The sequence below is a fragment of the Amblyomma mixtum genome, chromosome 8 (genome assembly GCF_055824585.1).
Source record: "Amblyomma mixtum isolate Tamu chromosome 8, ASM5582458v1, whole genome shotgun sequence".
NCBI lineage: Eukaryota > Metazoa > Arthropoda > Arachnida > Ixodida > Ixodidae > Amblyomma > Amblyomma mixtum.
The window spans coordinates 131013714-131081977 of NC_143019.1; the positions used below are offsets into that span (position 1 = coordinate 131013714).

Sequence of the window (68264 nt, forward strand, 5' to 3'; positions counted from 1 at the left end):
CACCTGGCGGTGTTGCCCGAACCAACTCAGCATCTTTCGGACAGTGATAACGGCAGGGTTGCAGCAAAGAGGGGGGCTCGGCGGCAGGCACTCTCGCTGCGCGCGGATATCCAGAGGTGTCTTTGTTGTGCTGACAGGTGGCGCTTATATGCAGCTTCTGCTAGCTTGGCCGCCTTTCGCGTGCTCCGTATTATTCTGGCCGCACCTGTACGTTTTGCGTGCGCGCCTTTCGTGTTCTTTTAAGCATGAAATGCTTTTAGCTCCCGTTGTCGGCAGTGTAGTGACGTCACGCCGAGATCGAGAGCCAACATCCGGGCACTGAATCCCACTCATCCGGGCACTGACATCCACTCATCCGGGCACTGAATTCTACTCATCCGGGCTTTAAGAGAAGTTTATTGAACCCAGGACCATAAAGGGACATCGGTACCTCTACAAAAACAAACAAACATTGCGGCGACTGATGTCGCCCGGTGCACACACACACACGCAGGGAACTTAAAGAGTCCAAAACCACGAGATGTCCAAGAACGTTCAGGGGTCCATACGCGCGGGGGAAGCACGCCGGATGGAAATACCGCGCACAAATACCCGCGCACAAATATAACGCGCGAACAACCCACACACACCTCGCGCACAAACTCCGGGCGCGAACGTAGCGCGCACAAACATAACGCGCGAACAACGCACAGAAACCGCGCACAAACTTCGGGCACGAACATAACAAGCGAACATCGTGTACAAAACACGCGTACCACACAGGCGCGCCACACTTAATATGGTAGGAGCCGCACCGACACACGGCCCCTGCCCGCGACGATGAAGCGGGTGGACCAGCGCCGAAGGAACTGGTGCTCCTCCAGCGACACGAGGTCCACGCACGCCTGGGCAAACATGCGCGCAGGTACCCGCTGTAACATAGGGTACATGGCTCTTCGTGGTCGTCCCTGCAGAGCCGCCACACCTCTCTGGCGCCACAGCACGAATGCCCCGACGCAAAGAAGCATGCGTACGAAAGGGTGGCGAAACCTGGAGTTGGGGCCGAGGGTCGCTCCAAACATTCTAGGCATGAGAACCCAAAATGTGCTGGCGACAGAACACTCAAAGAGTGCGTGCGGCAAGGTTTCAACAAGGCCACACTGCGGACATCGGTCCGAGGGGGCCAGGCCCCAAGCCGCCAGGCGATCTGCCGTAAGCAGGGCCCGCCAGCCCCGCAGCCAGCCAAAGTCTCGCACGTCTGCGGGAAGGGATGACGACGTCAGGTCCCGCCATCGCACCTCTCTGCTTAGCGCCAATTTCTCCTGTGGGGCTTCTTTTACGGCCAGGAGCTCGCATACCCGAGAGGCGGGAGTGGAAAAAAGCTCCACCTGTGGCAGCGCTGCGGTGAGGGACCTGAGCGTCTGGCAGACTCGCTGGAAAAACCGAGGCTGCTGGAAGGCTGTCGGACCGACACTCTGCTCGGGAAAGAAAAGGGAGCGCGACGTACCGAGTAGGTATGACAGGAGCGCCCTGCCCGGGTAGCCGACCTGGTTAGCCAGGTCGCTGGTCGCCCGCAAAGCGAGCACGTTGCAGAATGTGGGCAGGTGGGGAATGCTGAATCCCCCCATGTTAGTAGGAAGCCGGAGGAGCGCGCGCGCTACAGACTCCGTCTTGCCTGCCCAAGAGAACGAGCCACATAAAGTTTCCAGACGGCGCGTGAAGGTGCGGGGTGGGTGGGCAACACGAGCGACATAGTACAGTGGGGCGCACACCGACGCGCGGATGATAAATGCGCGCTCCGCGAGGGAGAGACGGAATCGCGCCGCCACTGACAACCGTTTCTCGGCGGTCTCTCCAAGCCGGGTCCGCGTCTCGCGAGCTCGCTCACCGGTCGCGAGGAAATAAACCCCTAAAACCTTCACGTCCGAAACCCACTGCACGTCGCGCAACAGGTCTGAAGAAAACGCGCCAAAGCGCATCGCTCTACTCTTGCCCCTGTTCAGCAGGGCGCCGGACAGCTCGCTGTACACTTCAAACAGCCGCAAAAACACTACTTAGCTGTTCTCGTCCCGCAAGAACAGGGACACATCGTCGGCGTATGCCGAGACCTTCACCTGGCCGTGGACCGGCAGCGCGAAACCGCGCAAGGACGGGCTCGCGGCGATGCGGCGCAGCAATGGGTCAAGACAAAGAACAAAAAACGTGGGCGACAAGGGGCAGCCCTGCCTGATCCCTCTGGAAACACAAAAGGGAGCGCTGATCGCTCCGTTGACGGTTAGGCGGGCCGTAAGCCCCGAGTAGAGGAGCCCGACTCTGGCTACGAAGGCTGATGGAAAGCCGAAAGACTCGAGCACACCCAGCAGGTACCGGTGCTCGATACGGTCAAAAGCTTCGGACTGGTCAAGCGAGACAAAGCAGCCCGGGATCCCCGCTCTCGAGGTGAATGTGAACAAGTCACGAGTAAGTGCGAGAGTGGAAAACACCGAACGGCCGGGCACGCTACACGTTGTCGCTGGGCTGACCACCGAGGGCAGAACCGCGCTCAACCTGTTCGCCAGCAGTGACGCCACGATCTTGTAGTCTGCGTTGAGCAGTGATCGGACGCCCCGCCTGTGGGTCAGATGGGCACCCGCCCGGCTTCAGAATGAGCGTGACTCGACTCTCTCTGAAAGACTCTGGTCGAGCTCCGTCCGTCAGAAAGCTGTCGACCATATCGAGCAGAGGACCCTCTAAAACGTCGTACAACTTCGCGTAGAAACTGACGGGGATACCGTCAGGTCCGGGGGCCGAGGCAGCATTCATGCTAGCTACTGTGGCGCGGAGCTCGTCTGGCGTCGCCGGCGCGCAGAGCTGCTGCGAGAGCTCGTCCTCGACTGCGGGGAGACCCTGGCAAAAATCGCGGAGTGCGTCGCGAAACGCGGGGTAGCCTGCCCGCTCAACACTGGATGCGAAAAGCTGGGACACGTGACGTGCGAGGACTTCGCGTATCTCCGTGGCCCTGCTGCTCGTGGCCCCGTTAGGCAGCGCGATCTCTGCAATGAATGCGGGCGCATCCTCATCGAGGGCGCCTGCGCGAACCTGCCGCAAAACCGATGGATCGCCTACGGGCCTACCCTGAACGAGGGCTCGGCTGGCAGCGCACGACAATTGCCGCAGCAGCGTCTCGTAGCGAGCCTTCAATAAATTATAATAGTCTCGCATAGAGAATGTAAGCGGCGCGCCTCTCTTGACTATGCGGATGCGAGCCAGCGTCTCGTTAAGTTCGCGGGTGATGCGTGCTCTTCGCTGGCGGCCTTCCGCGATAAGGAGCGCGCGCCACTCGCTCTTTCTCTCGTCCCACGGCACTGATGAGTTAGCGCGCGCGCCCGGAGCACCCAGCGCACGCTGCAACGATGTGAGACTCGACCAATCTGTCAGTAGGCTGGCGTCCATTCGCCACAAGTCTACTCGTGGGGCGCACCCGCCCAATTCCAGCACTACTGACAGCGGTCGATGGTCGGTGATGCGCGGAGTGCCCGCGGGAAACGCGAGCACCTGACCCTGACCTGGGCCGCGCACATCACGTGAGGGGTCAAGCACACAATTAAAGTCGCCCACTATGAAAGTGTCGTAGGAGTCTAGCATAAAGCAATCGAGCGACTCGAAAAACGACGAAGAATCGCCTTGTTGCGCCGGCGCGTACACAACCAATGCCCTCACCCGTCTGCCGTTAAGGGAAAAATCGACGGCCAAAGTGCGACCGTCGACGCCGGACATGCAATGTGCTCCTCAGCGGAGAGAACTATTGATAAATACGACACCGACACCGCATGACATTGCGTCGGTAAGCGAAAAGAATGCTGGCACGAGGAAGTGATTCTTAAAGCTGGTAACATCAAGCGCAGTGCGGAAGTTGCACTCCTGAAGGAAGAGTATGTCGACGCCCTGCGCGCGAGCGAAGTGCATCACCTCCCTCTGCTTATCCAGCGACCGCAATCCCTGAACGAAATCCCTGAGATGCACCGTCGCCATGATGAAAAAGCAGGGCGCCGACATTTCGCCGACAAGTTTAGGGGGCCCCGCCGTTGGCGGAGTCGCTCGCGCGCGCCAGCTTTTTGGGCACGGACGGATCGGCTGAGGCGTCCGAGTCCGCGGACTGCGACAATGCGTGCTTCCCCGAGACCCTACTCAAGTCCATGGGTTCTGCGGAGGGTAGAGAGTCGGTGGCATCTCTCACCGCACCCTGCGAGGCATGGTCAAAAGGTATCGTGCACGGGTTGCGGTCGGTGGAGTCCTGGGTCTTCCCCTCCGCGGCCTCTGGGGGTGGTCGGCGCCGTGGACCTCGAGGTGGGCCGGTGGCGCTCGGCAGGTCGGTCGCTCCGGGCTGTTCGCAGGGGACGTCGCCGGTGAGGCGGAGCATCACGCCACGTGAGGGCGCTCCGTTGCTCTCGTCTCCTGCGGTGGAGAAGTCGTCCTCAGCAGAGGAGGACGAGTCTGACAGGCTCGGCAGGGAGATCGGCGGGAGGTCGCCGAGGTACGGGAACGTGAGCGAGTCCGTTGACGTCGCGTCCGCGGTGTTCTCCGCCTGCTCCTGCGATGAGGCTGCAGGCTCCGGACCGGCCGGGGTTTCCGACACGTGGGCTGCGGGCGTGTCTTCGTCCTGGCGAGGCGCGGTCTCCGCAGGGGGTGCAGTCGCGGGGGCAGGAACCGAGTCCCGCGGCGGTTGCGCTGCTGACGATGCCGGCTTTTTCTGACGGCCTCCTGAAGCGGCCGCCGCTGCGTAAGAGCGCGGCCGCAGGCAGTCGGCCGTGGCGTGGGCTCCGGAGCAGCGTCGACACGCCGCCTCGCATCCGACCGTTTCGTGCCCGAACTCGTCGCAGCGGGCGCACCGCGGCGTGCGGTAGGCCGCGCCAACATGTCCGTCCTGGCCACAGCGTGAGCATACCTTTCGGACGCCCCTGTAGTCGAACATGACGCGGTGACCCTGCACGGACATAAAATTAGGTACCGCCTGCTTCATCTCTATCCTGATGAGTCGCTGGCCGTTGCTCACGTGGCGTCGCCCCTTCAGCGTCGGATGAAAGATCTCGAGCACCTTGCCGTAGGGGCTCAGTGCCGAGGCCAGCGCCGCGTCCCCGACGAACAGCGGCACCCGGAATGCAGTTACGTGGACCACGGAGGGGCCTACGCAAGGGACTGGGACAGAGGTCCCGTTCACTGGGAACGATCCCTCCGTGAGGAGCTTTTGTGCCGCCGCAGCCGAGGTTACGGCGATACAAAACTTGAACCCTCCTTGATGTTGGAGGCTTTCGAGCCCTTTCGGGCCGACGATGCTTTCAATGCCGTCGACAATGTCGTCGGCCGTGGCGTCCGCGTTCATCGTGAACGTGAAGCAGTGCGCCTTGGGTGGAGGCGCCCGGAACTCCGGACCAGCAGGACCGGAAGCTGGCATGGTGGCAGCAGGGGGGTCTGGAACAGCAGGACCAGTCCAGGAAGGGGCTCCCGGGCAGCCGGCGAGCAGCGCGGCGCCGGGACGGCGATCCTCCAGGGGGCGGCGCCTGCTGCTGGGGGCGGGGTCCATGGGTCCGCTCCGCTTCGGGTAGGACCTCGCTCCTCGCAAGACCGGCAGACACTACGCAACGATTCCAAACGAGAACATCCGGGCACCGTACGAGATTGAACGAGTTTAGACGAGACTCTCTAAGCCCTCCTACGGGACCGGCAGACAAGCGCCGGTTGCTCTCCAAACGAGTCATAAAAAATAACTGCTACAAGTGTCTTCTCAATGTTCATCAAGTTATCACTCGAGCTGTGCATTTGATTGCACGGAATTATAATTTCCGATTTTTAATAACGTGTGCGAAGAGCACATAAATGCCACGATACACTTCGTTGTCATACGTGATCTCTTAGGGGCTTCGCGCATCGAAGCAAAGCCGCGCAGGCGCACAGGGGCCCGGGGGAGGAGCTTCGTGTCGTCTGCTACCGCGCTGGCGCGCACCTCGCTTGCACATCGCTTGAGGTGCGCGCAGGCGCAGCGCTGTAGCAGACGACACGAAGCTCCTGCCCCGGGCCCCTGTGCGCCTGCGCGGCTTTGCTTCGATGCGCGAACGCGCCGGATCCGCTGGCGCTCCGCGGAGCGCGGCCACGCGGAGCTGTGTTCGCACTTAGAGTGGACCACCCTGTACATTCTTGTCAGGCCTGCGTCTCGTCGTGCCCGTGTACGCTTCTGCATCGTCCTGGATTTCAATGCAGCCACCGTCACAGCTTCTTAAGCCGAGCAATGGAGCCTGTGTTAGGCCCGTAAACATTTCATGCTTACTCTACTCTCGGTTACGGGAGAGGCGCAATTTTGTTATTTCACACGCACCTCAGCGCGTCCGCTGTCATACTCCGTTTCTATTCCACTTTTGCCTGTGCTTGACTTCATCTTCTTTGTGCGCACTTGGATACCCTGCTCGCTCCTGTTTTTGGCAGCACAGAACATGCACACTTTGTGCATGTTATGCACCGTCAAAGCTGTACGCGATCGAACTGTTCACGTTGATTGGCGGTCCGGAACAGAGCGCGCAAGATATGTTTGCGTAAGATGACGAAATGACAATAACACGGCGCATCGTTGCCATTCGAGCCCCCCATTACTTGTCTCGTTCTACTGGCAGCAAAATTATGGTGGAAGTCGCGATGAGGCGCACTTTTGTTTGGACTAGCGGTAAAGGGTTACTGTTGTTTCGCAGTAAAGAGCTCCCACCTGTCGCACACGCGAGCATTTAGACGGCTGCTAGTATTACTAATAGCAGGGGTGTAGTCGCTGTAGCGTCACAGGTTTATTCAGGATTTCACATCATGGTCTTCCACGTTCATCAATGCCTGTCGTTTGTAGTCGTGCCACTATTCTTCTGTATTTCTGTGGATTGTGCAATACATTTTGTGTGATTATGCTACGTGAGTGGTTTCATGTGGGAGAAAATGTTTTGTGGTACTGCACCTATTGATGTTGCAAAATGAACACATGCCACAAGTACAGGTGCGGCCAGAATAATACGGAGCACGCGGAAGGTGGCCAAGCTGGCAGAAACTGCATCTAAGCGCCACCTATCAGCACAACAAAGACACCCCTGGCTATCCGCGCGCAGCGAGAATGCCTGCCGCCGAGGAGCCCCCCCTCTTTGCTGCAACCCTGCCGTTATCACTGTTCGAAAGATGCTGAGCTGGTTCGGGCAACACCGCCAGGTGCTGCCTTCATCCAGGCGTTCTCACTTCAACCTCGGTGGCCGCGCGGACTGAATGGCCGAGATAACACGTAATGCCAAAACGGCCGTCTTGCGCCCGTTTACAGCGCGCGCCGCTCCTCGATGCGAGAAACGGGGCAACGAAGCGCATGGCGCTGTCAGCACAGTATCAGTCGATCATAGAGCAAGGGACTGCATGCTATATGCTGTGATGTTGATAGGCCTGCGGAAACAGTGGGTCCGTGCTACCGGCGCCATCTCGCCGCGTCCAAATTAAGATACTTCCTGTCACCGCTGCTAGGCAGCGCGCACAAGCACGTTTCCGCTGCTCCGCGACCGTTCCTGTGCTCCGTATTATTGTGGCCGCACCTGTACCTGCCTTCGCTTCTATAACATTACGTTAGAAAAATAGCGGGCAGTCTTGCATTTCAGCTTTAAATGCCTTTTTCATAAAAGCAATTACGAGTGGCTTCGTGAGAAACGTCTCTAATACATTGCCCAGAGAAAGCGTTTATTGTAAGCAAGCAATAGTCGATATTTTCTGTTTTTCAAGTAGCAGGATCAGCATGTCTCAATTGTCTTGACGGAGTGAAGGTGCTTCCAAGGCATTGCCTCTTTTTCTTGTTGCTTACCCAGCGTGCAATATAGTGTCTATAGATCACACTTTAGCATGTTTTTTGCGTTCTCTCATGCAAATTTCAAGTGACCAAGTTCAGGCGGATCTTGTATTGACCTTATGTGCTTGCTCTTAATGCCGAAGCATTCATATTCCGAGCTCGATATCAAATCTGCATCCTTCAGAGTGAGTCTAGCACCTTGTCTGCAGAGACTCTTGCCTTCAAGGAGTTCTTGGAGGTTTCACGTACCTACTTGGTGTTGAAATGACTGTCTTGACTGATAATGATATGCATTGCAGACACTTTCTGCGCTTACTGTCAGGCCGAAATGAAATGCCAACATACATATGGCATTTGTCTACTTTGCTGCGAGACAGTAATTAGAAAGGGTTTCTAAATGTGTGCATAGGTACATCCCTTGCCCTGAAATAGGAATCAGGCTAGTTACATAGTCAAGCTGAAAGCACACAAATGAAATAATTTGTTTTGTTCATAGTTGCTGTTTGCATTTTATTCCGGCCTGACTCTACATACTGCCATAGTAGGTACTACAACTAAAGAAGACACTTTCTTGCGGCAAATCATGCACATATGTTTCAGTAGGTACGTGAAAAAATGTGCAGCTACACTCTTTCACTGGATTGTTATTTCTAATACTATTTTTCTGCTTCAGATGCGTGAAACATTGTGCAGCTAATGACGTGTAATGCTTTATTGTTACGACTTCTATCTCCTACTAATACTGAACTTCTAGTCTCCGACACCTGATGCTCAACTGAATGAACCTTCTGTCTCCCATTAGAAAGGCAAAAGCGTCAAGCTTAGGTTTACTTCACCGCCATTCATACGTGTATTGGTTTCTATTCATCGCTGTCTTACTTTCATTCTGTCAGTTATGCTGTTGATAGTGGCCACTTTATAGCACGGTGTATATGAGAACACATTTTGGGCTGATGTGTTCTCATATACACCGTGCTATAAACTGGTAATTATTAACAGCATAACTGACAGAATGAAACTAAGACAGCGATGAATGGAAACTGATACACGGAGAATGGCGGTGAAGTAGCCCTAAGCTTGACTCTTTTGCCTTTCTAATGGAAGACAGAAGGTTCATTCAGAACACATTTTGGGCTGAGTAGCCGCGGTGGCTCAGTGGTTATGGTGCTCGGCTGCTGACCTGAAAGTCGCGGGTTCGATCCCGGCCGCGGCGGTTGAATTTCTTTGGAGGAGAAATTCTAGAAGCCCGTGTGCTGTGCGATCTGAGTGCACGTTAAAGAACCCCAGGTGGTCGACATTTCCGGAGCCCTCCGCTACGGCGTCTCTCTTAGTCGCTTTGGGACGTTAAACTCCATAAATCAACCAACCAACATTTTGGGCTGAATGAGGTTAATAAGAGTTTTCTACTCTCCACATTGATGCATATAGATGGCGTTGTACATCTTTAATTTTTTGTTAGTTTTTCTTTCGGGCTTACTGTCTAAATAACCTTACCTGCTGATTGTACCCTATGTCCTTTTCTGTCATCTTCCTTCCTTCTGGCTCTCTCGCTCTTCAGTCATTCTTCCTGTTTCTTACACTAACTATTGATCATGTGCCTGCTGTGCGAACGACAGCCAGCACTATTACCCTTACTTTTTTTTCATAGAATCTGCACTCCTACAACTAATACTAATTGACCTGCCTCAGTATTTTTGTGGTAATGAATTTTTTGTTGCGTTTAAAGTAGTAAGCTAAGCCACCGATAGCAGTGTTGAATATCAAAATATATCATGCATATATCTTGCATGCAATATATCAGTATTATCACTATCACACTATCCTGTACTGCTTTCAATTCAGTCATTCCGGAATAGATATTTTGTGCTTCTTTCCTTGTTCAGTCCACTCAAACTAAAACTTTCCGTTCAGTGTCGCAGGTGGAAATTTTCTTAAAAATAACAGGCCTTTGCTGTATTATGCGCTGAGCCCTGAGTGTGAAGAGGAAAATTTTATGGCTTCAATTTCTGCACAGGTGAGACATCGCGGGTGAAAATACCAGCTCGAAAGACAGGGATGTGAAGGGAGGCAAAACAAGCGCTGACGTGCACCTAAAATGTATTGAAGTGAGCAAGAAATATATAGAAAAGCCAAGCAGCACCACAAATCACAGAATTACAGACACGCAGACATCACAACGTGAGTTGAAAATTGCCCCGAGCATTCCCTGACGGAGATAGTCGAACTTGGTGCGTGATGTTCACGCCATGGACGGTACACTCACACATGCGTTACCGAGTCGTTAGATGTGTCTAGCCTTGTTGAAGAAGATCGCGGTTGATTTAGTAGTTGAATGATCTAGAAAGGTGCCATCAATATTCGCTCACCAGGGGGAATCTAAAGGGTAGCCCCACGTTGTGCGAGCGTCACTGAAGTCTCCGCCAACTAAAATAGGTGTGTCGGAGAAGTTATTGCGTAGGAAAAGAATCCAATCTGGGTTAGGAGATGCTGTTCCCGGACGACCATAGAAAGGTACAAGTATCAGCGGTGTATGTGCATGTTTAACGAGAAGGATAACGGCCTCTTCGCGAGTGTTTCACCAACGTGAAAGATCGATCGCTGTATGGGGAACAGAACGATGAACATAAACTGCCATAAATTGGCCTTGAAGGCCCATGCCTGCCCTGCCCTGCCCTGCCCTGCCATTCGTACCCACTTTCGATAATGTTCACAGTTACACTGAATCCCTTGCCGACCATAAGCAGCTTAAGGCTGTCCGGGGCACATTAAAAATTACACAATCCATTCACCAACCTTGCACGAAATACCTTTTTCCTGTCCGTATATAGTCGATTCGCGGCAATGCTCAAGATCTGCATAGTATTCATGTTTATACAATGACACCTCATGACACATCAGACATGCCGCCGCCATCCACTCTTCCACAGATAATTTCCTGTCCCATGTTTCCGAGAAACAGGCTTCGCGCCAGCGAACATGTGCTCTAATTCCTCCATGTTCTTAACCTCTCCCCTATACTCTCCCTCGGGTGGAGGAGGTATCTGTGCGCCGGATGCGAGCAGGAGCGGCTCTGACTTCCAGTGTGCGTCATCGGTGGCGTGACAAACGTTTAGAAGTGATTGACAAGTGCCCCTATAGTGGTTCAGCGCCACACCTTTGTGACGAAGTACACTTGCTATGGACTTCCCCGGCTACAGCCGCAATGAGACGATGCTTTCTAAGGAAGGTAGGCCTGCGATGGGACGTTGCAAGCGTGGTGTAATCTAATCGTGGTGTCGTGGTGTCGTTTGGTTGGGGCGGGAAACAGGGGCGACCGGCGAGGCCGGCAATAGTCAGGCGGGCTGAGGCAAGACCCAGCGGTGGGGACCAGAACACATGACCTACGGCCAGGGCAGATGCAGGTGTCAAAAGTCGTGCCTGCCTTGTACGTATTTTACTTTTGCAGCAGAGGTAGGCAAGGCGCCTCAGTTTTTCACAAAAGGGTCACAGTGCGGCGCGGACAAATTTGCACCTTTCGCGGGGGCAGTTGACCGCTCGCTACGCTGGAGGGTCAAGGCTTCTCTGCCCCATTCCCAGGTTTATCGCCGGCAAGCGAGCGCTTTCACGATGTAGGGACGGGAAGCGACCGGTTGAATGCCCCTGCACCATTTTCGACCTTCGCAAGTTAGCCTCGCTTCTCGTCGTAGCCTTGCCTCGCGTCCGCTTCAGTTTCTTCGTGTTTCTTCCCCCCATCCTTTTGTTAACATCTGCGAATCGTTGGCGCACTGGGCCTTGAGGATTTGTTTGTTTGTGTTTGTTTGTTTGCCAGGAGAACGCGGTGGCGGGAAAACCGCGAGCCGAACAGTTGGCTTGGGTATCTCGGTGCGTGCGGAAGTGTGTGAGGTCAGCCAGGGAAGTGGTCGGCAAGCGAGCCTAGGCGAGTGTCTGACGCGTAGAGCGTGAAAACGGCGGCCTCGAAGACACGTGGAAGACGCGTGGAAGACGCGTGGCCCAAGTTCGCCCGCATCCGCAACCACCCATCAGCTACGCGCGCCTTCGCAGCCCGACGTTCCATGTGACCGCACCTTGCCACCCCGCAGCTAAGCCACCGTTTCTCCCAACTCGCGTGAACCCTTTTCCTTGGTCCTGTCACCCTTTCTTGTCCAAACCTTTTGTATAATCCTGCTTTGTGCTTGTAACGTTGTGGTATTGATCTCGCCCTTGTATTTTCCTCTTCCTGTTAATAGTTGATTGTGTTTTCATTGTTTTTGTTATTTGGGCTTTGACACTATTGCAAGGGCTTGTTTTGTGACCCTTTGTCGTCGTTCTTTGCGCAAGTAAAATGATGGGTTAAGAAGCTTGGCTACGCCTCATGTCTCCGGTTAAGGGCTAATCAGGCTAGGCCCCTATCACCGGTCAGCAGTCGAACCTCACCTTTTGAACGCGGGGTGGAGAACTTTGTCACTCCTCCCCTCCAAACTTGCGGAGAGTGCAGTGGTGGGCAGGTTGGCCCGATTAATTATAATTTCGGCGCCAGCCAAACTTCAAGAGCCCACGATATCGTGACAGCAGGACGCCGAAGCTAAAAGACCGGGAGGGTGATGATTGCCCCGCACCTCACAACAAATGTTACGTGGCGGCTAGCTGAAGAATGACACGTTATGATTGCGTATAATGAAGCGATTTTAATGGCCGCCGGCCTAGCACGAGCGCTCCGTCGCGCAACACTACCAGCTTCGTCTTCTTGACAATATCCCCGTATAGGCGGTGTATGGCTTCGGAATTTTACGGATGTTTAATTCTTCCAACAGCTCTTCACATGAAATTATTGCCACTGATTTGCTAGAGTGCCGAACCGTTCCCTTTCTACGAGAAGCACCGCTAACTGGTAAATTCCAGAAGAATTCCAAGCAATTATTATAACTTGCAAAAATATGCTCTCCCTTCACTTTTAATTGGTACAAAGCTTAAACTAATCCAGTGCTTAACGAGTTGAATTTTACGAATTTCTTAAGAAATTGGTATAAACACTTCTGCACCCTACAAATGTTATTTTGTTAAAGCACCTGTGTAGATCTTCTTATAGTTTGTTCATGATTATAATTTTTAAGTTCCATGATTTATTTTTTCTAGCTCGGCCTTCCCCTTTTTTCCTTGACTTTTTATGCAATATTTTTACCAATCGACGACAAAGTGGCTATCGGGTGCTCTTGAAGACAACTGAGAGAGGGTGTGCATAAGTGTTCTTCAAGCCTCAGGACCATGAGTTACATGCGGCGCTAGCATTTCTTGGTAGAGCCCCCTCTGTAAAGTTTTGTGTGATGTGTTGGATATCCTCATCACTCGGCCTGCAACCACAAGCTGAATCTGCGCCGAGACCGTTACCTTGGTACCGTACGGATTACTCTCGAAGTAGCTGCTTATGCGTCAACAATGCCTACTGTCCTGGTAGCCCACCTCCGAGAACCTGACACCGTTTGCGTCACGGAGGACATGGTATTGACGACTGACTATAGCTTTGTGAGTGTGTCAGCAAGCAAACAAGGTGGGCTCTACGTTTATGCTTGCCAACACCTTAGTCTACGTTGCGAAAGTGCGCATATAATTCAGAACGAACCAAGATCTTACAATTTAAAGCGCACGCAAAATGAATCTCAGAGAATAGTTCCAGAAGCCTGCTGGGCCACCGCTCGCAGCTAAGAAGGAGCTTGCAGCTCATGCCCAACCGTCTTCAGAATTCAATATTTCGCACACGGACAGTTTGGCCTTGAGCAGGAAAGCCAGGAAGACTTCAAGGCAGCAAGGTGGGGCACCTAATTAAAAAGTTATTGCCTTCGACGCGTTAAACTTCCTCTTCCTCTTGCTGCTTCGTTCTACTGCTGTGCCGACACTTCGAAAAGGCCAAGTGAGAATCGGACGCCGTTGTCACCGTCTATCTTACACATCTGCCAACTCATCGTGCAAGAATTTGCCCACCTTGCAGCAGCCCTCGAACCCTGAAAAATTTACTAATTTCGTGCGCCGTGAACTAGAGGCACTGAATCCCATTGCATACAAACCGCCGTTGTCGGACAATACGATGACGACATTCTCCCGCAAGCAGGTGTTCGCAAAGAGCTCGTAAACATGGGCATGGACTCTAGCCGCACACTAGAAAACCTGTGTTCGGAACCTGTCCTTCCTTTGGTAGATACTACTATGCACACCGACCCCTTCACGTCACGTAACTAGTGCCAACATCATGAGGAGTGGCGTATCCCTAAATATTTGTTTCACGCGCCTGCGCAACGGTCACATCTCTCGCCACCGCCGCAACCGTTTGTCCAGGGGAAAGGCAGCCCGCTGCCTTTCCCCGTTGATCATCGTCGCGTCTTCGTGCCGTGCAATTTTCTGGCGCCGCTATGCTCCACAGCGCCTAAAGGAGGCTTCGCCTGCTCCTGGGTGCAGCCGCTCACCTTCCTTGCACGTCCATCGTACTCGTTCCTCTCTTCCTCGCCACACTTTGTCCCCGTTGTCCGCCTAACTCTTCTAATGAAACTTGACGATGCAGCTCCCGGATGACAAGCTCCAATTAGGTTTTCATGCTTTCAAACGCTATATGCTATCTTGCGGAAGTGCGCGTATGATTCAAAACCCACAGAGGAGTGCCGTTGTTTCTGCTGCATTTCTCCCCTATATAACCTCCTTGAGTGCTGGTAGATGATGTTTCTATCGCTGCGATCATTGACAGTGGCGTTGAAGTATCTCTCCTCGGCGCATCTTTTTGCCGTCGTAATAAGGAAATGATGACCCCTGCCGCTTAGCCCACAGTTCATGTTGTCGATGACAGCACAGGTGCGTAACTGGAATGCGCACTGATCGTATAAGCACCACTCGTCATCACGTGTTGGCTCTGTTCACCGACAATAATTTATTTATTTGTTCACACTATCGGTCCTAGTTCCGACCCAGACAGGGGTGGGCACTGAAACACACAACTACAAAGAAAAGTTCACAAAGCCGTAAGTCATAACAACACGTGTGCTGTTATAAGCCACTCAGTGCCCTCATGATGTGCTCCAAACCACGACCACATTGTGTATATCCGTGAAGATCACATCGCAATCCGTGGCTTTTTACAAGCTCACTTTTCCCTCAACCTCAACCTGCCTCTATGCTCTGATGGCTCCTCCAGTTCTAGTCGGCATCTCACCACGGAGTTCCTCCCTATGTCGTCTTTTCTTCCTGTTCTTTACAGCGACTGGGCCGCTTGCTCGATTACCGATGTTGTTCTCCGCCACACCGACGTGCGCGTCACCCACAATGGCTTCTACCTTGCCTTACTTAACCTCCGCCAGTCGAACCAACTTGACCGCAAAGGTATTTTCTTTGCAGATTATCCAACTCTGGCTGTCTGCAGAATTTCTGCCTTCATACTTTCCTCGCCTTCTAATGTCCCTCGAGCCCCTCAGTTACCGAATTCCGGTCTGAGTCAGATGACTGGGGAAGACCTGAGCTCTTATTGCGCCGAGGATCTGCACCCCCTTTTGGTGCCCTGCACTAATATTTTGGAACTTGGTAGCTATCCTCTTAGCCAAACGTCCGCTCAGTTGCATGCGAATGAGCTATTACTTCCATGACATTAAATACGCCTATAGGTTTTAGATAGCCTTATTTTCGTCATCACTTAATTTCAACGGATGGTAAGAAAAATAATTACTCCATAAAAAAATTTTCCGGTAAGTATTTTAGGCTAAATATTGCAGCTATTGAACCAAAAATTACGTAAACACAATACATGCGAGGACGCGAAGGCATGACGAAGAGGATCGGAAAAGGTCCAACACGCTACAATGCTCAAGAAGAACTGCTTTAATACTCCAGTGCAAAAAAAGGAAAGAATTGTGCTGTTTTATAGAAAGGCATCCGCTAGTGAAGTATCGCGTTTCTAAATCGTCCAAGATCGCCTGGCATCACTGGAACACACAATGAAGGCTCATGGAAGGTCCAAATCCTTCCATAGGTTCATAAAATTTGTGCCGGCTGTCGCCTGGGCTATTCGCTCCTTCATTCTTTCAACTTGTTCGAGCAAAAAGTGGTTTCTCCAGTCACCTACTTGAGCCTTGCGCACGAAGTCGCCACTCATAGGCAAACTTACGAAATCGATGAAAGCTCGAAGACCTTTCTGTAGCTCCGGCCTAACATTGTCCAAAAGTGATGGTTCCGTTAGAGTCAGCTGCTGCGAATTATAGTTTAACACCTTCCTCATGTTTTCAATATTGGTCTTCTCAAGAATGCGTTCGACGAGTTCGGGATTTTCCTTCAGCTTCTCTTCTCTGCTGGGGTCGATGAAGGCGGCGATTTTAAAATATGTTCACGTGTGTTCTTTCTCAGTTCCTCGTAAGTTAAAGAAAGAACGTTGGCGTCGTTGCGGTGTCTGAACCAGGAAAGGACGTTTTCAAAGTAGTCTCCGTAATCAACTCGACCTTGGAGAAACATCTCGAAGAAATCGTCAAATGTGCCACTCTGGAAATTGTACGCCGGTATATTTCTTGTGTGGTAGTAGAAGGAAACGCAGACGTCGTACGGATTTCTTGCGATATGGATATATTTTGCCTCTGGTGAATAAGGAGCTTTGTGGAAAGGCAAATGCGTCTTAAAGGCCGCTGGTCGGGGAGCATAGATGGCGGCATCCGCGCCTCGCATGTCCAGAAATGGAATCCGGAGTAATGGGTCCATTGGGTCGTCTGGATCTGCGGCGCCCATCAAGATGTTGTAGATAATCCGGTGCGTACAGCAAGACCCGGATTTGGGGTAGCACACTAAAAAGAGGTCACCCGGTCGTGGCTTGTACGATATGGCAGAGTGGATTGAATCATCCGGGAAGTGCTTGCCTATGTAGATTCCTTCAATATTTCGAAAAATTTCGGCCGCCATTGCTTCAGCTTTTAGGTTCCTGAGTCCTGAAAATGAAGGTAATTATTGAATTTACGCAATTAATTTTGGAATTCAGTTCTCACCTGCATGTGTCTGGGATATAAACAAATAAAAACATTGTCCTTCTGTACTTATATTACGGTTCCTATGTAGTTGCAGTTTGGCAGAGCACGACTACATATTTGGGTCTAAATAAACGTGTATTCTAAAAAGCGCCAGCGAGAGGTACGTACTCGTATATAGAAGATTGCAAATGAAATTGTGCTCGCACTTTTTCTCTCCCTGTGTGCATCTCTTCAGAATGAGTGTGCAGCCGACGGGCCTTTGTGTAGCAATAGGTATGTAATTACGGCCAGCACTCCAGTAGCTTTCACTGGTGTCGGACACTGGTCACATTGAACAATCCGATCGCACCAATCCGAGCAAAATCTTCCGTTGAGGATTCCTTTCTGTGTTCGCAGCTGGCCTAACGTGATCGCTCTGTTCCGCAACATGACCGCTTATCGTCGTCTGTTACGTAGCACAAATCGATGCTTTCACATTGATTCGAATGTAGTAAACATTCTGTCTAGATTTTTGGACTGTATGCGAGGGACCGTACTCTCTCCGCTATCTGTTTTCCTTTGACCATACCGCGTTTATTCGGTCCATTGTGAGTGGTCACTCGGACACACCCGCGGCTCTCAGGCGTCGGTGCCAAGCGAGCCAGCCTTTGGGTGGTTGGCGACCGGACCTCGCCGTTGCCTTAAATTCACTGAAATATTCATCCAATGGTGAGGTCCACCGCAGCGCTCTCTCAAGAGGAGGGGCACCGACCTGACCACTGGCTCCCATTGGCTGCAATGTGCACCCAATGGTGAGGTCCGGAAACCGACCACTCAATGGCCAGGTCGCTTGCCACAGACGCTTGAAAGGCTCGAATATCTGAGTGACCGCTGACAAAGGATGTAATGTACCCGAAATGGACAACGGTAAATGAACAGCTTACACAATAGGCTCTCGTTCCACAAAACAAGCTCAACATGATTCGAATTTGATTACATAAAGTCAATAATCGCCACTAAGTACTGCAGGTAAGCATAATATAGTGGGCTTGAGTCGATAGAGAATACTGCCGAGTGTTGAAAACCGCATTTACGATGTTTTTACTTCCAAGCACCTCTTCATGTAACGACTTCTAGAGCGTGTTAGCTCGTGGAAAATACGAATATTTGTATTGATTTGTCGGTTCCCAGAACGAGCCCAAAGGTGCAGTTAACAGCGGTGGTTCTCTGCGATCGAGTGCAGGTCACAAGGCTGTGATAAAAATACTAATTGCCTATGATTCTGAAAATAAAAAAAAATATTATCCTCGAAATTTGAGTTTGACTAGTATTTTAATCGCGCTAAAACTCGATTATCATGTACAAAAACAGACATTGAAAGTAGTTACCAATGTTGATTGCTTGTTTCATGGCATATGACTTATTTGGCAGGAACAACCTGAGGAATGGGCTCATGAGTGCGTCATATATTACTACAAAATTCTTGCAGGTCATTTTTCAAAAGCTCTCGAAGGCTGTAAATAAAGAGAGGTTGTCTGCGATATAAATTTGCTAATAGATCAGATTAAAGTTTGTAAATCCTCTACAACTGCCAGATCTTTTTCGTGTTAGGCGCTTGAAGCTCGATTTCAGTTTAGTGTAGCGCTGACTAATGCGAAGATTTCAGCTTTTAAACATTTTCTTTCTGAAGATGAATGCACTGAAGCTGTAGTCAAAATTACCTTCAAATGTACTGCACATTTCTTAAACGTTGCTGAAACCGAGTTTCATGCAATCTAGTATGAATTCATCTTTTCCATTTGAATGATCTTCTATACCCTTTTATTTCATTATTTTGCCTTGTCGGAGATGAAATAAATATATAAAAGTGACCAGTTATGGTCTTACATACTCTCAGGCACAAAATAATAGCCAATGGCGGTGCTAAGAGGCACACCCGAATAAATTTTCGAAGCCAGCAAGAATTTGATTACGTATAGGATGCGGTTGTGTTTGATAGTACAAATCCTCCAGACTGATAGCGTGCCGCAATTTGTCATTGTAAAGAAGGCCTTGATGTGCACTCGTTTCTATAGAAACAAAATAAAAACATCATTACAGCTGTGTTCTCCCGAATCACTTCTCCTGAACTACGGCAAGGTGCATCGTCACACTCGAACATATTGCCACTTGAAGAAGAAATAGAGGAAATTTAGATTTGGAGGAATTAGAGGTGCGTGTCTGAAGAAATTCGATAACGCGCACTACGTGACCGCATCCAGTATAAATGATGTGGTTGAAAACAGCAAACTATGTTAAACATTACTAAACATTTCACTTTCTGGCAGCCCCTGTATGCGGTAGCTCTGTTTAAGAGCGCTAGAAGATCCGTAGAAAAACGAGAAAAAAATTAACCGTTCCTTTGACGAATAAGATGTATACGTGAATCTAATTCCCTAACAACTTTACGCCAATCTGATAAGAGTATCAGTTTTAGGTGTTGCATGCATCTCCTTCTCATTAATTTTCACATCAAGGTCACCAAAGAGCGACAAATCAAATTGAGGTGAAAAAGGAGTCGAAGTACCTCTCTGCTGTCGGCCCACCACACTGAATGGAGCGCTGAAGAATTTTCCACCCACACAATGTACAGCCGGTACTGAGAATACCAGGTTTAACGTGAGTATATGCCTGATATCCTTGTGCAAGGACGGAAATGCTCATGAGCGGCAGTAGTATGTAGGCATTCCCAATTGGCCCTTGCAAAAGTGGATGGCAGCATGGAATAATACTTCACGCTGTGAGCTATCACGCCCCCTACGGGGGACGTTTTTAGAGCATTATAAGGGACACGCCAACCTGATGTGCTCTGCTGCAGAAACCCTGGCTCAGTAGTGTCGGGTTGTTACACAACCCGATACTACTGAATCCCGTGCTAACTTTCCCACGAAAGCATGCTTAACATCTGTCTCACCGGATTTGTCAGAGTGTGTGAAAATATGACTCAACTGTATGAGCTGCCGCTTTATATTTTTTCAACTAGACATATGTGGTAGGTGCTCAATTTTAAAGCCGGAGATTTAAAGCCGGGGCTGACCTGTACATCCGGCACTGTGACTAGCAGTACATGTCGGAAATGTGAGGTTATGCACCTGGGACTCTGTTAGCCTACGCAGTCTGAAGAAATTGCCATCACCGCCATTTCGAATCGGTAGCGGCTGAGTGGCGCTATCAACCTCTACCCGAGCACGCGCGGCAGTGCTGCCATAACACAGGCTGCCCTGTGGCAAAAGTGGTAGAGAGCACATTTTAACGAAGGGCAATATTTAGGTCATGCCAGTTCTTTTTCGTATTAGGCGCCTGAAGTTCGATTTCATATTACTCTTGCGCGGACTAATCCGAAGATTTCATATTTTAAATGTTTTTCTTTCTAAAGACGAATGCACTGAAGCAGTAGTCATAATTACCTTCATATGTATTGGACTATCTTATACGTTGGTGCTCTTGAAAATAATGCCAAACCGAGTTTCGAGCAGTCAAGTTTGAATTCACCTCTTCCATTTGAATAATCATCTACAGTCTTGTATTTCACTATTTTCCCTTGTCGGACATGTTCTTCAACAAGTGATTGTGTTGCAGCCCACTTCAACTACGCATTTCGAAGTAGCTCCTTTGGAACAGCTGCTGCACTAATTGTGAAAATAGCAAAAGCCGAACGGCATATTTCGTTCATGCGACTGACATCTCAAGTGCCGAAGATAAACAAACACCTTGTGTCGCATTTTTCCGGGACCAATTTTAGAAAGGCAGAGAACTTCGGAAAATCACTAGTATAATCCACGCCATTTCCTCCAAACACATATCACTTCAGATATTGCTGCAGCCGTTTAACATTGTTAAATGTACTAAACATCACTGACACATGTTTGTCAGAGAAGAAACTGGTACATCTTCAGCAGTAATATTAGAGTGCTAGTTACGATATCTTCATGCTTGTTGTATTCTGTAGACGATGTCGGTTCTGTTCTTCGTGCAGATGAACTGCACAGGCACTCCCACATTCAGCTTACCGGGTGTGGATTGTATCAGTGCTTTGCGCCTAGCACTACCTTCATTACTATCTGGTGGAGTGATGGGCCACGCTCACGGCCGCGAAGGTCACCAGACTGCAGCAAATATTACCCAGCACAAAGTTGTGCCCGAGGAGCAGCAAACAAGCATTTTTGCTCGAGGAGCCGCTCTTTCCTGCCCAGATACTGTGGCACGCAAAGCCGTCAACAGCCGTCCCATACAATATGGCAGACAGCCTCCAAAGCATCTGAGATATCCGTGGTCTCCAACTTGGAACCGAGAAATATTGTCCTGTCTCCCGTCTACGTCTCGCAGGCAAATGTACATTGGCTGGGCAAGCCCATCGTCTTACATACTGAGGGAAAGTTTGCCTCAATGAAGACCCTACACAATGTAATACACACAAACTACAAATATAAATTTGGCACTCACTCATCTGCAGATTTCTCAGATGCAAAAGCGGTTATCGTAAGCACTTCAAAATAAAAAAAGCGAGTAACCTCATAATCGTCATGGATTTCTGTCATAATTGTGTCATCACTGTGTGAACTAACTAGCGCTAGTTCCTCATCGCAGCTTTGTCCTGATCGACTGCGAATTCAGTTTTGGCGGCGGGAAGGCAGCTACCACATGCTGCATCTTTTAAAGCGGCTTCGTTCGTTTTTAGGAGCCTCTTGCTTGCCATCGGCCTCGATATTCTGCCTACCTTCACCTTCCACTCTCTTCGAGGGACAGTTCTATACTGGTCATACTGGAGCTTCATGTCTGCGAGATAGGAGACCTCACGCTGGCATGCTTACTGCATGGGCAGCGCCATGAAGCATATCTAAAGGCGGTGCCTGCGTAATGTGCCCGGTTTCTAAAACGCTGAGCGCTCAAGACACGCAATAAAGACAGTAGCAGTGGTGTCTACTGAAACGCTAGTACGGTACCTGCGAGTACTAAAATTTTTAGTCGATCTCGTCTTCCAGAGTAGAATCATGAATGGAACGCATTCCAGGAAATATTAGCAACTTTTTGGAAGGCTTGAAAACGGTAAGCACCCTCAGCTAACGGCCAGGTTCCTTTGCTGCTGTAGATGTCACCAAAATCATCCACTTTTGTTCTGCCAGCGGGACTGCGGGCACGTTCTGCGTGCAGCCTTTTTCACCGACAGGAGGCAGCACCTTCGCATGCTTCTGTTGCTGTCGGACAGCGCTTTGGTGCTGCTCCTCGCTTTTGCTTCCTTCTGCATCACCCCCTTCAGCCGCTCCTCATTTTTGTGCAGCGAAGCGCGCTGAGCATCCCTTGCTGTTTTTACTGCCTGCTTTTACGTAGCGCTGTCCTCCCTTGCTCGCCCTTATCGACTCGTTCGGTCACCCTGGCCACCTTCTGGTATTTATGCGCGACTGAATGAAGTCCTCGCTGTTGACACAAGCCACATTTTCTATTTGATAACTTGTGTGGGTCAATTCTACCTGCATGGCTCCTACATTGCTGCCACCAAATATACAGAAATACAAAACGTAGTGACTTGTGTATGCTAAGTGTCTATCCGGCACAGCAATAACCATTAGTACATGCAGCCAGCAGGATCTGTGGCCGAGCAATTTTTTCCTGCCACGGGTAATACAACCATGCAAAGAGTACAGGCACTTGAGAGTAAAAATCTTATGACAGTAATTTCCTTTTTTCGAAATCACTACATTTTGTGCCTAGACTTTGGCGTCCAGGAAAATCTAGCATAAGTTCCTTTCAAGTCTGATAGTTTATTCCACACAGCCTTTAAGCTAAGAACGCCAATTCACGATGCTTTGGTTGCACATTCAGCGCACCTTCTGTTGTCACCCTAAATTTTCCTGACCAGAAATTATATTGGCACACAGCCCTTTGCTTTCAACTCGCCCTGCGTCTTGTTGGTAGCACATTAAGTGTACCTTCTGTTGTCACCCTAAATTCCCCTCAACAGAAATTATATATGGACACAGCTCTTTGCTTTTGACTCGCCCTGCGTCTGGTTGGCAGCACCTGGCAACAGTTCACAAGAAGCATCTCGAAGCCATAAGTTGCAGCTGATGCCCCTTACGTGCGGTATGCAATCTTTTTCTGTTTAATTACAATTATCTGTGTGCGAAAAAAAAGCGCTGGAAGAATGGCACTTAATTTTAAAGCCGTTAGAAAGTAAGATACAATCGCGCCTCTGCACCGTCGCACCGGCTCCTAAAATACAAAAAAAATATTTCACATGCGTGGCGCGCGGCCATATGATTAATTCCGCTTTCTTCGTTTTTTCCTGGGAGCGAAAAAATAACTGGTTGCACACGTGTCGTTCCCAAGAGGCATGGATGTTTTAGTGTTGCTGACACTGCGGACACAGGTGGCGTCAAGGGGGAAGTTTTTCAGACAGGAGCTCTTTTTTTGCGTACTACGTCGCCGACGGCTTCAACTGAGCCGCCGATGCGAAAGGCAACAATCCTATCTGGATGGCCAGCCCTCTCGGCATAATAGAGAAGGCACTGAAGCATGGCGCCGTCCCCGACTACCGCTTACTTTGAGACACGCTCTTATGTTCCCTGCTCGCGTTCGAAAGGTAGCTTGTTGGCGCGCTGCTTCTTTGGTATGGACTATAAAGCATATCATGTTTGAAAGCTTCGCGGTATGCAAATGGTTTGCCGATCCGGGCTCAGCATTGCTTTGTAATTTGCCCTTACACATTTATGTAAGAGAAAATTAGGCTCTAAAGTTATAAATGCTTCATAATTGATTCATAACACGAAGCGATCTTTGGAAAGGAAACAAAAAACAAACATAAGAAAACATAACAAATATAACATAAAAGTTAACAAGAAATTAACCGACATAAAGTTAACAAACGCAAAAGTAGCAGAGGTGGTTAGGGAACAAACCCGAGGTGGTGATAGCCTATGTCTGTGGCATATTGCAACAAGCTTCGAATGGAGCCATCATTAAGCGCTCACTTTTAGTGCTTCGGGCCAAGCGAGAACAAACACGGAAGTGTACATGACAGATCTTAGGACCCACAACTTACCTGAGTAGTGTGAAAACAATGCTCATGTCGTAGCGGCACTGTTTTGTCGCACTCACGTCCACTCCTGTGCGGTGAATATTGGTGTGCAGGAGTGTAAGCCAGGCCGGGGCTAAGCGGCTAAATACGACTATTTAAGCTCACTGGTGGCCAAATTTTGAGTAGGTGCATAAAGCGGTCGAGATTTCGCAATATTCGTGACTATGCCAAATTGGAGATTGCATTCGGAGCTTCTCACAAAAGCAATTATTGGGAGTCGTTTAAACTTTCTTGGGAACGCAAATTGCGGTGGCAGTTTTTGTTAACGTCGGACTCGAGTAACATCAAATAGCAAACTTTTTATAGTCATCGCAGCTAGCGTGACTGAGGATACTGCTACCCGGAGGAGGTCGCATTTGTTAACTGCTTCATTAAAATAATTCACCCAGATCTCAGATTCCACATTTCCGACTACAACTGCATAACCACATATTCAGCATAGCGTTGTGTCGTATTACTTGCCTCCTTGGACTAACCAAGCTGTTCTACATGGCTGTTTTCGGCTTTAGCTAGACGAATATGAGAAGGGAGAAATTACTCGCTGCTTCCATCGTAGTTAGCAGGTGAAACACAAACAGTATAGCTGGCTCACGCTAAAGAGCTTTCTTTTTTCTGATACGTCTGTCTTGCATACGTAGCTGTGGGAAATGAGGTGTGAACTTGCGGCAAGATATGTTGGAATATGGGTGTGCTACGAAAGTATCCCAAAATGAAAACACTAAAATCTACCGGCTCTAAGTTGCAGCATAAGACCCGCGGTTAATTTAAAGCAAACAATTCTTTTAAGTAGCCATAAGATTGACGGCGGCAAGTACTGTCTCACTTTCTCTATGGCATATTTCATAACCTGAGGGCAAAAGTCAGTTTAGTTTATCACTTATCAATTTTTTTATTAATGCATTATTATATTGTATTGTAATGTATTAGGTTTTATCGCGCATAAGCAACTCAGGCTATCATGCGCCAAACACAGGGTGTTAAGTTCAAAAATCGCGTGTCCGTAGCGACAGTCCTTGTGAGGACAAGTACTCTGAGGAGCCCAACAAATCGAAACAAAGGCCTTCTTCTCGCACTTGAGAAAATGGATGAGGCGAATCACAAAATGCGCCAAAGCACAGGGTAAGAATTTTTATAATGAATGGTTCTGTGATGTTATATTTTGTTTAAGATCGCCGTTTCTTCCAGGTAAACAAAAAAAGAGAAGTACCTACAAGTGGATTATCTCCTAAAAGTAAATTGGGGTAGAAGGGCACGCATTTATTTCTAAGTATAGTAAAATATTTTTCCTTAACCATTCAAGTTCTGTTAACTAGAATAGGATGTGATTAAATCACCACATTTCTCACTGAAAGGGTTGTCTTTTGTTAGTAGAAAGTTATGTGTTACATGTTCGTGTCCGATGCGTAGCCGGCATAAAATTACATTTATAAAACTTTCCTGATGCCTGCATGACCTCCATCTCCCAGAATAGGTTTTAATGAATGTAGTTTGTTATTTTCTGCATGATTCCATGCAGACCGCCATTTTCAATCAAGTTTACGTTATACTAACTTTATGCAATCTTCATAAGGTGTATTTACACTCTTGACTTCTTTAAGGCGAGCATAAGCAACGCACGCGTCAGCTATCTCGTTGCCTATAATTCAAATATTGCTTGGTATCTACCAGAGCTTAATTTTATTTCCTTGTGTTTCAGCAGTTATTCTGTTATGTATTACATCTCCTATTAAAGATTCTCTTAGATTTGTGGCGTTCAGTGCTTTGATTACACTCAGCGAGTCCGTGTGGATAATGCTGTTTTGAATGTTCTTTTTCACTATTTTTGATGCAGCCATCGAATTGACATAGCATTCGGTTGAGAAAATTGACGCGCACTGAGGCAACCTGACTACCTTTTGCCATTTATCTTGCAGTACAGCACTTCGGAAGTAAAGTGCTTTTTAGAGCCGTATGTACAAAATGCTTTGTATTCATTCGTTGTATTTCTCGTGAAGCGGCAAATATTCTTGTAATATGTGTTCACCCGGAGTCTGCTTTTCATGAAATTGTGTCAGTGTGTAGTCGCCTACAGCGGGAAAGGTGCACCAAGGTGGCAGTGGTTCCTGTCTCTGGGCAACATCAGGTAGTGTGTCCAGAATTCATAATTCCTGGCAAATATCTTTACAAGGGAGGATAAGGGTCTCTTTTCATTGGGTTTGTTACTGAAAAGCTTCTTAGAGGGGCTATCCGTAACTATGGAGTAGGAGAGATGTTTTGGTAGTGAACTGGTTTTTATGAAGTATCAACATGTGAGCATGACTCTTCTATCTGCGAGGGGTGGTTCGTTACATTCTTCATATAGCCTGTTTATGGGCGATGTCCTGTAGCCCCACTTGCAAGGCACAGACCTGAGTTATGTACGGAATCTAATTGCTTTAGGTAGGACGGCCGAGCTGAACTGTACACTATGCACCCATAATCCTTGCAAGAGCGAACTATGCTGCAGTAGATGTGTAAAAGGCAGGTCCTATCAAACCCCCAGCGTTTACGTGAAAGCCCCTTTAAGGTATTTAGTGATCTAAAAGCTTCCTTCTTAGGGTTCTTTATGTAAGGCAAGATGGTCAGTTTCTTGTCAAAAGTTAAGGCCAAAAATTTGTGGTTAGTCTTTACAGGTAATTCGGTTTCGTTCAGGTGTATTCTAGGATCTGTGTGTAGACCACGCTTGAGTGAGAAAAGAGTGGCCGCTGTTTTTTGTGTGAAGAACCGGAAACCATTTCGGTTAGCCGTTGTTGAAAGTTTATTTATTCTTAACTGCACTTGTCCTTCCCATGTTGATATATCTGAGGACGTGCAAGCTATTTGAAGTTCGTCAACATAGACTCAATATATAATGGACCTTGGTATTATGTAACTAATAGAATTTATTTTAGCATGAAAGGGGGTTTTGCTTAAAATACTCCCTTGAGACACCCCATTTCCGCGAATGAAATTTCTCGAGAGGGTTCAACCAATGCGTACTTAGAATGAACGGTTTGACAGGAAGTCTTTTACGCAGTTCAACATCCTACCGCGAATGCCAAATTTGGCCAAGACGTGAAAGTTCCCGAACTTGCAGGTTTTATCATATGCTTTCTCTGAATCTAAAAAAAACAGCAAGACTTTATTGCTGTGTACAAAAGCTTCAGAGACAGTATATTAAAGACGAACTATGTGGCCTATTGTGGAACATGCCTTTTGGAAACAGAACTCATAAACATCGAGAAGCTCACGAAGGTTAATCAAATATTCACGATACTTTCAAAGGATTTCGCAAGGCAGCTGGTGAGAACTATGGGCCTATAACTACTTGGAGAGTTAGGAGGATTTTCGGGTTTTATAAATGGAATGATGATAACCATCTCCTAAGTTTCGGGTAATTTACCCGATACCCAAGCCATATTAAAATTTTAAAAATGCCTCTGTGAGGTTCACTTAAGTGGGACAGCATTTGATAGTGTATTCCGTCAGGGCCGGACGCAGTCTGTTTACCAGCGGACTAGACTGTGTTGATTTCTTGCACTGTAAAAATTATTATGTTTCATTTGTATGTCCACTTGTAGCGAGTCTGTTTCTCGGCTGTGTTTTTGTACTTTAGAAATTATTCTGTGGAGTGTGATGAGCTGGAAACTGCCGAAAAATGTCCACCTAAAATGTCTACCTGTTCTTCGATGTTTGTCTGTACACCAGGGGCTTTTAGAGGGGTAAATGGGAATGAGGAATATTTACCATTAAGCTTCCGTAGCTTCTAACACATTTCTTTTGATGTGGTTGAGCTATTTATGGATGTCACGGAACTTTTCCACGAAGTCTTTTCTGCACTACGGCTCATATATCGGGCATCTCCTCTTGCCTTTTTAAAGTTTTTGAGATTTTTCTGAGTGAGGTAGCTTCGAAAGTTTTCCCATGGCTTGTTTTGTTTATTTTTTGCTATTCTACATTCTTTTGTGTACCAGGCATTGTGTTTTTTTTTCACCACTCCAGAAGACTGAGGTATAGCTAGGCGCGCCGCTGGAATAATGCGGTTTGTGACCATTTCACTAAGTAAATCAATACTGAAGTTATGGGGATCTGATTTTTTAGGCTGGCATTTTCTTAAAAATGCAACTTACATTGTCACGGTTTTGTAGGAATGATTTACGGAGAAAAAGTTAGGTTCATAAGAATGGGTAGATGATCTCTGCTTTACGGGTTGTTGAAGACATCTCATTTCAAACCAATAAAAACGGAAGGCGATGTAAGAGACAAATCTACGCAGCTTAATTTTACTGAGCTCGGAGAGCAGTATGTGTGTTTGCCCCTAATGAGTTGGCGTATATTATTGCACAGAATAAAATCTTCTAAAATACGGCCTCTAGTGTCTATTTGTTCGTTTCCCCACAAAATGGAGTAAGCATTAAAATTCCTGACTAACAGATATGGCAACGGTAATTGTTTTAAAAGCTCGCTCCTCTAAGTCATGGTGTGTTACTGTCAGGTGTTGTTGGAGATATACCGAGCATACTGTAATTGTTTTAAAATGTACAACAGCGACTGCAACGGCTTCAAATCTAGTCTGAAGCTTGAATTCACGAGTGGCCACACTACTTTGAACATAATTAACACCTCTTTTTGGGCTAGTTGGTGCATACTTGAATAAGAGAAAAAAAAGCGCCAACCATGAACACCACGAGAAGGAACGATGACGAGACACAAGCGACGAAACACACTTTGAACAATTATGGCAGTACCTCCAGAGAGCCTATTTGCTTTTTTATCGTCGTGGCTAAAGACTTTATATTCACTTAAAAGACTTTTATGGTTTGATCCCAAGTTTGTCTCATGGGATAAAGCAAGAATATTTTTTACGTACGTCACTGCAGCCTTTTAATATGCTTCGAGAGTTCCAGTGAGTTAGAAACGCCATATCTAATGCCTTTTGGGGATGTATTTAAAAGTCTATGCTTCCGGTTTTGTGGGGCCCCTTATTTGAAGTTCCCCTCCCGTTTTGTGTTCAAGGGGTTTTTTTTCTACCGACGGTGCAGAGGCGGGCTACTGCTCATATCCATCGCCTCCTCCGAGGCGATGGATTTCGGCGGGGAACCCGCGGGTGTACGGGTTTGTGCCTTCTCCCGTCGGGGGGAAGCCGTGCGGCCTGCCGGCTCAGGGGCCAGCGAGCCTCTCTTTTGAGATGGTAGGGCAGCCCTGGCTGCACCTGTCAGAGATGTGGATGGCCCTGCCTGGGCAGTGTCCTGAGGTTGGGTGGTGTACTACCACTCCCGCTAACGTTGGTTGTGTCAGAGGGTGCCGTCAGCCCTATTTAAAAATATCATATGATTTCTTACTTGTCTCGTATGAATTCATATGTCCCTTGTATGAATTCATATGTGCTGCATATGAGTGATATGTGTCGAATGTCTGTTCATATGTGCCACATACGAGATGCATATGTGATGCATACGAGGTCATATGTGTGTATACGTATGGCATACGAGATGCATATGTCCTGCGTACGAGGTGATATGTGTGCATACGTGTGGCAGAAGAGGAGCATATAGGCTGCATACGAGGTCATATGTTTTTTTATTTTTTTATATATACTGCAGGATAATGTTTTGGCCCAAGCAGGATGGGCAAACAAATTTGGAACACAACAAGAAGAACATATGCAATGCGAGAAAGAACACATGGCAAACAACACATTTCTTAAAAGAACAACTATATGATAAAACTAATATTGGGTAATAAATGGCAACAACAGATATATTAATGTAAAGTTGAGAATTACTAATTCCACATACATGAGCATTAACTCAGTGACGCTACGGCGTCATACCCTTAACGCAGCGCTTTAGTGTTCCCACCAATTTTCATTAACTCTTTTACTCATGTCAAAAAATTATTGTGAAGAATATGGTCATTCTCCGCAGCCTGAGAAAAAATTGGCAGTGGCTTAGCTCAGGTAGGCCAAGATATACTTAGCAAAAGCTGTTTCGTCTACTCACATTCCGGCAGCGACACGCCGTCGTTGTCGTTTAGCAGCTTGGCGGCGTTTCTTTTGGAGACGTTCCTCTTGTTATTCGGGCGTCTCTGCCGCCCGCTTACCCTCCTCGCGTCGTTTTTGCTCAATGGGCCGACCTTGTACCATGCTATTACTTCTGGAGCGGAAGACTCAATTTAACGCAGCCTGCAGTGCCGCCGTGACGAGCACGGCCACTCTCCTTCTTCCGTGGTGCGCGTCTGAGAAGGAGTGAGCGCCTCGCTTCCGGCTTATATCCCAGCTGCGCGGCGCGACTGTGGGCCTGCGCAGTGCGGCGCTGTGGCTGCGGCACCATGGTTGCCATGGTAACGGTGCATGCGCAGTATTGGTCTTTTGCAGGCACTGCGAAATGTGCTCCTTCCAGCCTACCCTATTGAAAATATTGAGCGTGGATTCTGCGTGCCTATCTTTGCGTGTTTATTGCCACGCAAAATGCGACGATTGAACGGGGTCGCAGAACGCGAGACATATTTCACATAATTTGCGCCAGCCGAGCAAGCTCGCAAACGGGAGACATCTCTCACATAAAGTGCGCAAGCCGCGTAAGGCTCGTACAGCAGGAGACATCCTCGCGTAATATGCGCAAGCCGGGTGAGGCTTCCAGAATGTCCGAGAGCCAAGGGTGAGTCCCAGAATGTTCAAGAGACGAGTCTGGCTCACAGAGCACTAGACAGTGTCTAATGGAGTTACCATCATGATGCCGATAATACCTTGCATGGCTGTAAGGCTCCTACATCACTGCTCAACACGGTACGCTAATGTACTGCATTAAGGCCTCCTCATCTGTCTGTCACTGCCTCATTCAGCATGCATGTTGTGAGATAGCAAGCTTTGCAGAAATGGTGCTTCGTGGGATGGCTCTCATGCGTGTAGCATGCTTGCAAAAGGACATAGATAAGGTCACCTTAACTGGCTTTATTAATGCCACATCCCTCATTATGGGTGCCACACAGTGGCTAAACAATTTCTTCAGTTTCTCCAAGTCCAGCAGGTTTGCGTCTTGATACAGGTTCTCACTATGAAGCACCTGGAAAAAGGTAGCAGTATATGCAAAAAAATTCAGTTAATCTGTTTTCTGGAAATTCCGGAAAAGGGCACAAGTACTTCTTCCATTTATGAACTAATGATGATTTCGAAAATTTTCAGGTTTGAAATACAGACGCTGGAAAACCCGACTCAAGCACGCAGACTGCTCATATTCAAACCTGCACAAAATCTAATAACCGTGTCACACAGGCATTTTGAAGGCTTTGAAATGGCTATTAACTCAGTGGCACTTGAATGCAGCTAAATGGGCATTTCCAATAGCCACAGAGTCCCTAGAACAGTGTGGAAATCTATCAAGATTTTGAAGGCTTTTCAGTGGTAGAAATTTGCACTCAGACATGGAGCACTCGCAACTATACACTAAGTAATAAAATCAAAGCAATTTAATTGCTGAAAGAATACTCAACATGAAATGTACAACTTATTTCACTAAAAAAAAGAAGGCTGGCCACAAAACACTGCAGCAAGCATATTATCACTGTTGCCAATAGCATAAAAACAGTGAATACCACCTTTTCAAAACTTTGTGAGTGCTACAACAGCTTCCCAGCAAAATTATCAACTGTGACAGTGGCGCCACAGCAGCTTGGTGCGAGGTGATGAAATATCTCTACGGCGATCAAGTATTCTGTGTAGCAGTGGCATAACTCCCGAGTTGAAGTGCAAATCTCAAAGCTCAATCTATCACCTCAACTGTTATCTTTAAATACATATTTAAATTCATTGGAGCGTGCTGCAGAAGTAGGTGGTCAGATCATTCGAGAGGATACCTGCAAGCTATCTCAGGAGACGAAAGATCTGATGAAGAAACGCCAAAGCATGAGGACGTCTAACTTTAGAGATAGAATAGAACTAGCAGAGCTATCGAAGTTATTTATAAGTGCAAGGTAGCCAACATAAGAAAGTTTAACATGGAGAAAACCTAGCATCTCTAAAGCATGGAGGTAGCCTAAAATCAGTGAAGAGAAAACTAATCACAGGTAAAAACCAGATGTATGCGGTAAAAGACAAAGAGGGCAATGTCATAAGCAATATGGATAAGATAGTTAAAGTAGCCGAAGAGTTCTGCACAAATCTCTACAGTAGTGAATGTAATCAGAACGTTACGGAGAGAGGCAGTAGAGCATAGCAATGGGACATCCCGCCAGTAACGAGGGAGGAAGTAAAGAAAGCCTCAGGAGCAATGCAAAGGGGTAAAGCAGCTGGTGAGGATCAGGTAACAGCAGATTTGTTGAAGGATGGAGGAGAGATTATGCTAGAGAAACTAGCCACCCTGTACACGCTTGCCTCGTGACCACGAGCGTATCAGGAGCTTGGAAGAATGCGAAAATTATTTTAATTCATAAGAAAGAAGATGTCAAGGACTTGAAGATTTACAGACCGATCAGCTTACTATCCATTGTCTACAAGGTATTTACTAAGGTAATGACTAATAGAGTCAGGACAACCTTCGAATTCAATCAACCAAATGATCAGGCAGGCTTTCGTAAAGGGTACTCAACAAGAGACCACATTCATGCAGTCAATCAGGTGATAGAGAAATGGGCAGAATATAACCAACCCCAATATATAGCCTTCATTGACTACCAGACAGCAATTGACTCAGTGGAACCACAGCTGTCATGCAGGCATTGTGGAATCAGGGTGTAGAAGAGTGTTATGTGAAAATATTGGAAGATATTTATAACGACTGCACAGCTATCATAGTTCTCCATAAGGTCAGCAATAAAATTCCAATAAGGCAAGGTGTCAGGCAGGGAGACACGATTTCACCAATGCTATTCACCGCCTGTTTACACGAGGTGTTCCGGGGCCTGAAATGGGAACAGTTGGGGATAAGAGTTACTGGAGAATACCTAAGTAATTTGCTATTCCCTGATGACATTGCCTGGCTAAGCCACTCAGGATATGAACTGCAAAGCATGATGAATAAGTTAGACAGGCAGAGCATAATTGTGGGGCTAGAAATGAACATGCAGAAAACCAAAGTAATGCTCAACAGTCTAGCAAGGGAACAGCAGTTCAGAATTGGTAGCGAGGTGCTAGAAGTAGTAAGAGGATATGTATACTTAGGGCAGGTAGCGACCGCTGCTCCGGATCATGAGAGCGAAATAACTAGAAAAATAAGAACGGGGTGGAGCGCATATGGCAGGTTCTCTCAGATCGTGAAAGGCAGTTTGCCAATATCTCCCAAGAGAAAAGTCTAACACAGCTGTATCTTACTGGTACTCACCTATGGGGCAGAAATGTGGAGGCTAACAATTAGGGTTCAGCTTAATTCAAGGACAACGCAGCGAGCTATGGAAAGAAAAATGATAGGTGTAACGTTAAGAGACGGGAAGCGGTCGGAGTGGGTGAGGGAAAAAACGCGGGTTAATGACATCCTATTTGAAATCAAGAGGAAGAAATGGGCTTCGCCAGGGAATGTAAAGCAAAGGCAAGATAACCGCTGGTCCTTGAGGGTAACAGAGTGGATTCCATGAAAAAGTAAATGTAGCAGGGGGCGGCAGAAAATTAGGTGGGCGGATGAGATTAAGAAGTTTGCGCGGATACGGTGGCCACAATTGGCAGAGGACAGGGTTAATTGGAGAGACATGGGAGATGCCTTTGCCCTGCAGTGGGCGTAGTCAGGCTGATGACGATGAATTTTAACTAATGTATACAGCACTCTATGCATTACAGTTATACGAGGGGGGACCCAAAAGAAACCAGATTTTTTCGTATAAAAACTTTATTAACTCTTGCACAAAATTCCTTCAGTCACCTTCAAAGTACTCTCCATGAAATGCGATGCACTTATCAAGTCTTTTTTCCCACTGTTTGAAGCATCTCTGGAACTCTTCAACTTTGATATCGTCCGGTGCCCTCTGCGAAGCTGTTTGTACGGCCACCACATCACCAAAACGCTTCCCTTTTAGACTTTTCTTCATTCTCGGAAAGAGAAAAAGTTGCACGGGGCTAGGTCTGGTGAATATGGAGGGTTGGGAACGACAGTCCATCCCCGAGAGGCCAAATAGTGGGTCACTCGTAAGGCCGTGTGTGCGGGGGCGTTGTCGTGATGAAGGAACCAGTCACCTGATCGCCAACGTTCCTTGCGTTTCTTCCGCACATCCTCTCGCAGACGTTTTAAAACTTACAAATAAAAGTGTTTGTTAACAGTCTGGCCAGGGGGAACAAATTCCTGGTGCAAAATTTCACGAACATCACAAAAGACAATGGTCATTGTCTTCACATTCGACTTCAACTGCCTTGCTTTTTTTTGGTCTCGGGGAGTTGGGAGACTTCCACTGGCTTAACGCTTCCATAGTTTCTGGATCATACCCCTAACACCAACTCTCATCACCTGTAATGACTTTGGCGAAGAAGTTTGGATCACTTTCAATATCTTTTTTTTAATCCCTACTCAAATTTAATCGAATGTTCTTTTGATCGTGTGTGAGAATGCGAGGAAGAAATTTAGCGAAAACACGTCTCATTTCCAACTGCTCAGTCAAAATTCGCAGAGAAGCTCCAACTCACCCGTCTCTTCTGAAATTTGGTCGATCGTGAAACGACCATCTTTGCTCCTTTTTGGCGGATTTTTTTAACGTTTTCATCGTTTCGAGACGTTGAAGGATGCCCAGAACGAGCATGGTTTCGACACTAATCTCACAACGTTTGAAGCGCCCAAACCACTCGGAAACTTGTGTGCGGCTCATAGCACCCTCCTTAAAAGCCTGTTGCAACATTTAGTAAGCTTCCGCTGCCGATTTGTCAAGCAGGAAACAAAACTTCAAACACACTCTCTGTTCTTTTAAATTTTCCATAAATATTTCGCAGGCGGAACAAAGTAACTGCAAGCGAAACACAACACTACGCTCAAATGCTTGCCTACAAATTTATGTCGCCTGAACAGCTGTTTCGTGAAGATCTCTTCTAACCCCATCTAGCGGTAGAACTCTCTACTACGTCTACGAATGGTAGCGCGCTCACAGTTCGGTTTCTTTTGGGTCCCCCCTCGTATGTGTCTGGCCTGCTACAGCCTAGAAATCTTCCATTAAAAATAGGGAAGTGGATAGCACAAGTACAGCACAACAGTAGCTATGAAAACAGATATGGCACATCTGCAGAAAGTGCATGTTTCTCAGTCAGAGCCAATAACACACTAAATTCACAGATGCCATCTCTCGTGTATGTCAACAGGCTATCACACAAGCTCAGACCAGGAAGACTATCAAGAAGGAATAGCACCCAGAGATGACGGGCAAAGGAAGTATGCAGCATGAGCAATGACTCACAACTGAATTTACTGCCAGAAACCTCATTGCAATCGTATTTACAATTGTAATCGTGTAGGAAGGTTGATGCTTGCATTGCGCATGACACTGTTTTTAGCTGAGCGGTCGGGAGCTTGGCAGTTCCCTGCATCTGCTAGACATGGTGCTGAAAAACAAAGGCAGCATTGGAAAAATTCCCCTGTCCAGATGGACAAGTTAGAATGACCCACAAGATTGTGGAGATGAGGCAGCTCGGTATGCAAGTTCTACTCCCTTAATATTGGGTTGATGCAACAGCTGGCCTGGACGAAGTACACCTGCCTTCAGATCGTAATGTGCGAAATTTATTGGTGCCCTATATAATTTGCACAATCTAAATTAGGCTATGAAATCAAAAATTTTCACTAATACTGCCTTCCATTTACTTTCATTTACTTTGATAGCACCTTTATCTTCAATCATGTAGCAAAGGAATAAGAAAAAACTCCACAAGCACAGTTTACATTTGTAAAGCTGTGCTTGATATTGTGCTTTTTTCACTTACTAATGCCTGTCTTCCATTAGTCAATGAGTGGGCAAAGGTGCTCGAGCTTATTAGGGGCCAAAAGGCCCTCAGAACCTTGCACCTGGCTCCAGCATTCTTCAAAGAATGAGATAACTGGTGTATGTACGGAATGATCGCAATCCTATGTCACTTTTCTTCCAATGGACGCATTTCTTGATAGCTATTTTTGACAAGGCTTTTGCATACAGAAGTTAAAACAGATGTCAAAACACCAACACCTTGAAGGCCGGCTACAAGTCACAAAAACCTTTCGTTTACAAAATATATGCACGAAGGCAACAGAGCTGCAGAGGCAAGACATGTTATCCTAGCAGTAGCTGCAGTACAAGCACCACTACTGTCAAAAATCTAAAAAAGTTGTACTGCTGTTTTTTGCCCACCTGTCTCACTGTTGCATTCGTGAGTATATTTGGCAGGTCAAAATTTCTGGCGGTTATCAGCCAGGCTTCATTTTTTTTTCGTATGTTCTAACATTTGCGAGCACAAGGTTTGTAAAAAAATGTAATGGAAAAAGAAATGTGATCACGGTTAAAGAATGCAGTGCGAAAAGACAAAAACAAACGAAGAAATGGACACCCGCCAGTCCTGTCCACTTTTTCATTTGTCCTTGTTTTTTCACACTGCGTTCTTTAACCATGATCACTGACCAACAAGTCCAAACAGCCATTTTAGTTGAAAAGAAATGTGGCCTTTCAATTGTGGTCATTCCATACTTACACAAGTTATACTATTCTGTAAGAACTCTACAGCTATATATGAGGTCGAAGTGCCTTTCTGATGCCTACTCAGCTTATTGAGCTCTTTTGGCCACTTTTTAACAAATGAAAGATGGGAGCATGTAAGCGAAACGAGTGCAATGTCGAGCATGCTGCGACTTGTATAGATAGTGCTATTGGTGTTCTGTATCTAACTTGTACTCGAAGGTGTATAACCAGAACAGCTGCTGCATCAGCCAGACATGAAAGGTGTACGAACTGAGTTCGAGGAACACTGGCCTCACGCCTCGCTGCTGATTGTAAGACATTCCTCTGTATTCCGAGTTTTCTAACACCACCATCATTTTTTGGCACCGTGACCATTTCATACAAGAATTTGAGACCCACTGCATACCTAAAGAAAATATGTGTGTAAGCCAAGCATCAGCCATTGTATGCAATAAGAAGTCTAAGTGAAAAAGATTCGATGTAAATTACAGAAAGCCTTGCCATTTTTGTACTTCTGCTTCTATGACTGCTTGCTGGATTTTTTTTCTTTAGTTGGAGGCATTCTTCCATCCCTTATCACTATACACTATTCCTCTGCGAAATGACTGAGTAACCCAAATAGCAATTCCTAAGTAGGGAGGGGGCCTTCCACAGTGACCACACAGGGGCCTTCAAGTTCTTGCAGCAATCAAAACATCCCTTTGTAACACTGGCCCTGAATGCACCACTATACTTTTGTGGCAGGCTAAATACTTATAAAATGTATGTTTCAAAACCACACAGAAATCCACAACTGTCATTATGAAAACAACCTAGCAATGTAACCATAAGCGTACCTGGCCAGCATGATCAGCATGGAAAGGCGCACAGCTTGTGTGCAGCTCCTAAAATGAAAGCAAATTCACATGATTAATTGCAATTTCCACAGACATTGTAGAAAAATCATGTTTTTGCACCTCTCAGCCTCATGCCTGCCTTATTGCTCCTGCAGCAATGAGGCAAATCTGAGCACAGCTTCGGGTGAGGTGGTATCACATTACGCACCTGACACTACGTGCATCAATCCATTTGTATGAGCTTGGTAATGATAATAGTGGGTGGATGAGATTAAGAAATTTGCGGGGATACAGTGGCCGCAACTGGCAAAGGCCAGGGTTAATTGGAGAGACATGGGAGAGGCTTTGCCCTGCAGTGGGTGTAGTCAGGCTGCTGCTGCTGCTGATGATGATGATGACAGCCTAAGCACACCTACAAAGTAAAACTGTGAACTCGACCCAGCAGCATTTTACTGTGTTAAAAGAGAACAGGTACAATTGAATTGCTGCATTATTATCATTAAAAAGTAGAGGACTCTAAGGACTTTCTAATTTACATCGAAACGATGGGTTACAGTGAACGTTCACGGATTACACTAAGAGGCACTGAATATCCAACACAGCTGCCCAAGAAAATATTACGCAGCCGCGCTACCTTTCTTTTGCGCTATGCTACCTGTACCAGATTAAAATTCTAGAGCAATTTACTCATACTCTAGCACTGGGATACGTTATGTCCCAGACTGATGCAGCTGTCTTACTAAAGGCAGAGAAGCTTTCAGTGTGGGTGATGTGTGCTGTTGCGTGAACACATGCACAGGATCATCTGCTGCCATTCAAGTCCTCTGTGTACACAAATGCAGGTACAATAGAAAACACACATCACAAATTTGGCTAGTCTGGTTGGCCAAGCATGGCCCAGCTGATAGCACGAAGCAGCAGGTGCGACACGTACCATCATCAGCCTGACTACGCCCACTGCAGGGCAAAGGACTTACCCATGTCGCCACATTAAAGGAGAGGGCTGAGTCGGGCTGGTTGGTTCATGTTGAATGGTACGGCAAAAGAGCGCTGACGGACGGGACTGAAGAAGAGGAGACAAACACATGCGCTGACTAACAACCAAATGGTTTATTGCGAAAGAGGGGTGCAATATAAAGCATAGAAGGGAAAACTGCGGTGTAAACATGACAAGGCATACATTCGGGATATCATCAATGATTAAGAAAAGCGATCTCCTGTGGGAATAGAGCCACCGATGGTTGGCTTACACATGAGTTGCCTAATGTGTGAATGTGAAAGGCCTCCGATATCAGGCGTGAGGTGTGATCTCTATACTTGGCGATGATAGTGGTTTGGTCTAAAAACGCCTCACATTTGTCGCAATCTGCGAAATGAATGACCATGTTATTTCGGCGTGACTTGTTTTCTGTCTTTCGCGTGTTCGCGTAGCCGATCATTGACGCACCGTCCGGTCTCCCCGATGTAAAATCGGCCGCATGACAGTGGAACCTTGTAGATCACACCACAGCAACAGTTGACAAATTTGTTTCTGTGTTTCTTCTGACATGCCTTCTTTCCATTTTCCTGATTCACTCTCTTGCACAGGCCTCCCAACTTGTTCCTGGCAGAGAAAAGGAGCTTCACGCCGGCTTTGTTCACAATCTTTTTCAGGTTGTGCGATACTTGATGAACATACGGAATACATGTTATGTTCTTGTTGTCCAGTTTGCGCTTCTCCTTGTGAATTCTGCATTCTTTTAATATCGACTCTGCTATGCCAGATAAGACCTTCGTCGGGTAGCCTGCAGCGGTAAGCCTTGTAACCTGCGCGCCAAAGCTGGCTTGGGTTTTATGCGCACATGATCTAAACAGAGCGGCTTTCATGCATGTTTTCGCTATCCCGCGCTTAACTATCTTAGAGTGGGCCGACCGGAAGGGGAGCAGGCTCTTCTGGGATCGCGGGGAGTACATCCAACAGATATGGTCACACGATAGCTCAAGTTCCAGATCTAAAAACCTTAGTTTGTTGTTAGTAGGTAGCTCTGTGGTCAATTGTAGGTTGTTAAGTTCAGTACTGAACACGTCAAAAATCTGAGCAACAGTTTGTTGGGCGTCACCTTTGAGATAAAATACTAAAAAGTCATCTACATAACGCATAACTTTAACAACGGTGCCGTCAAGCTTGGCTTGAAGTTGTCTATCGCACGAAGCTAAAAACAGATCGCTGAGAACGGGAGCGAGGCTCGATCCAATACAAACACCTTGTTTTTGGATGAAAAAACTATCGTCAACTCTAGCAAACGTGGACTGTAAATAAAAGTGGAGCATTTCTAGAAACATGCTTACATTCATACCACTAGAGTTCTGGAACTTTGTAACTCCGTGACGGTCGATGCACCTGCTCATTTCTGCGATCACCGCGCTTTGCGGCAGGGAGTAGTGTAAGTCCTTGACATCCACCGAAAACGCGCTAACGTCGGCAGGACACTCGTTTTGAAGAAATTTCGACATGGTCTCAGGCTTTCTGATGAGGAAAGGATCTTCGACCTCAAGGTGCGACAGGCACTTCTGCAGGAACACCGCTACCTCGCGTTGCCACGTTCCTCGTTCAGATACAATGACACGGAAGGGGCAGCTTACTTTGTGCGTCTTGGCGCTGAAGAAGACGGTAAGGCTGGATGCCTTCGACGCCTTGACAGAAGAGGCCAGTCTTGAAATGCCAGCACGCTCACAAAGCTGTACTGCTTTCTCTTGCACTTTCGACGGCTTGACAGTTTTCACTTGTCTGAAGTTGGCAGCAACTGCCGCTTGAGCCTTATCCTTGTAGAGGTCGTTTGCCACGACGACAAAACCACCCTCTTTGTCCGACTGCAGGAGCTTGACGCCAGCGTCTTTGAGGGCCGATACTGCAGCAGTGAGCCGGCGCGTGCTTCCTTTCTTCACCTCCGGGGGGAGGGAATCCACGCCTTCCTTGATGCATCTTCCAGCTTCATCCGTTCTTACTCTTCTAGCAGCGGTCCTAACAAGAGAGAGGAGCTGCGTTTTGTCGAGTCGCGGATGCTCGCAGTATTTTGGCCCCAGAACGAGCAGGTTATTCACCTTCGGGGGGAGACTTGCGTTCCCCAGCACGACGACGTCTTGTTGAGGCGAGGTAGGAGGCGCTCTTCGGCGAGGGAGCCTAGGGAGAACCTGTCGCCACATGAAGTCCGCCGTCTGCCAAGCTACACGCAGGTCTTGACTGAATCTTCTATCCCCTTGTTCAGGGGGGACGTTGCTTCTGCACGCAATGCTCAGGCACTCCGTGTAAAACCTCACTTGTCTCCACGTTTCGGAGCGTAAGATGCGGCACGTCCGCTTGGCATGGCCTTCCGACGGAATGAGACCCCCGAATAGACGGAGAACGTCCGGAGGCAGAAAGGAATTCTTCAACGAGTACGTGAGGAGACGTGCCCGACACGTTGCTGTAGCCAGAAGGTTTACACATACAACAGATGAGCGGAGGCAATAGGCGGAAAGGAAAGTGCCCGAAAACATGCATGAAAGCCGCTCTGTTAGGATCATGTGCGCATAAAACCCAAGCCAGCTTTGACGCGCAGGTTACTAGGCTTACCGCTGCCGGCTACCCGACGATGGTCTTATCTGGCATAGCAGAGTCGATATTAAAAGAATGCAGAATTCACAAGGAGAAGCGCAAACTGGACAACAAGAACATAACATGTATTCCGTATGTTCATCAAGTATCGCACAACCTGAAAAAGATTGTGAACAAAGCCGGCGTGAAGCTCCTTTTCTCTGCCAGGAACAAGTTGGGAGGCCTGTGCAAGAGAGTGAATCAGGAAAATGGAAAGAAGGCATGTCAGAAGAAACACAGAAACAAATTTGTCAACTGTTGCTGTGGTGTGATCTACAAGGTTCCACTGTCATGCGGCCGATTTTACATCGGGGAGACCGGACGGTGCGTCAATGATCGGCTACGCGAACACGCGAAAGACAGAAAACAAGTCACGCCGAAATAACATGGTCGTTCATTTCGCAGATTGCGACAAATGTGAGGCGTTTTTAGACCAAACCACTATCATCGCCAAGTATAGAGATCACACCTCACGCCTGATATCGGAGGCCTTTCACATTCACACATTAGGCAACTCATGTGTAAGCCAACCATCGGTGGCTCTATTCCCACAGGAGATCGCTTTTCTTAATCATTGATGATATCCCGAATGTATGCCTTGTCATGTTTACACCGCAGTTTTCCCTTCTATGCTTTATATTGCACCCCTCTTTCGCAATAAACCATTTGGTTGTTAGTCAGCGCATGTGTTTGTCTCCTCTTCTTCCGTCCCGTCCGTCAGCGCTGTTTTGCCGTACCATTCAACATGAACCAACCAGCCCGACTCAGCCCTCTCCTTGAATTCATTTATTGTACATCGGGCACTTTCCTTTCCGCCTATTGCCTCCGCTCATCTGTTTATGTGTAAACCTTCTGGCTACAGCAACGTGTCGGGCACGTCTCCTCACGTACTCATTGAAGAATTCCTTTCTGCCTCCGGACGTTCTCCGTCTATTCGGGGGTCTCATTCCGTCGGAAGGCCATGCCAAGCGGACGTGCCGCATCTTACGCTCCGAAACGTGGAGACAAGTGAGGTTTTACACGGAGTGCCTGAGCATTGCGTGCAGAAACAATGTCCCGCCTGAACAAGGGGATAGAAGATTCAGTCAAGACCTGCGTGTAGCTTGGCAGACGGCGGACTTCATGTGGCGACAGGTTCTCCCTAGGCTCCCTCGCCGAAGAGCGCCTCCTACCTCGCCTCAACAAGACGTCGTCGTGCTGGGGAACGCAAGTCTCCCCCCGAAGGTGAATAACCTGCTCGTTCTGAGGCCAAAATACTGCGAGCATCCGCGACTCGACAAAACGCAGCTCCTCTCTCTTGTTAGGACCGCTGCTAGAAGAGTAAGAACGGATGAAGCTGGAAGATGCATCAAGGAAGGCGTGGATTCCCTCCCCCCGGAGGTGAAGAAAGGAAGCACGCGCCGGCTCACTGCTGCAGTATCGGCCCTCAAAGACGCTGGCGTCAAGCTCCTGCAGTCGGACAAAGAGGGTGGTTTTGTCGTCGTGGCAAACGACCTCTACAAGGATAAGGCTCAAGCGGCAGTCGCTGCCAACTTCAGACAAGTGAAAACTGTCAAGCCGTCGAAAGTGCAAGAGAAGGCAGTACAGCTTTGTGAGCGTGCTGGCCTTTCAAGACTGGCCTCTTCTGTCAAGGCGTCGAAGGCATCCAGCCTTACCGTCTTCTTCAGCGCCAAGACGCACAAAGTAAGCTGCCCCTTCCGTGTCATTGTATCTGAACGAGGAACGTGGCAACGCGAGGTAGCGGTGTTCCTGCAGAAGTGCCTGTCGCACCTTGAGGTCGAAGATCCTTTCCTCATCAGAAAGCCTGAGACCGTGTCGAAATTTCTTCAAAACGAGTGTCCTGCCGATGTTAGCGCGTTTTCGGTGGATGTCAAGGACTTATACTGCTCCCTGCCGCAAAGCGCGGTGATCGCAGAAATGAGCAGGTGCATCGATCGTCACGGAGTTACAAAGTTCCAGAACTCTAGTGGTATGAATGTAAGCATGTTTCTAGAAATGCTCCACTTTTATTTACAGTCCACGTTTGCTAGAGTTGACGATAGTTTTTTCATCCAAAAACAAGGTGTTTGTATTGGATCGAGCCTCGCTCCCGTTCTCAGCGATCTGTTTTTAGCTTCGTGCGATAGACAACTTCAAGCCAAGCTTGACGGCACCGTTGTTAAAGTCATGCGTTATGTAGATGACTTTTTAGTATTTTATCTCAAAGGTGACGCCCAACAAACTGTTGCTCAGATTTTTGACGTGTTCAGTACTGAACTTAACAACCTACAATTGACCACAGAGCTACCTACTAACAACAAACTAAGGTTTTTAGATCTGGAACTTGAGCTATCGTGTGACCATATCTGTTGGATGTACTCCCCGCGATCCCAGAAAAGCCTGCTCCCCTTCCGGTCGGCCCACTCTAAGATAGTTAAGCGCGGGATAGCGAAAACATGCATGAAAGCCGCTCTGTTTAGATCATGTGCGCATAAAACGCAAGCCAGCTTTGACGCGCAGGTTACTAGGCTTACCGCTGCAGGCTACCCGACGAAGGTCTTATCTGGCATAGCAGAGTCGATATTAAAAGAATGCAGAATTCACAAGGAGAAGCGCAAACTGGACAACAAGAACATAACATGTATTCCGTATGTTCATCAAGTATCGCACAACCTGAAAAAGATTGTGAACAAAGCCGGCGTGAAGCTCCTTTTCTCTGCCAGGAACAAGTTGGGAGGCCTGTGCAAGAGAGTGAATCAGGAAAATGGAAAGAAGGCATGTCAGAAGAAACACAGAAACAAATTTGTCAACTGTTGCTGTGGTGTGATCGACAAGGTTCCACTGTCATGCGGCCGATTTTACATCGGGGAGACCGGACGGTGCGTCAATGATCGGCTACGCGAACACGCGAAAGACATAGAAAACAAGTCACGCCAAAATAACATGGTCATTCATTTCGCAGATTGCGACAAATGTGAGGCGTTTTTAGACCAAACCACTATCATCGCCAAGTATAGAGATCACACCTCACGCCTGATATCGGAGGCCTTTCACATTCACACATTAGGCAACTCATGTGTAAGCCAACCATCGGTGGCTCTATTCCCACAGGAGATCGCTTTTCTTAATCATTGATGATATCCCGAATGTATGCCTTGTCATGTTTACACCGCAGTTTTCCCTTCTATGCTTTATATTGCACCCCTCTTTCGCAATAAACCATTTGGTTGTTAGTCAGCGCATGTGTTTGTCTCCTCTTCTTTCGTCCCGTCTGTCAGCGCTGTTTTGCCGTACCATTCGCCACATAAACACTGTCCTTTGCTAGGTGTGGCCACCATATCCCCGCAAACTTCTTAATCTCATCCGCCCATCTAACTTTCTGCCACCCCCTGCTATGCTTGCATTCTTTTGGAATCCACTCCGTTACCCTTAAGGACAAGCGGTTATCTTGTCTTCGCATTACAAGCCCCGCCCAAGCCCATTTCTTCCTCTTAATTTCAAGTAGCATGTCATTAACCCGCGTTTGTTCCCTCACCCACTCCGCCCCCTTTTGGTCTCTTAATGTTAGACTTATCATTTTTCCTTCCATAGCTCACTTTGCTGTCCTTATCGTTTGGCACGTGTTTTTTACTTTGTAATAAGGCATACAGTATTATACACGGATTGCCACATGGCATCCTCCTATGACCGCTGAATAATTTATAATCAAATTTCTTTCTCCTGCTGTATTTCTTTCGGTTTCAACAGCTGAATGATGGCTGTGACATCAAAGCGAGGTTATTAGTCGCGTGAGGCGTGAAAAACTGCAATACAATTGGTACTTCTGGCTCTTAAGGAATGCTGGCGTCAGCGCTGTAGCGAATTAAAATGATGAAGCAGCGAATATAAGTGCAGTTTTTCCACGCCTCACGTGACCTATAACCTCTATTTGATGTCAAATCCATAGTCAAATTGTTATAAATTATTTAGCGGTCGCATGCGAATACCAGATGGCGATTCATGCATAGTAGTGTCTTCCGCATCATTATAGAGAAGAAAACATGCCACCAAGATTAGGTGTCTATACTCTTTTAAGCTGAGCTCTTTTCATTAGCCTCCAAATTTCTGTCCCAAAAGTGAGAAACATGCAAGCTAAAGAAAAGATTTCAGCTTAAGTACCAAAGTGGCTCTAATCACACGATGAAGCGGAAAAACTCTCAGCACTTGAACAGAGAACAAATAGGAATTCCAACAAAATTTTAGATTCTTGTAAGGTTATCAAGCATTTCTGAATATTGTAACCTGCACTTTCACACATACAGTACGCATGTATGCCAAGCTCACATTCAGTAGCCCTGTTTTCCGACTGTAATTACCACGGTCTGAGCTCAATTACAGATTTAAAACCAGCCAAAAGATGCAACACAGGAAAAGAGAAGAAAACAGGTTGGACTATCAATTGAATTTTTTGTGAAGGAAAAGAAGGCTTGCATAAAGATGCGCACACACATGATCCACACCAGCGAAAGGCAGGACAACAAATAACTGTCACTGATATACAAGCACGTCATCTAAAAGAGAAAATTCTTTCCGTTGAAGATTGACTAATGGCTTCGCTACTCATGCAGCCGTTACCTTGAAGATATGCATCAAATACCTTGCAGATTTGTTTACCACTTGTATACACCACTGAAGTGTCACAGAAATCAGGCGTGCACACTGATGGGTCATCTTATGATTTACACTCACGACATTGGCACTGTAGTGCCAGATTAGAAGCTGCCTTCCCCCTAACGAGTTAGTGCTCACTCGGGAACACATTAAAGACACCTGCACATATCCCTGAAGTAGTTTCTTGCACAAGCTAGCGGAATGTGATAAACCACTTCTTGCAAGTCCTGAACCTAGTTTTATGGGATACCATGCTGCTATCCCGGTTTTTAACAGCAGCGCAAAGGCCACCAACACAATGCTTGGCCAAAAATTACATTTAAAAATTTTCCCGCCACTCGATTCGAACTCATGAAGTCTACACAAAGGACTCCATGATAACCGTTCTGAGGTGAATGGCAGTTCAGCCTAGGCTCTGGAATCTGTGCCAAAAAAAACGGAGTCAACGCATCGCAATTTACTTCCGAAATCAGCCGGTGCTGATGACAATTGTATTTTTTGCTTTCTCTGGCTTATAAAGCTCCACTTTCAGAAAAAGTGACGTCTTTGTGGTTAGCATGCGGAACTCCATCATCACAGGTCAACTTCAGTTTGCCATCAGTGTCCCTTTAATGCCTCAAAGTTGAACATTAGCTCCATCCATCGAGGAGGGCTGTGCATAAATTTCGACCACCAAAGATTCTTTAACATGCCCTGACATTGCATAATACACGAGCAAATATGCATTTCGCCTTGTGGAAACGAAGCCACCGCAATTCAATCCCACGTCTTTGGGCTCAGCAGCCTAACACCAATGCAGTAGGCCAAAGCAGCAGGTGAAAAACAAAAGAGAGCCCTTAATAGGCAACCTAACTTGCCAAAATCAACATAACGAGGGGTCACACAAGTGGCAGTGGACTAGGAAAATAAAAGCTACTTGTGTCGGAAGATGTCTTCAGTGCTTACCTCAAAAGCCTGGTTGCTTGCTGGACATCCTAGCACCAAGTGAAAGGCTGGCACAGCCATACTGGAGAGCTTGGAAGAGGCATTGCTGGTAAAGCTATGTGGAGCTTGCTTCAAGGTAAAAAGACACATTTAACAGCAACACAGTGCAAAAAATGGACTAGAATCAAGCATGTAAGGCAAAATGCAAGGCACAAAAAGGAGCCGGTCGCAGAATGGAACACGACTGTCTAACCACATTTCGAAGTGGGCCTGGCAACAAGAAATTCATAACCACGGCAGTCATTCACAAGCTAGCCTCAGACGAGACATCGCTTGCATATCGATATCCAGCATCGTTTCTACAATACATGCCACCATTCAAAAGAACAGACCACCACAGAACGATAGTTTCAGTAGAAGGCTGGTTTGCTTCAAATTCTGCATGCGTCCCTCAATTTGAAATCTGCATGATTAGCACTGATTTCACATTCTCACAGGTATGATGAATTAATAGTGCCAATTGCAGAAAAAGCACACTTTTTCCTTTAACATCAAATAAGGTATTGGAGAGGTACCTCAGCATATTTAAGTCAAAGTCAGATTTATTTGCGCCATTGGTTATAATCATGAAACAATCAAGTTTATTCTTCGTACTATTAAAGGCTCAATTACCCTTAAATTTCACTGCAACTTCGGGATTTAGGGCAAATGGAGCTAGGGCACACCTGTGTGCATTTTGCAGTTGTTTGTACCATTTCAGCTCCGAGCCAAATTATGAAAAAGCAAATGCCAAATTAGAGGCGAAAAACTTCAGAGCAATTTGTTTTTATCTTACCGTTCTGCTATTCAAGGCTCGACTACACTGGCTCGGCTATAAGTACGAACGCAGCTGGATCATACGGAGCTTCGTACCTTAAATACACAATTTCTAAAAGTACAAGTGAAATACAAGTGAAAGAGGAGGAAGCTCAATCTTAACGCATACAGCTGAATCCCAGTCTACGTAGTTAAACTGCTCGAGCGCTGTTACTTCAATTACAGCGTAACATGCGCCGAGAATGTAAAGCCCGGGCCGAAGATCTGTTGCCGGGCACATATTCCATTCTCGGCGAGAGATGAATGGCAGTACGGCGGCAGTACGGCGGCAGTACGGCGCCGATATCGTGCACCCCGCGATCGGATCAGCTGTGCATATTTGCATGGCATACTGACCATGACCGTGTGACCACTGACACTACACGCGCATTCATGCCCGTGTGCCGCCAGCAAACAACCTTTCAGCGCTGCGTGCTGCCGCGATAGGCACTGCGTCTTCGCGTCTCTGTATTAGCTGTGTTGACGTGGCCAGTTGTGCTCAAAGGCTTTGAAATAATGTACAGGTTCGAAGAAAATTAACCTACCCCCAAGATGCGAGATGTCACCCGGGTAGTAGTCTCCCACCAGCCGCTCCGCCATGGAGGAAATGAGCCCCGCCGTCAGCATAGCGTTTCCAGCGAAGGCGCGCAAAGGACGACGCGCTATCCGTCGAGCCCGCTGACGCACGCTATACACACAGGTTTACTCAGCACCTTACCACGTTTTCGTACATCGCACCAGCGTATTTCACTGCTGTCAGCACATCACATATCGGAAGAGTGACAAATGCTCATGCCATCGATGGTTCATGCCCTCGGCACCACAAAGGAGGACCACGACAAACGTAACGCTGACCGCCATGCAGTCCCCAGACCACGACCGGCTTATTGCCCCAGACGCTGCGTTCGTTGGCTAGCGCTTCGGCCAGTTCCGGCTTCCATGGAGGAAAAAAAACTCCATGCCGGCTTCCTTCGGCCCGTTTAGAAAGGTATCGCCTCCAGGCATTCCTCCAGGGGCCCGATTCTCGATATTCACATTCGCCTGTCGGCGCCATATTGCCTCTCTGATTGGCTGTCAGAAGTGTCAATCGCCGTCAATGGGCGTGTCAATCAGGGTCGGTTACACGAGCACTTTTCGCGGTGACGTCGATTTGACGTGGCATTGAAAATGCATTTTCGTAGCGCTATTCCTGGTGCCCGGCTGGTACATACATGTGATTGTGAAGGGAAAAGAAGCTACAAGTGGTCCGCGCGAGAGCACTTGCGCTCGACTTGCCAATTATGATAAAATAGCTGCACACCGGAAATGGCAACTTCCTAAAATCTGATTGGTTGGAACAATATCACGTAAATCACGTGATAGGCACACATGTTGGAGTGATGTCAGAATGACGTTTCATCACGTTTACGTTGTGCCGCCATTGCAAAAAATGGCTGAAATTCGCCGCCATCATTTCGCCAGGCGAAAGGTACCCGAATCATGCAAATAAGTTAGTGATATGTTGATTTATACGGCGTTAGGTAGCCGCACTTTAACGGGTATTTATTTCAAGACAAAACTAAGCTTACAAAAGTCTTGTTTTGATTGCACAATGTAATGGTATGGCGTTATAAGAGCACATCTGAAATAAGCAACCCTTGAGAGCGTTAATAGTGAAGGCTTAAGCGTACAGCCGCATGGGGGCGCTAATTGCTCTCCCGTTGCAAACCCTTTGCTCGCAGTGAGAAATCATCCCTCCGTGCGGTTAGTGAAGCGCGAAAATTGCTCGAATGGCGGTGCCGGCGCTGCGATTTCCTGCTCCTTGCATTCATTTGTCGCTTGTTAAACCTTAGAAGTGGGAAAGGTGAGCGAGTTTCGAGGTCACCGCGATGCTTTCGAGTTGTCTCTGACTAGACAGCTCGTCTGTGCAATCACCTGACGAGGCATATGGTGTGGTGGCTATGCAAGGATGCACTGCGGCAAGAAGCAGTGCCGAACTGTCGAGCTCTGAGGGGCGATCGCCAGCTGTGAAACGTCGCAGAACGGATGGGCTTTGCGCGCGTGATGAGCGGGTGACACGACAGGTGTTCGCGCGGCCGAGCAACAAACTCCAGGAATGTGTCGGGCTTCTCGACGAGACATCCGTGTGTGTGTGTAGCGTCATTCTCATTCCTTTTGCATGCATGCTGCGAATCCGAAATTTTTATTCGGCATTTCGCGTTGCTTTTTTCATCATACTGTTTTCAGTTTTTGCACCCGCCTCAAGTTGAGAAAACAAATTCTAGCATGCTAGTACGTTGGTCGATTTCTTTGTTTTTGGTGTTGATGAATGTGAAAGGCAGCATAGGTGAAATCAGCTGGAAGGCGTCGTTTCCTTAAGTGTGGGAAAAAAATGCGTGAATCTCTAAAAGAATACTATACCCTGGCTTAAGCATTATTAGTGAAGCACACAAAAGTGATTTTGCTATTCAGGGTAAAAGTTTCATAACAGTGTTACATCATCAGTTACACAGCAGTCACGTGGAAATGACCGTAGGAGGGTGAAAAAAATCATCTCTCTTAGGGCACGCGAAAAACAAACATGTATGACTCTTGTACATTTTATTTACAGGCGTGTTGTTCCTGCCGGTGAAGGTTCCAGCTCACACGAAGTCTGTGCGGGATCCATCCATGACCCGTTTGTGTGCAATCTCTCTTCATGTGCTGCCCGCATGGAAATCGTCAAACTGGTGAGCACGCGCTTAGTGTGCGTGTAGTCGAAAGCATTAAGGAATAACATGTTTGCCTTTAGTAAGATTGCGTACGGCTAATGATATCTGATTGCATTTATATATAGCTTATTCAGCTAGCAAGAACAGTGTAAATAGAACCACGTATGAAAATAATGTAAATTAATCATGTCTGTACTTTTCAAGTGACAGCGGAGATAGGTGTGCGTGACACGCTGTGTTGTTCTGTGGTTTTGAATTTCTCTCAGTGACCATAATGTCAAGGTAGCCCCATTTCGATTAGTGCAAAATGCGAAAGCATGCATATACTAAAAAACTCAAGGTAGTCATAAACAGTTAAACTTGTGCCCTTCCTTGCAGTGCATTCTGTAGCGGTTTTTTGAGTATAAAAAGACTGTAGTAATTATTTCTGTGCATCAGTTTGGGAAATCTGCCATCAAATACCTTTAGCTATATAGAAACAGTTTGTTTTGATACTAATGATTGGTTTTGCAGTGAGCGTATTTTACATTTGTACGTAAAACTAGACTATTTTTTAACACAATGTCTAGCTCGTTGGGAGATTTCAGTGCACAGCATTGATTAGTGTGCAAGTGATGGTGTGCATCTTATGCAGAAGTGGCAGACCACCCTCACCATGGGGTCTCATGTGCTCTGGAGCCAGGATACCAGATTCATGTTTGGTCACCTCCCAGCTGGTCTGGTTACCCAGCTGGGTGGCCATACCGGGCTCCTGAGGTGTCTGCAAAGGGCATGGTGTAGCATGATCAAGAGTCCTCTGCGAAGGTCACCACAGCTTGCATTGTGCAACCCAACATATTCATCCACACTCAGCTGCAGGACCATGACACCACTGGCAAGTGGTGGTATAGCAGGAGCACCAACATCTACAACAAGAAGGAGGACACAGCACCATTTGGATTCTACCTGACAGACCGGAAGTGCATGATCAGCAGCTGTGTGCGGGAATTGCACTCACTGCCACGGTTTTCACGTGTAGCTATGCCACAAGTAATCAGTGTACATTTGCTCTGCTTCAAGTTTGATGGCATACTGCTAGGAAGCCGGTGAAGTCTTCATCATTTTGGTGTTCTTCATTAAACTAGACCATATTGGTTGTATGCATGACAGTAGAAATCAGTTTTGTCTGCTGCTGCAGTTTTTTGTGAGTCAGGAAGTGGCCCAAGTGTTTTCAACCTACCGTCTGCCAACTTGCTGAGTGCGTGCTTCAACACATGCTTTGGTGATTGTGAAGAAGTGCTTTCCTTCATGTGGTGCCTCCCTATGGGTTCTGCTTGTATACAACGCACATTTTATTTGGTGCTTAATTTCAGTGAAAGACAGGAAGCCACCAAATGTTTTCCTTCTAGCACCAGGGTGTTCACTGCACATGCGTTCACCAGTGCTCTTCTGTTTGCTTTGGTGTTTGTTGAGAGCTAGCAGTCCACAATATCCTCAACATACAGCATGGTCGCTGTGCCTCTAATCATTTACAACATCTGTTCTTCAGGGTGCAACATGCCTTGTGTGGTACTGTTTGTGTGATAAGATCACAACATGCTTTGTCTCATGGCATCTGGTTGCCTCTGTGTGCTTGCTTTTGACTGCCTCTTTCACATGCTGCTTGTAGTTATACAGCAGTGAACTATTTTTCCTGAAGGAAAAGTCACGTAATTGTTTCATGGTCATTTTCCCAGATGAAAATGCAAGGCCTGGCCAGCGCTGTGACACGTGTACCCATTCTCATCTTCTAGCTCAAATTTGTACCCGTGACGAAAAGCTAGAAATTGTACATTAATTCAGTTGAAGGTAAATGGAGGCATAAATTATGCAGCTGGACGTAATTTGTGTTTCAATAATAAAGCTCCAAATGGCATTTTGTAGCTGGAAGGGCATGATCCGGTTCAATAATTCATCTGGAAATGGATCATAATAGTCGTAGTAGTAGTAGTAAACTTTGTTGATCTTTCTGGGTTACTCAGGCGGTCTTCCCAGGTTTGGGATCTTTTTCACTTTCCAGGATTTGCAGTCTGTGTTCTTTTTCTGTGCTGGGCCATCAACCTTGAATGCCTGCATTGGAAGATCACTGCCCACCTGTCCTCCCTGTGAAACTCTGTTAGATCCCATTTTCATTGACATGTTCACTTGCGTTTTGCTTCATGCAAATTGGGGATGCTGTTTGGTCATTTTATGAAAAATCCTAGACGACCTGCTCACCCCTCGAACCCTTAGTGTGATTGGACCATATCAGTGTACGTGCTGCCATTTTTCTGTTTAGCAAAGGCGACTGCTGGCTACTTAAGTTTGCAAACAAGGCAACACTAATGTGCATGTACACCACTGTCAAACGGTTATGAAAGATGAGTCTGTCCCAAAAAAATTCTTATCTTTGTAGATGAGACATATTCGTCAATATGTATTGTTGCACTAGGTAATGATTCGCAGTTAGGCTGCGTAATGAATTCTAGGATGTATGAAGTTCAGTGATGTAAATAAATTAATTTGCATATAATGGCTTCCACAAACTTTTCACTCTGCATGTAAAAGACACCTCACTTTTTTAAGCAAATTGCAACACCTAAGAGGCAATGCAACTTGTCTCAATCTCCAAAAATGTAGGGGCACAATTAAGCTCAGCATTCATGGGTATGACACGACAGTGTTTATGGCTCCCTGCAGCGGTTTCTCTTCACATACACAGTCCCTGTTCTTCATTCGTGTTCACACATTTATCAGAGTTGCCTCAGCACAAGTTCCCAATACTTGTCTTTGAACTCTTCCACACTGCAGTTCACCTACGTAATGTTATTTTAATTAGTTTCTCACTAATTGGCACATCTCTAGTTCACTGCAGTAATTACATTGCTAGGCTTCAAATTAAGCCAACAGCAACCACACATCACTCCCCACCCCCTTTGTACCTCAGCAAAGTCAATGTGCCTACACGGTCTTGTTGGTAGCGTGCCTGGCTGGCGAACCAGGGGTCATGGGTTTCAAGGCAGAAAGAAATTTATTAATTTTCTGTACGTAAAATCTATTATTTTATAAAGTGAAGTAGTTTCAGACGTGTGCTGACGTTTGATTCAGATTACAAATCCTCTTTTCAGTGACTTTCACTGCGGATATTCACGCGTGAAGCTTGTCTTTTGACGCAATGCCGGCTGGATAACACTGGGTTTTCTGCTGTATCGCAGCCTCTCTCCTTGACAGTGGTGTGTGCAAGCTTTCCGTAACTTTCTTTTCTGGTTGCACATGGCACCCAATAACTTCTTAGCACTAATTGCGATGCCATCATATACAATACAGCACTAATGATATTACTTGGTGGTAGTGAGAAAAAAAATTATTCTTATAGTGTGAAAAAAGAATAGCAGCCTGTTTCCACCTGACTTGGTTTGGTTTCATACTTCTGCTAGAACTTTAAGAGAAATTAGCCAGCAAAGCTGTACAAGACGGTAATTTTTCAGGGAGCTTAAATTTTATGCACAGGCACTTGCAATGACTCCAAGTTTATCAACATTTTGAAACCTGTTCTATCATTATATTTGTGGCGAATAACTTCTGTTCATTAATTTAGCACTCTCCTCGTGGAAACTCTGAGTCAGACTTGCTTACCATTTTTCAAGCTGCCTTAATCATGCTCAAAAAAACAATTTACCCTCCATGTGCACATACCACTAGGCATTTTAAGTGTTCTGTTTTTTTTCATGCAGTGGAGTGTAATACGTACATAGAAGGGAGAAATCTCCAACCTGTCACTTATGCTCGAGCACCAGAGCGGATTTTAAACGCACATATCAGGCTTGCCCAAACAAACCGAAACCTCCTTTCCAAGGGGTGGAATCACAGGAGCGATGGGAGGCTTCTCTGCGCAGCTCACAGGCAGAGCTTCAGCTTTGCATCATGGCCTGGGCCTTGAAGGTGGCTGATCCACTGAAGTGGGACTAATAAAGTTATTACCAACCAAGGGCTGTAATAGCCTTCCTGCCAACGCACTTCACCATGGTAACCTTGAACTGCTTCTTTGAACAAATAATCTCTGACCTGTACACAGGCTTTGTTCTCAGTACAGGCAGGCTCTTTGTTATTGGAATGTGGTAATCTACTGTTGCAGAGCAACTTCGATTAGTCCTCAGTGTCCTTTTAGACATTTGCCGACCTTTCAGCACCTACATCTGGTATGGTGCCCTTCACTGAACTGTAGATGTCATATTTTGAGTGTACATAGAGGGTTGTCTATTTTAGTTCACAGTAAAGGAAGGTACTTTGAGAGTGAACGCATTTCATTGAGCATTACTCTCCTGCAGTGCGCAATAGTGGCATCACAGGGTCTTTACTGCATCAGTGTATGGTGTAAATGTTGCCTAATGGCATTGTGATCCACCCCTCAAAGAAAACCAACAATGGCCCTGATATGTATGTGGTCGGAGTGTGCACAGAGGGAAAGTCATGCACTTGCACATCAGGCTAGAAACATGACTGAGGCCTCTTGTAGATTGCTCGTGGAGTGCACAGGGCTTGCCAAAACCAATCCACATCATCCAGTGTTATCATGCTGCATTAATAGACCTTTTGCTAGAATACCACTGCTTGTCTGTGATGCTGCCTCCCTCAAATACTGTGGATCATGTTAGCCTTGCATTTCTTGCCCCATTTGTGTGTTACCTTGCTGCTGTGCATGCTTGTGCTTTTCTTGTTGTGTTGCTATTCTTCCTTCTTAACTCACCGTTGTTTTTATTATCCTTCAGCTCCTTGACCTGACCCCGAGCCATGTTCAGGCTTAATATGACATGTGCACTAGATAATATGCGTGTATGTGCATGATATGATAATAACTTGCATGCACGTTAAAGAACCCCAGGTGGTCGAAATTTCCGGAGCCCTTCACTACGGCGTCTCTCATAGCCTGAGTCGCTTTGGGACGTTAAACTCCAATAAACCAAACCGATAACTTGGGATGAAGCAAATAAAGCAAGTGTCTTGCACACTGCATTAGCTGTTTGTGATGTGGCATCACCCTCCACCTTCATTATCCCCCTCTATATTCGTCCCGTTCCCCAATGTTGAGTAGCATAAGTGAAGATATCTTTATTTATTTATTATTTATTTATTTGAACCTACTGCTAGCCTCACATTTGAGGCCGTCGCAGGAGTGGGACATCACATACACTAAAATAACACAGGTCAAGTAAGTGTCAACACAAAGGCGATCGTAGTCCAACAAGGCAATATGCAATATACAAAAGGTATAACAAAATAGCAAAACAGGAGCAAGTAGCATATTTGAGGACTTCGGCACGGTAAAGAAAAAAAACTAGAACAAGAAAAGAAAAAAAACACAGTAACAAAAATGCAGACAAGTTTTTAGGGAGCAAGAAATGAAACAATAGCTGCTGAAGAATGATACTGTCATGAGAAACAAGCAATAAGGTTAAAAAAATATAATAAGCGAGAGTCAGATATGAAAGTCGGGATGTCATCGTCAGCAAGGAAAAAAAGAGTGCAAGACTTCACCTCTCTTCACATCACACATTGCCCTCTTACAAGGAATCTTGCCGCATTGAAAGGAGCTGCCTGGTGCTGCTGTGGATGCATTACTGTTGTCCTACAGCAAAGGAATTGTAGGGATGGGCATGACAAATTTTGTTTCACCTCTCACATTTTGGTGCGTACTTGCATCACACGAGTGGTGTACCTGCCTATATGCCCTTGGTAGGTGCTGTGTGCTCATTGTTAGACAGAATTTACGAGATTGAGGGCCTTTTCAAACATTGAAATTATATAGCATTATTGGGAGCCTTTTTTATTTGAATAAAATAATGTACCTTCAACTCTACGCCATGCATTCGTGAGGTGCTTTTACATAAAGTCCGTGAAGTCTGCTTGCAGGCAGGCTTAGTTAATGTTCACAAAGCAAAAGATGAGTGCCATGTCCTATTGAGATTATGTCAAACGCCAACACAGTGAAATACATGCTTCTGTTGACAGTGGACTTTTAGCTTTGTCTGTTTTTCTTTAAGTACTGGCGGGAAACAATATCTCCCTATTTTGCTTTCGCATTTGACGCTTTTGATAATAAGACGTACGCGCTCATAGCGTTGCATTTGACGCGATTCGCAGTCGCGTTTCGTGCGCGGCCGCTTGCAAACGTAACCAAGGGTAGTGTTAAGTTCTATGCACCTGAAGAAGTGACACGGTGAGGTAAAGCTTTCCAACGCCACTGACGCGTTCAGGTTACGATCGAGAGCCAGCCGTTTCTCCGCCAATTCCTCTCCCCGTGACGCTGATCGCATCTCACAAGTACGGAGACGCGACACGCTACGCGATGGCTTCGGGCAATAAGCGGTCGCTTCATGCAGCACAATTACCGCTAAACTCTTATTTCCGTGACGACCGGCCACAGGATCTTTAGCGTCGCATTCAGCACCATCACTGTGCGGCGAGTACGCCGAGACCGCCGCCGCAACGCATTTCACCGTTCATCTCTACGGCGCTACTTTGCTAACTCACCTTCGCGCCGCAACTCGGCGGTGTTTTTTGTACTTGGCGCCAAGTAGCAGACGACAGTTTATTTTTTTGTCATACTTTTTTCTTTATTCTTCAATGTCGTCATTCTATTCTGCTGTTACGCATTTTCGCACCGCTCCGATTCACACGTCACGGGTACGCCCCGCTCATGGCGGATTGGCGAATATCGAGAATCGGGCCCCAGGTCGTCTCTTTCGGGCTCTATGCTTTTGGGCAATGCGATAGCAAAGGACTAAAACCAAATGAAACTTTCGTTACAAAAATAATTAAGTTCTTAAGCACATATTAGCATTAAAAACTTGAGAAATTTGTGACGCGTGGACGCATGAATATGCGTGTCGGTACATGCGTGCGTGCGTGCGTGCGTGCGTGCGTGAGTGGGCACGGTCTAGCGCGTCAAATCCAAAGCCTATCCGACATGCTGCATGGTTTCTGAGATCACCGCCGTGAGCTTCGCTTGTTTTCTCGTGCTGCTGCTGGGCGCTCTTGCGCGCCGCTGATACTGTGCTGGAATCGCAAAAGAAGGATTGCCGGTGTGTGCTGCCGGTGGGCGCGCTCTCATCCAAGAGTGGTAGCAGCTCCCAATTAAGCGATCCGTCGGGGCATATGTGTTGTGGATGTCTGGTCGACAACGATAATGAGGTCAGCAGTGCGGTGCCGTCGTTTGATGAGTCGAACCTTTCGGCCTATTGCACTGCTAACTTCGTTGCAAAAATGCCTGGCTCATAAGCAGCGACAGTGGCCATTGTTTCTGTAGTGTGTTTTGATTACAAGACGGCGCCCTTCTACAGTGTGGCTTCCTGGAAAACTTAGTCGGCGGTGTGCTTATTGTGACTGCAACGTCTGTGGCTGTCAGCTCAAACTGACCGCCTGCGAGCGCTGCCTTCTTTTGCGATGTGAACGGTGACGGGACACTTACTGCCTGTGGCCGGACCTTATAGCAAAAGCGAAGAGTGTTTTGTGTGAAGGTTTGACGAAGTGCGTGTGTCAGTCTGTACCCTTAGCAAGTCATACGAGAAGCGACATGCAAAAGTGGTCCACCAGTCGCTTCAGCAGAAAGGAGTGCGGAGGTTTTTTACGTTACTTCAATCGAGAACTGCCCATGCAAACTCGTCTCTTGCCTAAACAGCATAGTAAAGAACCTAAAGCAACAAAACTCTTGTTCCATGCTGTATTTCGATTCCGCACTCGTGCTAGAGGTGGGAAATATGTAGCAGTTATTGGAGGAGTTACAGCCTATGAAGCACGTGCAGCTTCATGCAATTGCAGGTTAGGATATGCGCCTTACTTGGTTTTGACTTTGTGACCAGACATGGACATCTGTTAACTAAAACAAATTTCCTTGCTATAGCATTCTGCAGCGTTATGTATGCATCTGGACACTGAATACCGGGCGCGTCACCTTTCTTGAAAGCACTCAGATTTGTCTACTTATCAGTACGTTTGAGATGGAAAATTTTTATCAGCTTCAATTCTTTATTTTATAATTAGCTATACGGCATGTTGCAAAAAAAATGTTTTAAGGAAAAGTATTTCAGTTTAGAGTAGAACAGTTCAACAAAGTTGTTTTGGGTATTCAGGTAACTTCAAGATGGTATCTGATGGTTGCATACAGATGCGCAAGACAAACCTCAAAGGGCATCTAACTTATCAGTACCGCTGAGCTTCTCCTTTCATGTTTTTATGTGTGTGTAGATCACCTGGGGAAGTTCAGTATTGGATGTTGGATTTCATAGTTCTGCTACAACTTTTATCTTCCTTTCTACACAAGAAACATGAGTGAACTCGATTACATTTCCCAAGCAAACACCTGACGCCTTACAAGCGTTCCTTACTGTGCACAGTTGTCCCAGTGCATTATATCCACTCATGTGCAGCACACTGTTGTGTTACTCTTGGTCTCCGAATGTGACTCTCAGCAATATGATGGAATCATAGTCCATCCAGATGGTCTTTGTGGTAGTGGAAATTTCAAAACAGATTAAAGAAAAATGAAGAGTGTGATACTTTGTCATGCATCATGCAATGCTGGTGCTAATCAGGCAACATGTGTGGTATATATACTTCGCACATTTGAGATTCATTGGATTTGTTCTGGAGCCATACTGGGAATTATTCGATCTGTGATTTGTCACTGAAATTGAGAGGGCACTAATTTCTGAACTTTTGACACCAACTGTGAATTCAAAACTGTCTTTTCATGTAGGCTTACATGGCCTTTTTACGTGTATGTAAATTTATGCTAATGACTTTAAGTTTTGGAAATTGCCTCGTAATATTCCTGTTACAGCTCACAGTTCGCTTTCTTCACGTCATGTTTGATTGAACCTGATTATATCCCCAAGCTTGTTTGTTGCACCTAACAAACACTGTTGCCCTTTCAGAGTTATTCCATTGATTGACTCCGTTCGAGTGCAAGCAACAAATGGTTGTGTTGCTTCTGATTTTGAAATATGGCTGTCTGCATGACGGGCAACAACATAAGTGCTCTGGACGGCTTTCATCATGCACCTATAGAATATCTGTAACTTTCAGAACTGGTTAAAGGAAGACCTGAAGGATGCTGTAAGAGTCATTAACAGCTTGTTTTTTACATTATTTTACAATGAACTTGCAATGTTGACAAGTTCTTGCTCAGTGTGCATGTTGTCATGTACAGGTCCCTGCAGTATCGAAGGGAACAACCATTTTGCACTAAAAGATAATTTTTGGTTATTTGCTTGCTGAAGTTGAAAATGATTAATGGGTACTTACGCCAAGTCGAAAATTATAAAACAGCAAAACGTGAGCTAATTGCTCATTACTGGGAAGTAATCATTAACTGAATGCTCGAACTTTGTTTGCGTTCACACTGAATGGGCCTTTACAGTCTCGACAAGTTGCTACTAAGCAAGCAAACGCACACATGGCCACACGCAGCCTCACTGAGCTTGCTCAGTATGCACATAAGCACGCACAGCTTTGGCAAGCCCCCTCTCAGCACGCAGATGTCCACACACAGAGAGTTGTCCACGAGAGTCCACGATTTTTTCCATGCTAAGAGTGTGCGTGGATGTCTATCAGGGCACAGTACGCGCACATGTACACACAGGACGCACAGAATGCGCACAGGTGAACGCACAATTTCTGCGCATTCGTGTGCAAAATGAACGTGATCGTACAAAAATCACTGTTCTCGTGCAAACTCACGCAGAGTTTTTTCAATAGGGTAGTGTAGCTTTCGTTACAAAAGGTGGGCATTCTTCCCTTTCCGCAGGCAAGAATTGTTTCTAACAAGTAGTCGAGGGTTTGACGGCATACCGTCTGGTCAGGAATCATGGTGATGAGGATTGCTGGTCACTGGTCGAAGTCAATAAAGAGAGAAATTTGACGTTTCTGGAGTGCTACGGCTCCCTTCTAACGGTTCTAACAAGTGTGGCGAACTGCGCCTGTTGGTGAAGGTTCATACTTGAAACAGCGCGGAAGACGGGACAAAAAAAGGAGCGCTTGTGTTTTTCCTCGTTTGTCCCGTCTTTCGCGCTGTTTGAAGTATGGTTCTGACAGGAATTTCCCGCCATGTATTTTCGCTTTCAGCCTTCTCTTTCTTGTTTCACAGTTTTTTTCTTGAACGCAAGTTGTGACGACGTCAACACATCACGCGAACTCGCTGTGCCACTCATTAATTCAATTCCCACCTGCCACACAGGGCAGCTTGCCCATAATCCGACAGCCGGGTGCCCCGTGCCCCGTGGCCAGGTTGGCTTGACGCCAAAAAGTCATGTGACCCCTCAATCCAGTGGGCTGATTGCGACCTGTCAAGGTATGCAGGTGGCGATGATGTGATAAGGTCTCGTGGCCTATTTTCCAATCGGCGACTTTGGTCGCACACGCCACAATTTTTGCCTAATGACTCCTCTAATATTATCGCCTTAACATCGAGTTCTGTATATAGGCCGCAGTGGCTTTTATCGATGTGATGGGGCTCTCCTGCTTGCAATTAGCTCGTAACGTAGCACAATTACGTTTTGATTGCCTCCTGAAGCATTCCCAACACGACTCCAGTGGCAGTTCAAGTGTCGCCATCAAGGTCGTCCTGCCTTTTTCCGCCTCACTTCACTACATCAAGAGTCAATCCGTCCAATCACCGAACAGCCACAAGCGGCTACCGGCAATCGTAGCCATGGCACATGTGCTCCCTGCCTTCCCGAGTTTTGACCTTCGCGCTACCGACGACAACAATATTGGTCACGAATGGACGAAGTGGATAGAAAGGTTCGAAAACTTTCTTTTAGCTTGCGATATCTCGGCAGATGCACGCAAGAAGGCGCTCCTCCTGCACTACGTCGGTGAAGAAGTCTACTTCATATATCGCTCGCCCCCCACAGTGCTGCGCAAGGTGCAACGGCTACAAGCACGACCCAAACCACGCAGAGTACATCGACGCCGGAATACGATGCCGCTCGAGTGAACTAAATGCATATTTTGCGCCGCGAGTGAACTCAACATTTGCTATCTACAAATTTCGTCAAGCTCAGCAAAACGTTGGCGAGTCACTGGACGCCTTCTACGCGCGCCTCCGGCAGCTTTCTCGCCACTGTAACTTCGCAAACGTCGACTCTGAACTCAAGAACCAAATCATTCTCGCCACAACGTCGTCTCGCCTCCGAAAGTATGCCATGCTTCATTCCCTCACGTTACCGGACTAACTTAAGCAAGGAAGAATGCTCGAGGATGTCGAACGGGATGTGTCCGAAATCGAAAAGCACGTCGATAACAACGCGGCGGTGTTCACAGTGCACAAGGAAGGACAACACCATGGCCAAAACCAAAGAAATGAACGACAGATGCCACGGCTGGCCTACACACCGCAGCGACCTCGTGTCTCGTCAGCTGATTGTCGCAACTGTGGCGGCAAGTGGCCTCACCAAGGTGGTCGATCCAGTTGTGCTGCATGGGGCAAGACTTGCAAGGCATGTAACAAGGTTGGTCATTTTGCACGGTTCTGTCGCTCAACCAGGAGAACAGTACATGCAGTGGACTATGACAATGACTCAAACACACAGTTAGCCTGCAGTAAGAAGAGTTCAAGTACTAGAGAGCCTGCAGCCACCTGTGACACCAGTCCAAGCAGCGACGAGTACGTTTTTGTTGCCATGACTTCCCCTCAAGCAAGTTCATCTCCAAAGGCTATTGTCACAGTCAACAATGTGCCAGTCACTTTCATAATCGACACAGGCGCTACAGTGTCAATTGTTGGCGAAAATGACTTCATGAGCTGTCGCCTAAATGTGAATATCCAGGAAACTTCCATCAGAGTGTTCCCATACAAATCAACGTCTCCACTTCAACTTTTGGGCAAAATCTGTGTTACAATGCGATACAAAGATAAGTGCATTGAAGACGACGTTTTTGTCATTCCAGAAAACTGTGCACCACTCCTAAGCTTCACAGCAGCAACCAACCTGGGGCTTGTCCATATCACGTACCAAGTTTCTGACAATCCAGGTGACAAGTCAATCGTGGAAGCATTCCCCAAATTGTTTAGTGGAGTTGGAAAACTCAAAAATCAGCCCATCCACCTTTTTGTGAACGACACAGTCCAACCTGTTGCACAACCACACAGGCGTATTCCGCTTGCCTTACGTGATGCCACAGAAAAAGAACTTAAACGCCTCCTGTCAGAAGACATCATAGAGCCAGCCATCGGACCAACACCATGGGTGTCCCCTGTGGTTATTGTGCCGAAATCACATCAGCCTGACGAAATTCGAATCTGCATTGACATGCGTGTTGCGAACAGTGCCATTCAGCGTGAACGACATTTGTGTCCAACAGTGGATGACATCATTGTTGCCTTGAATGGAGCAACAGTATTTTACAACCTTGACCTGAAGAATGGATATCATCAGTTGGAACTCGACACTTCAAGGCAGCTCAACAACTTTCTCAACACATGTTGGCTTGTTTCGCTACAAACGTTTCAACTTTGGCATCAGCAGTGCGGCCGAAATCTTTCAAAACACCATCCGCCAAGTGCTCAATGGCATCCACAATGTCCTGAATGTTAGTGACGACATCCTTGTTTTTGGACAAACAAAACCAGAGCATGATGCCTCACTGAAAGCAGTTCTGCAGCGACTCCAAGAAGCTGGACTGACACTCAACGAAAAAAGTGTCACTTTCATCAACGAGAACTGTACTTCTTTGGACTTATTTTCTCAGCTGATGGCGTTCGTCCTGATCCCAAGAAGATAGCAGCCTTCCTACAAATCAAAACACCAGAGTCACCGCAAGAAGTGAAGAGCCTGCTAGGCATGATCAACTATTCAGGCAGATTCCAGAGAAATCTACCCGATCTCACACAGCCATTACGTGAACTGACGTTGTAGAATGTTGCATGGGAGTGGACAGAACGACAGCAGAATGCTTTTGAGAGCTTAAAGCAAGCCATGTCAGATGCATCCACCCTTGCTTACTTTGACCCATCCAAGCCGACAGAACTGGTAGTAGATGCAAGTTCACATGGACTGGGTGCTATCCTCACACAATGTGTCGGTGAACACATTGCAGTAATAGCCTATGCAAGTAGAGCGCTCACACCTGTTGAAATCCGCTACTCGCAAATAGAACATGAAATGCTCGCAGCTGTATGGGCAATGGAACACTTTCGCCTTTATCTTTGTGGAATTCACTTCCTTTTTCTGACTGATCACAAGCCTTTAGTGAGCATACTGGGAAACCCAAGATCATCACCATCTGCCCGCATTGAGCGCCTCGCTCTACGCATTCAACAGTACAAGTTTGATGTGCAGCACACCGCAGGAAGTACCAACCCTTCCGATTACCTTTCCAGGCACCTGGTACCTGAGATGAAAATACATGCCCGCATCGACAAAGTACCCAACGAGTATGTTAACTTCATCCAGTACCACAGCATCCCAAATGCCTTCTCAGTTCAAGAAGTGGCAGAAGCAACTAAAGCAGACCAGCAGCTACAATTACTCGTCAGTGCTATCCAGCACCCGAAACTTAACAGCTGGGTCTCAGTTGAACAGAAGTCATTTGCATCCATAAAGAATGAACTAACAACAACACCTGAGGGCATCGTCCTTCGAGGAACGCGCCTAGTTCTTCCCACTAGCCTGCAGAAGCAAGCAGTGCTGCTCGCCCACAAAGGTCATCAAGGGATCGCCAGAACAAAACAAATGCTGAGAGAAAAAGTTTGGTTTCCAGGCATGGATAAACTAGTGCACACTTTGATTAAAAGCTGCCTACCATGTCAAGCAGTCGTTCCCCAAGCAAAGCAAGAACCACTTGCCATCACTGAACCACCCAATGGTCTGTTCCCAGATGGAAAGTACGCTATGGTGGTAATAGATGACTTCTCGCGATACCCAGTAGTACAAGTCACACATTCCACAAGTGCGAACAATGTGCTCCCCTTGCTGCGACGAGTGTTTTGCCAGTTTGGAATCCCTCCACAGGTAAAAACTGACAATAGACCACCATTTCAAGGCAGAGAGTTTGCTGCGCTCTCGAAAGAGTTAGGATTTCGACACCATCGGATCACACCTTTGTGGCCTCAAGCTAATGGTGAAGCAGAACGGTTCATGAGAACATTGAAAAAGCATGTTCACACAAGTCAGCTTGAGAACACAGATTGGAAAGGAGAGCTTGGCACTGTCCTGATGTAATATAGATCTTCCAAACACCTTACAACAGGAAGATCACCATATGAACTGCTGTTCGGCAGACCAATGAGGAATCTTCTGCCGTGCTACACTGAAGCTCCTTCGAAAAATGAAGACTTAACAAGGTTGAAAACAACCGTGCTCAAGAAAAAGGCGTACAACAAACATCATGCTGACGCACGAAAACATATTCAACCACATCGCTTCTGTATCGGCCAACGATTCTTGTGCAAGCAAGAGAGACGCGACAAGTTCACTCCATACTATGATCCAGACCCTTATACCATTGTAAGCATTCATGGATCACAAATCAAGGCATAGAGAGGAACCAGAGTAATAACGCGCAACTCAAGTTTTTCAAAGATGTCTCTGGCCTCAAACAAGCATTAGCCACAACACAGCTCGACCGTGATGACATCATATATGCACCACCTGTAGTGAACCAGCCTGCACCTCCTATATTGCACCCGCCTACACCACCTGCATTGCACCAGAGTTCTCCAACACGGCGCTATCCACAGAGAAACAGAAGACCTCCACGTCATCTCTTTGACTTTGAGACCTGACTTTGTGACTGTTTGCCAGTCAGAGAGCTCTCTACAGTGAACTGTGACAGTGTGTGCGCATCCATTTAACTTTCCCCAAGGAGGGTAGTGTAGTTTTTGTAATCGGCATCTAGCCGAATGTTAGCACTCTGTTGGCCACTATGAGAGAATAAAACATGGCGGTTCAAGTAACAGGCTCGCTTTATCAGTATCGCCCAATCTAATCAATCGGGCCCTATCACAGTCTCCGGGAACACTAAAACCACCAGCACGGCTACTGATGTTGCCGACTTTCATTTGACCGACCTCATCCTACATCATGGGGCTCCCCGTCAACTTCTCACCAACCGAGGCCGATGCTTTCTGTCCAGAGTTGTCGCTGACATTCTTCGGTCCTGCTCTACAAAACATAAGCTCACCACTGCCTACCACCCGCAGACGAACAGCCTCACAGAACGCTTCAGCCGCACTCACTGATATGCTGGCTATGCACAGCCTTTGTCAAAAGTTTAGAGCCCAGGGGGTTTGCTTCAAAGCACTACTGTGGCCCTCCTGTAGCTCTCATGGAAGTCCTACGCACCAGAGGGAGCAGGACGAAAAATCTTCTTACCTTCAAGAGATTTGGGACGTTGAGCGCGCATTACGAGCAAAGCAGTGTGGCCCAGAAGCAAACCCCCAGGGCTCTAAACTTCAGACAAAGGCTGTACGTTTCTCCGGACCATCGCGACTGGGATACCGCTCTCCCCTATGTGACCTTCGCCTACAAGTTCTCCCGCCATGACACTGCCGGTTACTCCCCTTTTTATCTTTTGTACGGCCACGAGCCCCTGCTGCCTCTGGACACGCGGCTTCCCGCTTCTACTGCTAAGCCGTCTGCATACGCCCACGACGCCATTACTCGCGCTGACCACGCTCGCCAACTCGCACGCTTCCGGCTCCTCGCTTCCCATACCTCGCAGCAGGAATTCTACAACCACCGTCACCGTATGGTCTCCTTCTCCCCTGGCTCCCTCGTCTTGCTTTGGTCGCCATCTCGCCGCGTGGGCCTCTCTGAAAAACTTATGTCGCGCTACATCGGCCCGTACCGTATCCTGCGCCAAGTCACCCATTCACCTACGAGATCGCTCCGGCCTTCCCCGGTGCCACGTCCTCTCAGCATCAGACTGATGTTGTGCACGTTTCTTGCCTCAAACCCTACGTCTTGCAGTCCCCCTCACTACCCTAATGAACACCGAGACGGTGCCTTTTCGATCGAGGATCGATAAGAACAAGTTGCGTAGCCCAGCGGTAACTATCTTGGTCATCGCATCGATCGTGATGCGCTTCATCCGACAGAGAAAAACCTTGACGCTATCATGCAGGCACCGAGCCCCTGTAATGTCAGCGAGCTACGTGCGTTTTTGGGTATGGTTACGTTTTACGCGAGGTTTCTGCCGAACATATCTACCACACTTCGTCCATTGTATCAGCTGCTTGAAAAAAATACGCGTTGGCAATGGAAACAGCCTCAAGAGCTCGCGTTTGAACGTGCCAAGGAAAGCCTTAAAACAGCCAAGGTTCTCGTTCATTTCAACTTAAACTTTAATGTGACGCATCTCCGTACGGTGTGGGAGCTGTCTTGTTTCACACGACTGGTAACGTTCACAGGCCCATCGGGTTCCGCTCGCGAACATTAACGTAGGCGGAGCGCAAGTATTCACAGCTCGAGCGAGAGGCACTGGCTCTGGTATTCGGCGTCACAAAATTCCGGGACTACCTTCTAGGTCCGGAATTTACCTTGGTGACCGACCATCAGCCACTGCTTGGCCTGCTGAGATCAGACAACAATGGCCGCCGCACGGATACAACGGTGGGCGCTTCATCTGGGGGCCTACCTATACCGGCTACAGTACGCACCAGCACGACAGATGCTGAATGCGGACGCCCTGAGCCGACTTCCACAGCGGTCTCCGGAATCTGGCGACGACGGTGAGCCGCCCGAATATGTGCTGTCGCTGAACCAGCTGCACAATGGCGCCGTAACAACGCGTGAGCTGAAGGCATTAACGTCTTCTGACCCTGTCCTGGTCGAGGTCAAACGGTACATATCACATGGGTGGCCCAGGAACGCAACCGGAATGGCCCGGGAAACTAGAACTATCCGTAGCACATATGAACTGGTGTACAGGGGGCATAATGCCGACCGAAGCTAGGGAGCGAGTGCTGCATATACTACACGAAACGCACCAGGGTTCACCGGCAATGAAATCCGTCGCACGTTCTCTGTTCTGGTGGCCATGCCTCCACGGAAACATTGAAAAGGTGTCTGCTCAGTGCCAATACTGTGACGCAAAATCTGCCGATGCCAGCCGTGGCCCCGTCGTTAATTGGCCTGAAAAAGGCGAAAGGTGGTCCCGTGTTCACATTGACTACGCGGGTCCGATCTGCGAAAAATGATACTCGTAGTAGTCGACGCACATACCAAATGGCTCGAAGCACTGCCTGTGGCGCATACTTCAACGAAGACTACAATTAACGGTCTGCGTAGCATTTTCAGCAGGTTTGGGATACCTCGCACAGTTGTTTCTGACAACGGTATCCAGTTTGCCAGTGAAGACTTGGCGTCGTTTATGGCAAACAACAACATTTTACACCTTCGATGCGCTCCATAACATCCCCAGTCTAATGGTGCGGCGGAAAGGGCAGTGCGAACTATAAAAAATGGCCTTCGAAAAGTGAGGGAAGGGAACCTGGCAGAGAACCTAGTACGGTTGCTTTTCAATTACAGGAGAACTCCGCAAAAGTCGGGTCAATCCCCAGCAGAGCTGCTTTTGGGCTACCAGACACGCTCACGCTTGGACACGTTTTCCTCCAGCCCTTCCGGGACCAAAAGAGACCAACGATGACTGGCTGCCACTACCTGGATATGCCCGCAATTACGGTGCGGGGAGCAAGTGGACGCCCGGCCATGTGAAGGCGACGTCTGGATCGAGAATGGTGACCGTGGAAACATCGGACGGAGTCATCCAGCGGCACGTAGACCAGGTCCGCCCGCGGCAAGAAGCACCAGGGGTTACCCTAGCAGTAACTACAACCACCACACATCCCACTGAGCCAGACGAAGCCACACAACTACAGCATCCAAAAACGGTGAGCCCGGATGAAGCCAGCAATGCGCGGCGCATCCCAAATGGCACCGATTCTCCAGATTTTCCAGAACCAGATATTCTGGTGGCCCCGTTGAATACGGGTGTCGCCCAGCAAGCTCTAAGACGCTCAACGAGAGAACGCAAGCCAGTGCAACGCTTTCATTTCTGAGGAGGAAGCAATGTGGCATCTTCACGTGTGTTTCCGAAGTGCGCGCACCTTTTATCGCCGTATCTGGCGATCCTTCACAGCATCGAGCTATCGCTATGTACACGTGCTCCTTCCTATCTTCCGGCCACTCGGCTGCTTATATATACGCCCTACACCTTTGAATAAACATTCATTTTTCTGGTTCTACTGGCTG

At 47.3% G+C, this 68264-nt stretch overlaps 1 protein-coding gene and 3 pseudogenes across 1 annotated transcript; 2 read left to right on the forward strand and 2 right to left on the reverse strand.

The window, feature by feature from the left end:
• Nucleotides 1-15761: 15761 nt before the first annotated feature.
• LOC149334451 (amine sulfotransferase-like) lies at nt 15762-16702 on the reverse strand (annotated as a pseudogene).
• A 21415-nt stretch (nt 16703-38117) lies between these two features.
• Nucleotides 38118-40845, reverse strand: LOC149334452 (uncharacterized). Its single transcript, XM_089557931.1, has 2 exons — nt 39073-40845; nt 38118-38126 (listed from the first exon to the last, which is right to left on the reverse strand). The coding sequence occupies exons 1-2, from the start codon at nt 40843-40845 to the stop codon at nt 38118-38120; spliced, it is 1782 nt and encodes a 593-aa protein (XP_089414057.1).
• An 815-nt stretch (nt 40846-41660) lies between these two features.
• On the forward strand, nt 41661-53754 carry LOC149334453 (uncharacterized; annotated as a pseudogene).
• Nucleotides 53755-60702: 6948 nt separating this feature from the next.
• Nucleotides 60703-61980, forward strand: LOC149334454 (uncharacterized; annotated as a pseudogene).
• The last annotated feature ends 6284 nt before the right edge of the window (nt 61981-68264 follow it).

Coding starts and splice junctions, on each gene's coding strand:
- LOC149334452 (XM_089557931.1), bottom strand. CDS start 40,845: ATGATCCTAACAGAGCGGCTTTCATGCATGTTTTCGGGCACTTTCCTT.